The 72,089-nt window shown below is 36.3% G+C and overlaps 4 protein-coding genes across 7 annotated transcripts; 1 reads left to right on the forward strand and 3 right to left on the reverse strand.

Annotated features, from left to right (window-relative positions):
• Positions 1-14,830: 14,830 nt before the first annotated feature.
• LOC147511332 (uncharacterized) lies at positions 14,831-15,604 on the reverse strand. The gene has a single exon (XM_086598434.1). The coding sequence runs from the start codon at positions 15,602-15,604 to the stop codon at positions 14,831-14,833; it is 774 nt and encodes a 257-aa protein (XP_086454560.1).
• Positions 15,605-21,677: 6,073 nt separating this feature from the next.
• Positions 21,678-24,868, reverse strand: LOC147511333 (uncharacterized). The gene is made up of 7 exons (XM_086598435.1): positions 24,082-24,868; positions 23,522-23,823; positions 23,059-23,341; positions 22,861-22,986; positions 22,544-22,695; positions 21,966-22,295; positions 21,678-21,806 (listed from the first exon to the last, which is right to left on the reverse strand). The coding sequence occupies exons 1-7, from the start codon at positions 24,866-24,868 to the stop codon at positions 21,678-21,680; spliced, it is 2,109 nt and encodes a 702-aa protein (XP_086454561.1).
• A 9,190-nt stretch (positions 24,869-34,058) lies between these two features.
• Positions 34,059-43,144, forward strand: AIM1 (Enoyl-CoA hydratase/isomerase family). 2 transcript variants are annotated; one of them, XM_086603047.1, is made up of 18 exons: positions 34,059-34,266; positions 34,347-34,418; positions 34,610-34,672; positions 34,749-34,805; positions 34,889-34,956; positions 35,049-35,130; positions 35,246-35,301; positions 35,908-36,210; positions 36,646-36,732; positions 36,896-37,070; positions 37,470-37,591; positions 38,001-38,164; positions 39,380-39,634; positions 40,737-40,858; positions 40,989-41,110; positions 41,974-42,122; positions 42,662-42,800; positions 42,942-43,144. In XM_086603047.1, exons 1-18 carry the CDS (start codon positions 34,173-34,175, stop codon positions 42,984-42,986), a joined length of 2,175 nt encoding a protein of 724 aa, XP_086459173.1. In that variant the 5' UTR covers positions 34,059-34,172; the 3' UTR covers positions 42,987-43,144. The 2 variants fall into 2 exon arrangements, with proteins under 2 accessions (XP_086459173.1, XP_086459172.1); XM_086603046.1 differs by having other exon boundaries at positions 34,107-34,266; positions 38,001-38,167.
• A 1,575-nt stretch (positions 43,145-44,719) lies between these two features.
• LOC147511335 (alpha/beta-Hydrolases superfamily protein) lies at positions 44,720-49,190 on the reverse strand. 3 transcript variants are annotated; one of them, XM_086603048.1, is made up of 13 exons: positions 48,936-49,190; positions 48,747-48,823; positions 48,560-48,640; positions 47,909-48,037; positions 47,733-47,819; positions 47,406-47,459; positions 47,160-47,250; positions 46,999-47,069; positions 46,826-46,895; positions 46,297-46,349; positions 45,938-46,031; positions 45,606-45,703; positions 44,720-45,049 (listed from the first exon to the last, which is right to left on the reverse strand). In XM_086603048.1, the coding sequence occupies exons 1-13, from the start codon at positions 49,024-49,026 to the stop codon at positions 44,963-44,965; spliced, it is 1,083 nt and encodes a 360-aa protein (XP_086459174.1). In that variant the 5' UTR covers positions 49,027-49,190; the 3' UTR covers positions 44,720-44,962. The 3 variants fall into 3 exon arrangements, with proteins under 3 accessions (XP_086459174.1, XP_086459176.1, XP_086459175.1); XM_086603050.1 differs by having other exon boundaries at positions 48,747-48,864; positions 48,936-49,054; XM_086603049.1 differs by lacking the exon at positions 47,406-47,459 and having other exon boundaries at positions 48,936-49,130.
• Between the last annotated feature and the right edge of the window lie 22,899 nt (positions 49,191-72,089).

The raw sequence follows: 72,089 nt of genomic DNA on the forward strand, positions 1-72,089 counted from the left end.
AGTAATCAAAAAATGTCTACCGCAGCATTAGGGCTCATCTTTGCTAATAACATGTGGCAGAGACAATTTTGCTTTAGTTCTGCATAATTATGTGGTGAATATCTTTGATCTCCCCTTTCAACATGATCGTTGGTTAAATAGCCATTCCTGCTCTTTGTACTCCATCTAGATTGCCCAAAATCCATTTCCACAACCTTCACATTGTCTTCAATTAAAAAAATAATCTTCTACTTACTACAATGTGAACATAACATTTTTTTCTTGGCTATCTTATACAAAAACACATAAAAGGATCACTATGGAGATGAGAACAGAGCAATATTTAGGAGGGATTGAAGTGTCATTCAAACCTATGCTGGAATAAATAATTAAAAAGCTAAATTTGGATCAACCTGTTTACGAAAGTTCAATATATAACAGAATGTACAATGCAAGCGTCAGGGTGAGAAATGATGTAGTTGGTGTAGAAGGTGCGTCTGAAATCATAAGTTTTAAAGGATGACCATCAAAATTCATTGAAAAGACTGGAATATCAAACAACAAACAAAGTCAAGTTTTTTTATTTAATATGATTTTTATATGTTATATATCACTAACTTTTTAAAGTTTAGGTTAGAAGAATTGAAACACGTCGAGGAATATCTAGTACAGACTCTAAAAAATATATTGATTATCTAACGCCAATTATAAATAGGGAATGGTAGAGTTATGATTCTCTCTACGTAATTATCTGTTCAATCTTGGAGATGAGACGACTTATCAGACATTTTTACATATATAGAATCATATTTTTAGTAATAAATGTAATCATTTAGTAATAAATTGCTCTAATAAGATATATTACAAAAATAAAATTAGAGATTAACTAATGGGTTTTATCAATGTCTGCTGCTTCCATATTAAAAAAAAATATATCTCATAGTTATGCATAGTTGCTAATATTTTTTTAAATAATTTAATATAACGGCAACCGTTCGTAGGACGGGTTCGAAAACTAGTATATATATTATAGCTCTACCCTCTTCAATTGAGGAAGCGTTTCTAGTATGTCCACGTGTCATGGCTAATTAAGAAAAAGTAGGAGATAAAATAGGAAACAAATATTTATTTTTATCTTTAGATATATATTATAGTTCTACCCTCTTCAATTGAAAGCGTTTCTAGGGTGTCCATGTGTCATGGCTAATTAAGAAAAAGTAGAAGATAAAATAGGAAACAAATATTTATCTTTATCCTTATATATATATTATAGTTAAAGAAACAAGGGTCTTTTGCATTTTGGTCCTACTATTAATAGCGAATTTAGGGTTTGGTCCACAATTAATCGTTTATTGCAGTTTGGTCCCAAATTGACATAGGTCCGTCTATACTTTCTTAATACCCAAATTAACCTAACACGTGTACTGCACGTGAAACTAATCAACAGTCATCACTTAACTGGTATTTTGCAGTTTGGTCCTAGTGATAATAGTGATATTAGGGTTTGGTCCTAGTGATAATAGTGATATTAGATTTGGTCCACAATTAATCGCTTATTATATTTTGGTCTCATAATCCATCTAAAATTTTATAATACCATATTTACCTTTAAAATAATTAGTCATCATTTAATCATTTGATTTTAATCAACTACTTGCCTTACACCATGTGTATCTCAACTAACCGAGTCCCAAACTTACATTTTATATTCTTCATATCTTACCACCATAACCACTACCACCTTTTTCCACTAAAATTATCACCTCATTCATAAAGATTCAATCACCGCCATCTAGCTTTCTCAACTTTATACAAAGATAAAAATCATTTGTCCCCAAGAGTGTAGTCAAGGCATCTAAGCAGGAGAGAGGCATTTTTGTGCCCTCAACTCAAAAAACATACTAACATGAAAATACGCTTTGTGTGCTTTTAATTGAGGCACAAGGCCAAACTAAATTACAATTTTTGCTATTTGTGACACATTTACACTCAATCCAATTGTTGTATGGTTCAAGAAATTTTACAAATTTAGTAAGTTTTATTCGAGTACACTAAACTTAATTTTGACTAGTTTTGTTAAGTTGTATGGATTGAAAAAAACACAAAGATGAATTAAATGAAGTTTTACGGGATTCTAAAATTTGAATCACGGTTCTATTTCATAAAGAACTCATTTGGCTTAATTGATTGGTTCATTATTTTAGTTTATTGAAGTTGAGCTAGATTGTTTTGAGAGATAAGATTTTACTTTTTACTTATTGCTTAAGATTTTTCTTTTAAATGACTACAATGGTTTCATGTTTACAATCACATAAAATTAATTTTAAAGTTTGGCTAAGTAATTTAGTGATAATTTATGTCATATTTTATTTTTTTTTTATTTTTATTTGATTTATCTATTTTTTATTACTACTTCCTCACTCTTCAATTGCTTTTAAGGCACACAAGAGAGTATTGCCTTTAGGTGTTTTAACTTATAAACTATAAATTGATTTGTCCTATTGAACTTAAAATACTATAAGACTACAAAAATTAATTTTGAATTAAAAAAAAAAATAAAAAAAAAAATAAAAAAAGATTGGGTATTTGAAATTTCAACTTAAACTCCTTAATAAACGAGACAAAATTTTTAACAACTCTTATCTTAACTTGAAATAAATAAACAAATAAATAAATAAATAAAAAAAAAGAGTAGTTGATTGTGTTAATGACTTTACATTGTTGTTAGATAGTGGTGGTGGTGGCTTATCTGATTGTTATGGAGGGTGGAGGTGGTGGTGGAGTGGTATTCAAGAAAAAAAAAATGTTAATTGTCTAAAACCGTTGGATTGAATGAATGAGATGATGTCATGTGTAAACTTTTAATAAGCAATATTTGCAATTTGGTCCCACTTTTAATAACAATATTTGCGGTTTGGTCCTCAAAAAGTCAATGGTACGACATATATGCAGGGGTATTATAGGTATTTTAGAAAATATATTGATGGAATAGACGTGAACCGCTCGTCAACTCAAAACAAAAAATAATTTGGGACCAAACTGCAATAAAAATTAATTGTGGACCAAATCCTAAATTCGCTATTAATAGTAGGACCAAAATGCAAAAGACCCAAGAAACAATCCCATATAGAGTTTCACAGAATCTCTAACTTTTCCTAAACACTATAACTAATTACGAAAACCCCCCCCCCCCCATCTAGAGTTTCACAGAGTCTCCAACTTTTCCTAAACAATTACGGAAAAAAATAAAAGACAAAAAACTAAATTACTAAAAACAATAGTTTCAACCAATTTGATCGCCCATCCACTAGGATTTAGACATTTATTCATAGTTAAGGATTCCAAATATCACAATTCCGACCACAATAATTACGTCATATTCTAATACCTTAAATATATATTATAGCTATACCCTCACCAATCTATTTTTTGGAGCACTTGGAGAGACTCTAGTTTTTTCTAAACTCTATTACTAATTATAAAAAAAATATATATAAATAAATAAGGAAACAATCTCATTTAGAGTTTCACAGAGTCTCTAACTTTTCCTAAACACTATATATATATATATTATAGAAACAATCCCATATAGAGTTTCACAGAATCTCTAACTTTTCCTAAACACTATAACTAATTACAAAAAAAAAAAAAAAAAAAAAAAAAAAAAAATCTAGAGTTTCACAGAGTCTCCAACTTTTCCTAAACAATATAGCTAATTACGGAAAAAAAAAAAAAGACAAAAAACTAAATTACTAAAAACAATAGTTTCCACCAAATACAATTTTCCTAAAACCCTTTCGATTTGATGCACCATCCACTATAGAATTTAGACATTTATGGATTCCAAAAATCACAATTTCGACCACAATAATTACAATATATTCCAATACCTTAAATATATATTATAGTTATACCCTCACCAATCTATTTTTTGAAGCACTCGGAGAGACTCCAGTTTTTTCTAAACTCTATTACTAATTATATAAAAAATATATATATAAGGAAACAATCTCATTTAGAGTTTCACAGAGTCTCTAACTTTTTCTAAACACTATAGCTAAATACGAAAAAAAACAATCTTATCTAGAGTTTCACAGAGTCTCCAACTTTTTCTAAATAATATAGCTAATTACAAAAAAAAAAATGTGAGAAAAAAAACTAAATTGCTAAAAACAATAGTTTCTACCGAAAACGATTTTTTTAAAACCCTTTCGATTTGATGCGCCATCTACTGTGGAATTTAGAAATTTATTCATAGTTAAGGATTCCAAAAATCACAATTCTGACCATAATAATTATGACATATTCCAATTAAATTTATGAATTTATAATTTTTCAACACTATAATATAATTTTTCAACTCTATAATGTTATATATTCGGCGAAATAACAAGATTCAGTTAAAGTGGACATTGGACTTAAATAAATTATATACCAAACCAAAACAAATTACATATGGAAAATTAAATTATACAAAAAATAACATCACAAAATATATATAAAAGAAACTAAAAAAAAATAACGGCAAAACAATAATGACAAATATTTTAAAATATATATAATACTGAATGAAACTAACGTCAAAGAACAATTAATGGGGAACCAAAAACTGGATGCAAATGCATCGAACTAACCTCAAATAATATTTAACGGAAAATCGAAAACTGGATGCAAATGCAAGTATTAAACTAATCTTAAAAAATAATTAATAGAAAATCGGAATATGGATACAACTGTATTAAACTAACCTCAAAGAATAATTAACGGAAAATCAAAACTTGGATGCAAATACATCAAACTAACATAAAAATAATAATTGTCGGGAAATCGAAAATTGGATGCAACTCCATTGAACCAACCTCAAAGAAAAATGAATTGTAAATTGGAAACATGATGCAAAAGCGTAGAACTAATCTTAAAGAATAATTAATGGGAAATCGGAAACCGGATGCAACTGCACTGAACTAATCTTAAAAAATAAATTGGATGCAAATACATTGAACTATTCTCAAGAAATAATTAATGGAAAATCGAAAACTTGATGCAAATTCATTGAACTAACCTCAAACAATAGTTAATAGGAAATCGGAAACTAGATGCAAATGCAACCTTATCAAATAATTAACGAGAAATCGAAAATCAAAAATCGGAAACTGGATGCAAATGTATTAAACTAATCTCACATAATAATTAATGGAAAATCAGAAACTGGATGCAAATGCATTGAACTGACCTCAAAGAAATAATTAACAGAAAATTGGAAATTGGATGCAAATGTATTGAACTAACCGCAAAGAATAATTAATAAAAAATCAGAAACTGGATGTAACTACATTGAACTAACCTCAAAAAATAAATAACGGGAATAAAAATCGGATGCAACTGCACTGAACTAACCTCAAAATATAAATAATGGAAAATCGGAAACTGGATTCAAATACATTGAACTAATCTCAAAATATATTTGGGTTATATGTTGTGAGAATGTCTCGATAAGTACAGTTTTGCATTTCAAATAGTGTTTATCTTATCTCTTTTCGTATGATTGAGAACTCTTTACTATTCAAGTAGCTTCAATATATATGAACTTCGCCTTATTAGGCAATCTCACAAAACTTCAATCAAATTTCTATTATTAAACAACAAAATGAAGTTGAATTGAAGGGTTTCATCAAATGTGAGTTTTTTTTAATAGAGAGTGAGGTTTCCACATTATAAAAAATTTGGATGAGCGATCAATATAATATTTATATATAATAGTTTTGTATATTTGCAAATATTTTTCAGAATAATTAATATAACAACACCCATTCATAGATAATTTTTGAAGACTTCACATACTGAGTAATGCATATAATTTAAAGAATAATTGACGGGAAATCAGAAACTGGATAATCTTCGATGATTCTACATAGTAAATCAAGCATAATTTATTTTTTATGTCATGTTTGCAATGACACTACAGATGGATCAGTAGAAGTTGGTATTACACACCACATTAAATAATTAAAATAAAATCGAAAACTGGATTCAAATACATAACCGAGCTCAAATAGTAATTAACAGGAAATTGGAAACTTTATGCAAATGCAATAAACTAAACTCAAAAAGTAAATAACTAGAAATCGGAAACTGGATGCAATTGCATTAAACTAACGTCAGAGAATAACTAACGGGAAATTAGAAATTGGATGGAAATCCTTGAAAAATATTTAACAGGGAATTGGAAATAGTATGCAAATACATCAAACACATCTTAAATAATAGCTAATGGGAAACTAGAAACTGGATGCAAATGCATTGAACTAAACTCAAAAAATAATTAACAAATAATCAAAAACCGAATGTAACTGCATTGAACTAACCTCATATAATAATTGGTGGGAAATCAAAAACTAAATGCAAATGCGTTGAAATAACCTCAAAGAATAGTTAACAAGAAATCAGAAACTGGATGTAATTGCAGCGAACTAACCTCAAAACATAAATAATCAGAAACTAGATGCAGATGTATTAAACTAACCTTAAAGAGTTGTTAATAGAAAATCGGAAACTGGATGCAAATACAATGAACTAATCTCAAAGACTAACTAACGAAATATTGAAAAATGGATGAAACTGCACTAAACTAACCTAAATGAATAATTAATGGGAAATTATAAATTTTATGTAACTATATTGAACTAACCTCAAAAAATAATAAACGAAAAATCGAAAACTTGATGGAAAAACATTGAACTAACCTCAAAGAACAATTAACATAAAAATGAAAATTGGATACAACTGCATTGAACTAACCTCAAAGAATAATTAACTGAAAATCATAAACTGGATGCAACTGCATTAAACTAAAATTAGATATTAACTAACGGAAAATCAGAAATTGGATGCAAATGCATTGAAATAACCTCAAAGAACAATTAACATAAAAACGAAATTGGATGCAACTGCATTGAACTAACCTCAAAGAATAATTAACTGAAAATCAGAAACTAGATGCATCTACATTAAACTAAAATAAGAGATTAACTAATGGGAAATCAAAAATTGGATGCAAATGCATTAAAATAACCTCAAAGAATAGTTAACTGGAAATCGGAAGCCGGATGTAACTGTATCACATTGACCTCAAAGTATAAATAACTAGAAATTGTAAACTATCGAACTAACCTAAAAAAATAATTAACGGGAAATCAGAAACTGGATGCAGATGTATTGAACTAACCTCAAAGAGTAATTAACAGGAGATTGGAACCTGGATGTAAATGCAATGAACAAATCTCAAAGACTAATTAATGAAACATCGAAAACTAGATGCAACTATATTGAATTAACCTTAATGAATAACAAATGGAAAATCATAAGTTGGATGCAATTGCACTGAACTAATCTCAAATAATAATTAACAAGAAATCGAAAACTTGATGCAATTATTGCATTGAACTAACCTCAAAGAATAATTAATGAGAAATTGAAAACTGGATAGAACGTACTACATTTAACTAACCTTAAAAAATAATTAATAGAAAATCATAAACTTGATGAAAATGCATTGAACTAATAACCCTAAAACATGTTTGTATTATATGTAGGGGGAATAAATGTCTCGACAAATATAGTTTTGTATTTTAAGTAGTGTTTATCATAATTCTTTTATTATGATTGAGAATGTCTTGCTATTCCAGTAGCTTCAATATTATTTTCGCCACATTTGACATTCTCATAAAACTTCAATCAAACTTCTATTATTAAACCTAACAACAAAAAGAAGTCGATGGGTTTTATCAAAGTTTGGTGCTTCCTTTTTATAGAGAGTGGTGCAAGAAATTTGAATGAGTGATTAATATAATTTTCATATCTCATACCTATGCATATATGCATAATTGCCAATATTTGTTTAGAATAATTTAATATAAAGGCACCCGTTCGTAGGACGGGTTCATATATGTGTGATGATTTTTCCTAATCAAGAAACACAAATATTTTGTTGATGATCAAAGAACAACTTGAAGTATTGAATCAATAAGAAGAAGAGATTTAGAAGATGATGAGTTGAACCACGTTCTTTAATGGCTGCCTACGTATCCTGTGTATAGGAATCAAACTCAAAGCGTAGTTCAACTATTCTATTTATAAGAATAGATGAGGTTTCCCAATTAGTGTTTAACTAGGAGACCGTCTCTTGTTAAGTATCATCTTGATGAATAGATGAGGTTTCCCAATTAGTGTTTAACTAGGAGACCGTCTCTTGTTAAGTCTCATCTTGACTCTTCTAGAAGCCCCATGTTTCCCAAGTCAAATAGGTCTCCTTTATTGACTTAAACAACAGAAAAACATGTTTTAGGTTCGGATTGGGAGTTGGAGTTTCAAACTTAGTAGTTCCGGATTTGGTGTTCCTAGTCGAGTTGGTTCTCCGAGCCTACAACTCGAACTAGATCCAAACCTCCAGCCCGAGCCTACTACTCCAACCGGTTCAACCTCTAGTTCTCCGAGCCTATTCCAACCAATTCCAAACCTTCTCTTCTTATTTCACTTCCGAACCTAGGAAGTAAGAGGATTTGGACTTGAAGTGTGTTCGGTACTTTCTACCCACACCAAGACCATATCCGAGCCTTACGAAGATGCTACCACGCTACATATCTATTTGCTAAAATATGCACACACAGATGCCCCCTTTTTTTTCATGGGTTGTGAATCAAACCCTTAAGGAAAAAGGCGGGTAAAATGTATCGCAAAATTTCTCGTGATTACTTTAGTGCAAGGAACTCAGAATTCGGACTGCCATGACCATGCCCCCTAACCTTGTATATTAGGCCAACTCGGTGAAAACCGGTCCTACCATGCCTTGTGATGATCCGGATTTGAACATTAGGAACTTGGTGAAATCTAGACATACAATGCCTTGTGATGACCGACTTGAACTCCTGCAAGTGCAACCTCGAACCGAGCCTTGAAACTTGAATTGTTGAACATGAAACTCTTTTAGGTTCGCACGCTCATATTATATAACCCGTAAGTGTAACTCTTTTTAGGTCCGCACATGTGACCCGAGTAACCTTTTTTTTTTTTTTTTTTTTTTAGGTCCGACATGGACCCTCAACTTGGGCTCACATCCCATAAGCCCATAACCGAATCAGAACTTTGTCAACCCGAACCGAAGTGAAACCCTAAACTGCCCTTGCGAAATTGAAATTTAACAAATATAACAAAAGGATACCCTTCGTTAACTTCTTCCTTCATCCTTTAAGTTTTGCCCAACGCCAATTCTCGCCAATTTTCTTTGCCGCAGTACAATTTTCGCCGAGTCGTCACCGGTCTATGCTTAAAGGGGGCCTTACGGTTGATTCCTCAGTCCTCAATGAACTTTACTTTGAGAGCAACAACACTCGTGTGGAGATATGGGCATATAATGTCTCTCTACAGCCGCTCACCAAGGAGCAATGGAGATCACACCAAGATCAAAGTATCGAGAAGGCCAGAAGGGAAAGGTTAAAATCCAAGTTGTCGACTCTCAAGGTAAAATTTTGCCGGAGCAAAGGTCTCAATCGAGACAAAACTCAGCAAGTTTCCCTTTGATCAGCCATAACTAAGGATATCTTGACCAACCAAGCATATCGAACCGGTTTACCTCCGCATTCACCGCGACCGCCTTTTGAAAATGAGATGAAATGGTACAAGATCAAAATACCCGTGGCAAGGATGACTATTCTGTTTCGATGCAATGGTTAAGTTTGCCCAACAACATGACATTGCCGCTCGAGGCCATAACATCTTCTCGGGTGATGAACGGTATCAGCCCCGTGGGTCAAATCTCTTACAACATATCAACTTAGACAAGCAGTGAAGAATTGCGCTTAAAGCGAGAGTTGGGTCTCATCGCGACTTCAAGCGTCTCATCAGCGACGACTTGCAATAACTCATAACCACACTCATTCATCCGAGTTGGGAATACTTGAGCAGGAGATGTGAAGCCCACCAATCATCCGAAGTCATCCCAAGAGAGAATAAAGGAGAATCTTTATACTTGTGGAAGGAGTCGCTTCCTTGTCGAACTTCTTTTCTCTTTCAACTAGAATTCGCTTCCTCACGAACTCCTTTTCTCTTTCTATTTGTATAGCTCTTTTATAGTTCAACATTATATAAACCTCCTGTGAGCCTCCATTACCACCTCAAATTTATAGTTAAACTTTTCTGTGATAATTTCTCCATTAGCGATACGCCGCATTACACAAGGTGTTGAACCTGTACTTTCTTTGATTGATTGAGAGATTGAGTCCAAAGTGTGCTAAGGTTTGTGTAGAAGAACTTGAAGTTTTGGGTGCCAACAGCCACGTTTTTCTGTCTAAAGTTTTACTTTCAATGTCTCACCCATCGCCTTTGGGTCCTTTAAATAGCAAGGCGCTTTGATTCAAGATCGGGCAATGCCGCTTCAGTGTTCAATTGCTATAGCAGCCTGTGTTATAAAGCAATTACCACTGTTTTCTTCGACCACGCCCAAAAACTAAAATCCCCACTTTTGATTGGAATATTATCCCATTCGGTGATATTTCGATTTGGAAAAGATCCGTAACACATTTGCAATTCCAAAAGAAATCAACATTGAATATCCATGGATCACCAACCTTGGAACCGATGAAAATCCCTTTGATATTCCTTGATGGCTGAAAGCCGGACTCGACTCCCCTTTTGCCTTCGCTTATGGCGATGCCCTTGAGTACTTCCAACTCTCGATCAACATAGTAATGCCTTGGTTTGTTCGCAATGTCACATACATGCACATATTGGGACGAAAGCACAATATATTGGGTGACTTGCATGGAGTGATATCATACTTCTATAAACCGATGATCCTAAATAATGGAGATCGCATTCTTTTCGCTAAACCAGAGTTGAACGCGTCATATTATAATGAAGGTAAAACAACGATGACTACCGGGCGTAAATATGCTATCCGTAACCGGTGGTGAATGGGGTGATGTCACCTTTGATAATAATCGAAAGAGGATCCGGGTCCGCTTTTCTTTGTCAAAGGAGAGAGTGGACGGGGACCCCTCTAACTACCGTGGAACGAGATGCCGTGATAGCCCTTATTGCACTCCCAAACTCCGAAAAACGCCCCGCGTCCATAGTTCCGCACCCATTATTAATCTCGTAGTATCCGACTATGTCACCAATGGAGTTGCAAGCTTTAGAGCCCGGAGTTGGGTATATGGGTGGGAACCCAAAACCGCTACAACTTCATTACCCAAGGAGGCCTTTATGGCAAAGAAGGTCCTTGGTCTTATTTCCAAGTCAAATTCTATCATAAAAAGGGAGCTCCGAAAGCAAATCAAATAAACCTCCTCCCCCGAGGTTGTCGCTTTATGGCGAAGGTGAAGAGTGCCGGCGGTGAGTAAGGCTATAAAAAAAACATACCGAACGAGGAATTGGGCAAGGTTCCAACGCTATCATTCTCGATGAAGATGAAAATCCCATTAGAACTGAAAAGTCTAGAGTCTTTGCCAATCCTCGAATCAAGAGTACAAAGGGAAACACCGAACCTTCAACTTTCGTTTATGATACAAATAAGTCAAATGTTGAAGTGGGTGGTGACACTATGGGGTAGATAGTAATGTCGAAGTTCCCTTTGACCGATATTGAAAATGTGGACTTCATGCAATCCGATCCGAATTGATAATGAACCTTGAAAATGTGGAACAAACCTACTCTACCAAGATTGTATCCGACAATAACCGTGTTCCATCCATTGAGTCGAATAAAAGGAAATCTCCTTCTCCAATTTCCCAAGATGAGGACATTCGCTTAAGGAAAAAGACTAAATCGACATCTTTGAACTCTAAACTTACTCCAAACCCATTTGTTCCAGTTCGAGTGCTTGCTTGATTACCGTGAGAATCCCTTGATTACCGACCAAGATACGCTTTTAAGGACCCCCGGAGTTGCTTTGGGATTGGTTGAATTTATGAGGCTTCCCAAAGAGAAAGCAAAACATAAAATAGTACTTCAAGAACGGCAGGCCGAACGAATGTGTCGACATATGTTGAAGGTAACCATTTTGTACTTCAATTCCTTACATCGCTTTTCGGTTGTCTTTTGTTTATATACACTAGCTCCTGATACATAAATTGTAATTCTTCCGCACTCAAGCAGGCTAGCATGGATACGCCCACAACTTATGCTCATTGCGTAAGAATCGATGCAAAGGGATAAATTCACAAGAGAGAAAAAGTGACTTGACGAAGCAACTCCTCATATCCAACCAAAAGATTAAAAGATTAGAAGGTGATTATGATATAAGCAAGAGGAAGAATGAAAGACTAGCCGATGAGATTGAGCAGTGTCGAGCCGCTCGTGAGAGATCTTAGAAAGACCGCAGAGAAGAACAAGAATCTTGAAAGAGACCTTGAATTCACCAAACTTGAGCATCAAGAAGTTCTTAAAGTAAAAACAACTTAGCCGAACGAAGCTTCCCACTTTGACGGCCGTCCATGAGGCATGGCAAGCTGATCGAAACCGCTTTGAATGGCGAAGTTTGCAACGCTGAAGAATCGAAGATGTATTATGAGGATAAAGCCACGGCTTTACAAAAAGAACTGATCCTTTAAAAAATCCAAGCTAACCGGTTAACAAAAGTGCCGCGTGATGTAACCAGAGTTGATAGGCTCTCGGTTGATAAATGGGGAGTTGGGAGAATCACTAAGCAAAGCTAACGCAGAGCTTGAGCTACTTGAGAGATCAACTTGCATCTCCTTCCAATTCCTTGCTTGCCCCAGCCCGATTCTCGGTTCATGAAAGGAGCTGCGAAAAGAGGTGAACGAATTCTACACCGAAGCTAGTTGATGTGGTCGGGCTCAAGCATACAAGAATGGTATCTCCACCGCTTGTCGCGTGCTTGACATTCTTGAACCGTAGTACGACAAAGCGATATGGTGAGAAACTCGATCAAGCTTGGGCATCCGAACCCTCCCTCATGATGATGACGCCCCCAGTATCCCGATCTTGAGATTGATGTTGACAAACTTCAAGAGAAGTTAGAGGATGATTTGGCCTCACAAAAGTATCAACAAGGTTCCGGGGGGAAGGTTTGGAAGTAGGTTCTCAAGAAGACCATGATGCAGATGTGCATGAGGCGAGGAATTGATCGATAACTCACCAGAGTTCTCCGAAGAAACCTCGATTACGTCCCCGATAAGTAAATCCTTAAAATGCTATTAAGTTGCAATTTACTTATCTATTAGCAATTGACTCAAATGCTTATCTATACTTGAGTATTTATTTTGATTGAAACTTTGCTAAATTTGATTCAAAATAATCAAGTATGCGTGCAATCAAACGCGGGAGTTCCCCGACTAGCTAGGAAATGAAATTCAACTTGGACAAGTTCCGAACGTGGAGTTCCAGACTAGTTAGGAAGTAGAGTTTCGAACGTGGAGTTCCTGACTAGTTAGGAAGTGGAGTTTGGAACTTGGACAAGTTCCAAACGTGAAGTTCCAGGCTAGCTAGGAAGTGGTGTTCTTTTCTCCTTATTTGCATAAATATGTATACGTAATTATATTTTATACAAATTCATATTCGAATCTTAGAAAAACAAGGTTTTGTAGGAAAATAGGGTTTGTCCCTCGTCAATTCCCCTCGTAAAACCTTTAGTTTTGTTAAGAAATAAGACTTTGTAGGAACGTAGGGTGTGCCCCTCAGATTTTCCCTGTAGAGTCCTTAAATGATCCGATATCTAATGCATAAAATGACACTTATAAGCATAAGGCATTAGAATTGGCGCTTTAGCTAGATAAAATCCAAGCTAAGTGTAAACTTTCTTAAGCACACACATGGAACAACATATGAGATCTTTCACTCATTATCCAAAGAAAGCTTTCTTAAGGTTCTGATACAAGTGTGGCCAACATATGGGATCTCGCACCCAACATCCAAAAAGTATCCCAACATAAAAATAATAAATTAAAAGAAACAACACTCTGAAAAGAGAAAGATAACTTTTATTAAAAATACTTGGAAATTCGCGCAGTTGTTCCATGGGTAACACTCTAACAAAGAGAAAGATAACTACTATTGAAAATACTTGGCGCAAGTTTGCGATTCCAAGGTTTAACAAAAACTTCACCATCCATGGATTTAAGATAGTAACTACCATTGCCAACTATCCTATCAACGACATACGGACCTTCCCAATTAGCTCCTAACTTCTTAGGCGCGGGGTCCATACGGAGGACCAAATCCCCTTCCTTGAAAGATCGAGGTCGCACTCTTTTAAAAGACCTTTTCAATTTGGTCGATAAGATGCCGCCGTAAAGGTCAGCAGATTCTCTTTTTCATCCAACAAGTCCAATTCCCCGACAAAAGAATTTCCTCATTGTCGAGGGTGAGTACTAAATCTGACTTCGGGTAGTGACCCTCATCTCAAAGAGGGAAGGACAGCCTTCGGTACCATAAGTGAGAGTGAAAGGTGATTCTCCAAATAACGCCGAGGAGTTGTTCGGTAGGCCCAAAGTACTTTAGGCAACTCCTTAACCCACAATCCGCTTCTCCCACGAAGTTTCGCTTTTAAATTATCCAAAATAACGCTGTTAGAGGCTTCCGCTTGACCGCTTACCTTTGAGGATATCCAGAGAAGAGAAAAGTTGCACAATGCCCCAATCTCGCAAAAGCGCAGTTTTGGTGCCCCAAATTGTGTCCCATTATCGAAAAGAATGACTTTAGGTAATCCAACCTCGCAAATGATATTGTTCCGGATGAACTTCGACATCAACCTCCCCGATATTCGCTAAAGGAACCGCCTCTATCCACTTAGTAAAATAATCTGCTGCAACTAAAAGGAACTTCATGTTACCGTGAGCTATAGGTAGAGGATCAACAATGTCCATTCCCCATTGAGTGAATGGCCACGGAGATGCCAGAGGATGGAGTTCTTCGGCCGAACATGGATGTAGTTAGCATGTCTTTGGCAAGCATCACACTTCCGACATAAGCGTCCGTGATCTTTAAGCATATAAGGCCAAAAGTACCCCCCGCCGGAGTATCTTGAGTACCAAAGATCTGCCTCAAAGATGATTTCCACATTCGCCCGAAAGTGTATCTCTTCAAGTAAAGTATGAGCCTCGCCATGAGTAACACATCGCAGGTGAGGTCCTAAGTAAGACTTCTTATACAAGTTCTCACCAACAAGTAAATAACGTCCCACTTTGGCTAACAACTTCGTGGCTTCGCTTCTTCTCTCGGGAAGAGTGCCATCTAAAAGATAAGAACGATACGGATCCATCCAGGTCCCCACTAGAGCTCGCAAAATTGGAGCCACAAGACAAACTAATTCTTTTTCAATACTAGGCACTGACTGATATTCGACGGGAATGGAACGAGCTTCAATATCCCCAAGCAAAGAAGCTAAGTAGGCAAGTGAATCGGCATGCCTGTTGTCTAGTCTAGGCAAATTAATGAAATTTAGATCTTCAAAATGAGAAGTAAGAGATCTAACCAACTCCAAGTATTGAGCCATACGAGGGTCTCGAGCTTCGTAACCACCCTCAATCTGTTGCACAACTAATTGAGAATCGCTGAATACTGTGAGATGTCGTACTCCTAAGTTTAATGTCATAGACAAGCCCGCTAGCATAGCTTCGTACTCAGTTTCGTTGTTAGATGCCTTGAACCCCAAATGCACTGATTTTTCTAACTTAATGTTATCTGGAGTCAAGAGTACCGCACCAATACCGCTCCTTGGTCATTGGAAGATCCATCTACTAACAACTTCCAACCTCGATATGACTCCAAGGTCGAACCGACTATGAGGAAGTGAGTTAGGTTCGGCCTAACTCCATAAAAGCAAGAGGTGACTTTTCCGAATCTGCTACCGCTGCCGGGGCCGAGGTATCTAGAGGAAAATCGATCAAGAACTCAGCAAAGCTTGCCCCTTCTCGAAATTCTCAAGACATAAATAATGTCAAATTCCCCTAATTGAATGGACCATTTCAAGAGATGTCCGCCCTATCCGGTCTTGCCAAGACCGACTTCAAAGGATACTCGGTGATGACTCGATGGTGTGTGCTTGAAGTATGGTCGTAGCTTCAACAAAGAAAGATTAGAGCTAGAGCTATTCTCTCAATCTTCGGATATCGTGTTTCGCATCCGTGAGGGCTCTACTAACAAAGTAGACAGGCTTTTCGATATTCCTCTCATCAATTCATACTAATACAAATACTGATGCCATGCTCGGAAGAGGCTAAGTATAACCCTAAAACGCCTCCTTGCTTCGGGTAGTGAGCACGGAGGGGAGGACAAATAATTTTTAAGTCCTTAAAAGCCATCTCACATTCGCCGGTCCAATCAAAGCGTATATTCTTCCTTAGTAACTTGTACGTAACCCCGACACTTATCCCAACTTCTACTAATGAACTCAGTTGCGGTAAGACGCGGCAAGGCAACCAACATTTGTACCTCTTTCGAGACCTTGGAGAAGGCATATCAAGAATAGCTTTGATCCGGTCCGTTAGCTTCAATTCCACGCTTAGTAAACCGGATGTCCTAAGAATTTCCCTGAGGTAACACCGGGCGTACATTTAGTGGGTTAAGTTTCATCCGATACTTCCTCGATCCGGAAAGACGCATCGAAGGTGTACAAGATGATCGACTTCGCTTTTACTTTTGATCGAGGTTCGCCAACATAGACTTCGACAAAATCACCGATATGATCTTTGAACATCGTTGTGACCAAGCGTTGGTATGCGTTGCCCCCCATTTTTTAAACCAAAAGGCATAACCCGATAACAATATGTTCCCTCGCGCCGTGATGAAAGTAGTATGCTCTTGATCGAGGGTACATGAGTATCCGGTTGTAACCTCAAAAGCCGCCACGTAAAGAGAAGATCTCATGTCCCGCAGCTGGCATCGACAATGTGTTAATATGAGGAAGAGGAAAACAATCCTTCTTACGTTAACTTGTTCACATCCGTATAATCGACACACGCGCCAGCTTCCCATTCTTTTTCTTAACAAATACAACGTTAGAGATCCAAGTAGGGTATGTGATCTTTCAGATGTACTTAGCCTTAAAGCAATTTATCCACCTCTTTGTCGATAGCCTCGAGACGCTCGGGACCATCTTTTCTGAAGTTTCGCTTAACCGCACGACGCTCGATCCAAATTGAGCTTATGGCAGCGACGGAGGGATCAATTCCGTGCATATCCTCATAACTCCAAGCAAATACATCTCGAATTCTTGTAAGAAATTTATCAACTCTTCTCTAGTCTTCGGTCCAACATGGTGCCAATTGAGACTTCGTCGAGGTTCGAACCATCTCCTATGTCGACTTCGTCAACCGGTTCTAATGTTGGGGAGTCCTCCTCTCATCCGCCCTATATAATCTAATGGAATTATATCCAAAGGTGCCAACACTATGTCTTGAGAGGGAGACTCGCTCAGAATTGCTATTTGGCGGTGCAACCTAACCCCGCCTCCTAGTGTTATTGGAGCGGTTCTCGAACCATTTTTAGAAGAGCTGCATAGCATCGCTTGGAAGCTTGTTGATCTCCTTTGATCACCACGATATTGCCTTGGTGAGGGAACTTCAAGGTTTGGTGGTAAGTACTTGGAACCGCTTTCGCCGATGAAGCCAACTCCTACCAAGAATAGCATTATATTGCATAACTCCCCGACAATCGTGAAGTTGACATTTAGAGCGACGCCGGCAGCTTTGATTGTCAATTCAATCTCTCCTATCAGATCGGCCATGTCACCATTAAATCCATACAAAGAAGATTTCACGGGATGAAGTTCCGTTTCTAGAATCGGCATTTGTTTGAAAGCATGATAGTAAAGTATATCTGCGCAGAACTCCTGTGGTCGATTAGGATCCTATGCATATCACACCCAAAGAACTTCTAAGGACGTAACCAACGATCCGAAAGTGTGGAAAGAAAACCCCTTTTAAGCGTCGTCATCGCTGAAAACAACCGCGAGTTAGATTCCTTGGTCGGTTTGAAGTGACATTGTTAATGCTTCACTGCCTTTCCCCGGTACCTTTGCCTCTACTCAACTCTTCAAATGGGCGCTTTAGAATTGCCCCCCCAGCCGATCGTGTGAATCACTACCTTATCCGCTCTGTCTCTGCATTGTGTACATTGGAGTCGAATTGCGGTAGTATTCTCTGAATCGAGTACCCTTATATTCATCTAGTAACCCTCGGTCTACTTAGATCCTGAATTCCATGTTTAAGAGACCTACAATTCTTAGTTCCATGACCGGACTGTTTATGGAACTTACAGTATACGTTTGTATTCCTAGCTCCAATAGCACCGGGTTTCATCTTTGGAGGGTTCTTTAACATGTTCTTGTTCTTGATGGCATCGAAGATGTCCTCGTAAGGATGAGTTAAAGTGGTAAAGTCCCTATCCAAATGGGGTAGTTGCTCACTTCCCCGACGTGTCACTAACCTTTTGCCTCTTGGACTTATCCGATAGGAATTCTGTCGACGACCGACTTGTGGTCCGACCGTGGTTCCTCGGACTTCCTATCATCATAATGACTATCGGAACTCCTACCAACAGAGCGGAGGTGACACCGGTTATCACTCTTTTATGAAGAGTCCCCGTCCAATAGGTCTTCTTCCAGCCCGATACTTATCAATCCGAGCCCGTAACTCTGTCATGTTTGTAGGCTTTTTTTCTTCAAAGACGTATATAGACCGTGTCGGGATCTAATCCTTTTCTAAAGGCCACAATGGCGAGGGTCTCATCAACGTTGTCAACATGCAATTGAACCTCGTTAAATCTTTTGGTGAAATCCCCCGATCACGCCGTCCTTTTCGGATTTTCATATCAAACGCTGCATTAGCGGTTTTAATGTAGGGTCGGTTGCAACTAAATTTCGCAAATGAAATTGATGGATAGCACTTTAAACTCGTGAATGCTGCCCCGGGTAGCTTCGTGTACCGCATGAGTGCCGAAGTCCGGTCAAACTTGAAGCAAAATACCGGCACAAATAATGATCTTTTCGTGAGAAAGACCCACCATTGCTTGACGATAACCGAGCACATGAGAGACCGGATCTCCTTTGCCATTAAATTTAGAGAACTTCGGTGGTTTATAATCATGGGGATGTATCCACTCATAACATGTCGTGAAAAAGGGTTCCAATGTCACCCTCGATTGCTGACCGAACAACTGACTCATCCATCTTGGTTGGTTTTGAACCTCGTAGTTCCTCTAGTATTTGCGCCTTGAGTTGTGCAAGAGTAGTCGGTTCATGAATTTGAGTTCTCTCGTTGTTGTACCTCAAACCTAGACTCTCATAGTTCTCATCTTGATGATAACGTGGTTCCGGTTCTCGAGATCGAGTGGAGGAGTTTGCAAAACTGGATCGGGGAACTGAGGGATTCCGAGGCAATGAAAGTTCCCTTGAAACTGAAAGTCTTCTTCGTGCCGAGGTTGACCTTAATAGTTGTGGATTCCGGGCAAACACATTCGGACATCCATCCCTCGTACCTTGAGAACTTGAATACCAAGAGAAGTCGGCCCGCGTGAGCTCGAGTGTTGGGTGGGATCCACTCGATTATAATCCGACCGGTTGGTCGCTATGATACCCAAATAAGTAAGGTATATAAGGTGTAGGGACGTAACCCTCACCAGGTCGAGACTTCGTGGACGGAACTGCCCCTCGCATTTCCATTAGTAGGGCAACACTCTTGAAGTGAACAACCCTCCCGCGTCGCGGTAGTAGTCTTGGTAAGAACACAAACGAGCCTCCCCGTCGACCAATCGCTCGCCATCCAAAGCAAAGATCCATGATGGCTTGGTTGGTTATGGCAGATTGGGGAGTATCGTTGTTAGGCTCATTTTCTTCACGACCACGTCCAAAAACGACGATCTCCTCTACGCTCGGATTGTCTTTGAGAAGTAACATGTGGGTTATTGATCTCGTTATTCCCTCGTTACTTTGATTCGCATTGGCTCTTGTAGTAACCATGATTTTGAATCAAAGTGAAGAAAATATATATATATTTTTTAAAACAACAACCCAAAAAAAAAAAAAAAATCGTGGGTAGGAGAACCTAGAACTGAAAAAATTTCACCAAGAAATCAAATCAATTCTCAGATAGTTTCCCACATGACATTTCAATTGTGTGATGATTTTTTCCTAATCAAGAAACACAAATATTTTGTTGATGATCAAAGAACAACTTGAAGTATTGAATCAATAAGAAGAAGAGATTTAGAAGATGATGAGTTGAACCACGCTCTTTAATGGTCACCTTCACGATATCCGTGTATAGGAATCAAACTCAAAGTGTAGTTCAACTATTCTATTTATAAGAATAGATGAGGTTTCCCAATTAGTGTTTAACTAGGAGACCGCCTCTTGTTAAGTATCATCTTGATGAATAGATGAGGTTTCCCAATTAGTGTTTAACTAGGAGACCGCCTCTTGTTAAGTCTCATCTTGACTCTTCTAGAAGCCCCATGTTTCCCAAGTCAAATAGGTCTCCTTTATTGACTTAAACAACAGAAAAACATGTTTTAGGTTCGGATTGGGAGTTGGAGTTTCAAACTTAGTAGTTCCGGATTTGGTGTTCCTAGTCAGGAGTTGGTTCTCCGAGCCTACAACTCGAACTAGATCCTAACCTCCAGCCTCGAGCCTACTACTCCAACCGGTTCCGAACCTCTAGTTCTCCGAGCCTATTCCAACCAATTCCGAACCTCCTCTTCTTATTTCACTTCCGAACCTAGGAAGTAAGAGGATTTGGACTTGAAGTGTGTTCTGGTACTTTCTACCCACACCAAGACCATATCCGAGCCTTACGAAGATGCTACCACGTGCTACATATCTATTTGCTAAAATATGCACACACAATATATATATATATATATAGTAGGTGTTCCTAGTCAGGAGTTGGTTCTCCGAGCCTACAACTCGAACTAGATCCGAACCTCCATTTCGAGCCTAAAATTCCGATCTAGTTCTCCCGATAATTCGATCCTCTTCTTATTTCATATATATATATATATATATATATATATATCTATTTGCTAAAATATGCACACACAATATATACATATATATATATATATATGAGGATTAATATCAAGTTGGACTCTTTAGTTGTAATTGGAATCAACTTAGATAAGATTTATATAGCTCTTAAAAGAAATTGATTTATCACCATAGGATCGTCCCAAAACTATTTTCACCCCAACCGCTCGATATAACAGCATAAAAAACCAAGCTGCTTTATTATATACACTAGAAATTAACTCGTGGCTACGCCACTCGAGTCATAACGTTATTCATTTTTTCATTAATTAAATTAAAAACTGCAAAAGAAACACAAAAATCTAATAACTATTATTTACAAAATTAATATTGAGTGCTTATAGAGGGTGTATGCTACTTAGATTGTTTTGGATTAAGATGACCTTTGTTATATAAACATATGCATCAAATTCATTCATTTATCAGAAAATTTAAGAAGTCATTATCCTATCAAATATTGTATTTTTTTTATCTAAAAATATCCAAAAAGCAAATTCCTCTATCTAGCAAACCAGTCAATATTTCACACTCGTTGTTAGCTGATCTAGATTTAAATCTTCACATACAATGAAGGTTTCCTTATTTCCTAACCATATGTATAAAAAGAAATTGAGAAATAAACATCAAAGCTCAAAAGTTACGAAATACACCTTCTCTCAAACTAAAGCAGGACTTCAGGATACACGATGTTACTTGTGTGGTTTGAAGAATCAGAAGGGAGGATGACACTGATTCGTTTTGAAGAAGTGCATCCTGATAACACCACATATAATTGACCATGGCTAAACACCTGGTTTCACAAATCAATACCAACGTACTTAACAGATTGCCCTTGTGATTTGTTTATCGTCATTGCAAACGACAATCGAATTGGAAACTGTCGTTTGGTCATTTGAAATAGTATTTCATTGGTCGAAGGCATTAATGATATTCTCGGGATAAAGCGTACATTCCCTGCTTTTTCTCCAATTAAGATTTGAACTTGCACCACGTGTGGCTTTGTGCACACAATCATCAGGCGCGTGCCGTTACAAAGTTCATTTGTTGGTGCTATATTTCTCAGCAACATTACTGGGTATCCCTTCTTGAGAGTAAACTTGAATGGAGGCAACCCAGAAGGATCGAGTGAGTTCAAGTACTTTGTCGGATAGCTATTTGCGTTACCACTATCAACAACACTGGCAGCGCCTAACTTGTCAGCACCTAAGCAAACAATTTCTTCCCCAGGAAACATATCTAGTGCAGTATCATTTATAGTGGTTAGCATCATCGTTGCGTGCTGAAAGGATAGTCCGCTCGGTCAAATAATTTGGGTCAGCTTCATACTGCTCACTTAGATCGGGATATACATTATTTAGCAAGTCATGAAGATTGCTACAATTTTGAATCTCTGGCGGCAATTGAACACTTTCTTCTGGTTTCATTCCAACATGAAAATTTCAAATGAGAGCATATGAGATGAGTGATTGTGTATAATTTAAAATGGTCATCAAAAAGCATTATTTTTTTCAAGAAATTAAGTAATACCTCTATCAAGAAATTGGAGAACAACACGTTCTCTGGCAAGTCACTATCTAATCTCATATTTTGCACCAAAGATAAAACATTAACGTATTTCCAGAGCAAATACCTTCTCAGTGATGCACCTACAATATCCTCACGTTCATCTTGTGGTACAACTGGTAGAATTTGTCAAAAGTCACCACCTAGAACAACAGTGATTCCACCAAATGGTCTTTCATTATTACAAAAATCCCGGAGTGAACGGTCACCTACTTCAATACAAAACCTATGCTGCATCGAGACTTCATTCCAAATTATCAGTTTTGTTTCTTTAAACATACCTGCTTGGAGCCAATCCTTTTTGAAGCCGCACATAGAGTTCTCCAACACATCAAAAGGAATAGAAAAAGTTGAATGAGTTGTTCTACCACCATCTAATAAAAGCGACGCAATACCAGATGAGGCAACTGCAATCACAATATGTCTTAGATGACGACATTTAGCTGCAATCGTATTATACACAAATGTCTTTCATGTACCTACAACTTCATTTAAGAAGAAAATTCCCCCTGCATTTTGCATGACTGAATCAATCACGGTATCAAACGCATGGCGTTGCTCATTGTTAAGACGATCAATGTTACGGTTAATTTGTTTATCTTGTAAATCAAACTGGAGTTGGCGTTGCTCCCAAATTAGTCTATTTCCAATCCCTTTGTTCCATTTTTTGAGTGGTCGGGGCATTGGGGGAAAGTCTTCTAGAATTCTGTTTTTAGATTCCATGAAGAACTGCTCTAATAGATGCAACCCGTAATATGTCACCTGCAGGAAAATTGTGTATTAATAATATAATATAGGCTACATGAAGGAGGCATTAATATAATATCTGTTACCTGCTCTTTTGATGGATTAGGAATGTTGAAGATATATAGTTCGTAATTTATGCGCTAGGTCGTCGCATATACTTGTTGAGAATCTATCCCACAACAGATGTGGTTGCACTGGATTGCATTCCAACAGAATAATGCCAAACAATCTCCTTAGCTGATATCCAATATTCATTATCGCCGATTCTTTCAAACAATGTATCCACTCTCCATCATCTTCAAGAAGTCCACGTGCAACACACGCAACCTTGAATGTTGGATGAGGAATGCCTTCAAATTTGCGAAGATCCTCAAATGATGTTGGGCCCTTTACGATGGTCAATAGTAGACGTAAGTAAAACCTCTCTCCCTTGGTGGGCTTGGCAAAATACATCCTGCCAATAGCATAACCATTGCTTCTTTTAGTCCATACCTTTTCTGTTTTGTGCCAAACAAAGTGGTCGGAAATTCTTGGTAAGTATAGGCCCGAGCATCTGGATTTGAAGCACAACAGTCGAAGAATGAAGTGAGACTCGACTTTTGTCATTTCGCCCTCTCAAGAATATTCTCCATCGGTTCCTTAGGGTTGAACACAATATGATGCATACCTAGCAACAAATCATAACTTAACAGTATGGCATTCCAGTATAACTTAATAGTATATTGATGAAATTTGTTTAATCAAGTGTTAAATACCTGGCAAGTGAAGAGATAACCTTACAACAGTTGGAAACTCTTCATATAAGGAAAACCCAAATAGCCGCCAAGCTGCTTCTGGTGGTCCAATATATATGGCATCAATGTACTGTTTAATCTCATTTTCGCGGTCCAACACTATTGTTGTTCTGTCATTGCCTTTGTAGATGTATTTGTGGATGTACTTAACACATTGCAATCCCGCACACACTTCAATATTAATGTGACAATTAAACATCCTCACCGACTGTGGATTATATGGGATAATGTTCCTATTGTCAACCTCTTTGTCTTTCACCATATAGACACGTCCCGTGTTGCGACGCATATAAAGTGGATAACCGTCTTTTTGTATGGTTGTCGCATCTGTAAACTCATGTGGAAAATACTTTGTGCACTTGCCATTTTCCATAGATGGTGAGTTTATATTTTTAACACCACACGGTCCATGGATTATACAACTCTTTATTGTATCAAAGAGCAAGGGATCCTTATCTGGGTCGGGAAATTCTGCGGATATAATTTGATCAATTTGGGCTGCGGTATGGATTTTATATTCATGCTTGAGGAAAAAGAGTGCATGCGTGTGTGGGAGGCCACGCTTCTGAAATTTAATGGTGTACACATGAGCTACTTCACGGCCAAACACATTTTTCTTCTTAATAAATTTCATTAAAGCTCTTCTCTTCAGTTCGAAAATACGGGCAAGAACATCAGGTCGATCAAACGCATTTTGGTTCTCCAAAATGGCTTCTTGCACTTCTGGCCAGTGAGGATTAGCCGTCATCGTAAGGAATATATCTGGATGCTTATTGTAACGTGTTATAGCCATCGAGTCTTGAAAGATCTCATACATGTACCTTGGACTTCCAACGATGATGCCAAAATAAACCGCTGACCAACATGATCAGGATCCGTACCCTCAACTAAATCTGTCAAACTTATGTACAATTCAACACAAAGATCCTTTTGGTGGGTATAATGATAGTATAGCCGATTTTGCTCAGTAGAAGCCCAAGCATCACACAAAAACTCCTAAAATAATTTTCCACCACGGAGTATTGTTGAATATTCAGTATGACGTTCAAACAAACGATATGCATAGAACACCATCTGAGTCAATCGCCTCGAATCATCGTCATTGACATCATAAAATTTCATTTCGGTTGACCATCCAAGCTCACCCCGAGGGAAAAACAAAGGATAATGCAAGGGTAGATAAGCGGGATTACATTCATCAATCCGCTTCAGTGCATTGCCTGATCTATAATGAAGAATGATATCTCTTGTGCTTCTGATTTCAGTTCCATCCCTAGGTATAACAACTGCAATTTCATTTGTTGAAGGAAGATTGTATCGCCGTCGGTCAGTAGATGTATTATAATGGAGATAAGCTGCACATCATTTTCCTCAGCTGCGTGAGCACTCAATATATCATATGCTTGAAGGAATTTTTCAGCAAATCTATTACAATCTGACAGTGTACTCTGAATGACATCTAAAACATCACGTCTTAATTCTGGATTTTGGCGATGACGCACATCAAGGGCACTGGCTGGGTCATAAACATAGAGATGAGCATAAGTCGGATCTTTCTCAGGTTCTGGTAGTAACGATCCAATTTGATGGCGTAATTCACCATGAACGGTGAATGGAATAGGACCGCTACCGCTGAATATTCGGTCATCGGGTTGACAACAGAGACTGATAAATGCATTAGCCAAGTTATACTGACGAAGATGTTGTCTAAATGACCTGGCTTTGGCGTCACTATCATCATATATATCTTGAATTGCATGAGGCAATGGACTAAGTAGAGGAAGACTGACTTTTCCTTGTTTGCAACACATCCCGAAAAAGTGACTAATGTATTTGCCAACCTTTCATCTTTCCAGTGCATAACTTTACAAAAAGAGCATTCCACATCCATCTTTCCAAGATAATGGCGGACATTGTTGTGCATATTAGCAGGTTCTACCATATTGACACCAGTTGTAAGAGGCTGAAAATAATCATCTACACCATTTTGCTTTGGGTGTCACTAGCATGTAGGAAAAAAAATCCTAATGAGTTAGGAATGAAATTTTTTTTTACTGAAAATAATGCTATATAAAACATAACAAAATTCAACTTACATATATAAAGACATTGATAATTTGATACTGGAATATTATGAAGGTCTGCTTCTAAGTTCCTTCTAGTTCGCTTGTTCATTCTATCACTTATGCGCTCTTTTTCTCTTCTATTGCGTTGGGACAACTTGCGTCGAGAAGTCTAAGAAGGTGTATAAGCATTGGTCGGACTAACACTAAGATCATCCACTTCTATTTCGTTTTGGGTGTCACTAACATGTAGAAAAAAAAATCATAATGAGCTAGGAATGGAAATATTTTTGACTGAAAACAATGCTATAGAAAACACACAAAGAAATGAAACTTACATATGGGAAGACATGGACATAGGTATAAATTTTGAAGGCCTGCTCCTAATTTCCTTCTTGTTCACTTGCTGCTTCTACCACTTATGAGCTCTCTTTCTCTTCTATTGTGTTGGGCCAACTTGCACCGAGAAGGCTAAGAGAGTGTAAAAGCATTGGTCGGACTAACATTAAGAGTGGATTGTGGAGAAGTAACTACAACCTCATTTTATCACAGGAGGTGATTGGACTTGATGGCCTTCATTTCCTTGTTTTTCCAAAACCTGCATTTTATATTTGATAAAACATAATCATCAGAAGGCAGTAAACAACAACCGCATATAATGAACGTATATATGTTACATACCTTAGCAAGGGTAGCAAGCACATGGTTAATGATCCGTTGTTTATGCTCACGTACTCAATTTATATAATAAAATTCTCTTTGCTGTATGATGCAAGTACATGAAAAGCCGCATAAAAAATTAAATGAGAACGTTGTCAAATTAACAAAAGAGTTTCTCTTTGTTACAAAATTTAAAAGTTTGAAATCATGTAAGAATCAAACATAACCAAACTGTGAAAAAGGAACTTCAAATACCTGAATAGATGTAGTAGGTTCATTGGTAGATTTAGGTGGTGCGCCGACAACAGAAACATCAAATGCACTTGCAGGTAGTGCCTTATCCATGGCTAATAATCAAACATTGATAAGGAAATTGCAACAAATAAATGAAAGTGGTATACAACTATGATCAGGAACAACTATTAAAGGAGGTTCGAAGTCGTGCAAAATGCAACCATGTCACCAGTACCTTCAATTAGAGTTATCGACTTTTGTATAATTAAAATATAAAGAGTTCTGACCCACTGAAACTTCTACCAAAGTTACACGCATGTACTATACTTTAGTGTGCATAGCAAAAGGGTCTAAAAGCATAAAAGAGGCAAAGAAAGAAAGTGCAAGAATTGAATAATGGCAATGTTCGTCTCGCAAAAGAAAATTAAAACAAAGATATATATAGTCTAAAAAGATTGCTTCCCTTTTGCCCAACTACTGACCTAGCATTTTTTCAACACGGATCGCAAGAGATACACAATGGAACACTTCAACATTGCAATCCAAATGATAAATTATAGAAAAGTTAGCCTCAAGAAAAGAAACAAAACAACAAATCTAAAAACATTGCTTCCTTTCTTCGCGGGAATTTGAGTTTTCTAGTATTAGATCGGTACAATTATCTCCAACATTGGCTTTCTAATCTGACGGGTCATAACTTTTTGGTTCATGCAGTTATTATTATGCTGGGACAACAGAGTATGATAAAATGTACAATGCATTATGAACTAAATTTGTCCCTGACTAATAAGACACCCATCAGCCTTTAGGCACACAAATTAAGATTTTATGCTATGACAAATGAACCTCCTCAGCTGACGTTCAAAGTTTATTACAGTATGAGCGATTCGATAAGTTAATACTACTTGCAGCTTATAGGTGTGAGAATGGATAGTGTATACAGAGCATGTCAAAATTTTAAGCTAGAGAGAGAGGACATACATCTATAATGAAAAAGTCAGGTATGTTTCTTTTCCAGTTCATAAACTCAAGGATACACCAGCTTTCAAATGATGTGGTCCTCAGCCTAAATTACAGGAATATCTGGTTGAATAATTCATACGTTAAAAATTATGGCTTACTTGCTTGGAGACAAAAATTACATGTTGTTGAAAAAGTACCTGTTATGGGGTTTCAATCTTGTCCCTTCCACTACAGATCATATCAAATCTACCCTGTCATAAAACACAAATTAAAATATGCATATGCTGATATGCTAGTACAAAGTTGAATGGTTGAATAGGTAGCTGCTAATTTACAAACTCTACCACATGTACTACCATTCCGTGTTGCAATACCCAGAGACACATACTACCATTCCGTATTCCAATAGTCAGTGAGTCTGGATTAAATTTATATAGCGTTGGATCAATCAGTATCTTTGAGTAGTAATTTCCTAATTGGAATTAATTTAGATTAGATTTATATAGATATCAGATATAATCCTTAGATATATATTATAGCTATACCCTCTTGGCTCTATTTTTCAAGGCTTCACAGAGTCTCAAACTTTTTCTAAACTCTAATACTAATTACGAAAAAAAAAAATTCCAAATCCTTAGATATATATTATAGTTATACCCTCACTAATCTATTTTTTGGAGCACTCGACTCCAGTTTTTTCTAAACTTTATTACTAATTATGAAAAAGTAGGATATAAATAAATAAACAATTTCATCTAGAGTTTCACAGAGTGTCCAACTTTTCCTAAACAATATAGCTAATTACGGGGGGGAAAAACTAAATTGCAAAAACAATATTTTCAACCAAAAATGATTTTCCTAAAACCCTTACGCCACAAAGAATAGTTTCCACACTAATCTCAGGCGAAGTTTAACATAACAAAGTTTCTTTCTAGAAAATGATAATGAAACTATAAAAGAACAAAGGAAAAAATGAATTGAATTGCTTGAACATTTACTTTATGCATTTGTTAACCACACATGTGACTGGGAAAAAGGGAGAAAAATAAACTAATCATAAAATAAGTAATAGTGTACACCAAAAACAAATAAAATTGTATTGTATGCACTATATATATGGGCATAACAAATAAAGTTGAATCAATTTGAAGTGTAAAATTTAGTCATAGTTAAGGATTTCAAAAACCACAAGCCATAATAATTAATTACGACATATTCTAATTAAATTTATGAATTTTATAATTTCCAATTTTAGTAGAATAACGAGATTCAGTTAAAACGGATGTTGACTTAAATAAATTATATAACTATTGATTTAGTTAAAGTAGATGTTGGGATTAAATAAATTATATACCAAACCAAACCAAAACAAATTACATGTGAAAAATTAAATTATATAAAAACTAACATCACAAAATATATAATACCAACCGAACACTTCCAATAATAACAAATATTTTTAAATATATATAATACTGCATGAAACTAACATCAAAGAACAATTAACGAGAAACAGAAAACTAGATGCAATTGCATCGAACTAACCTCAAATAATATTTAACGGGAAATCGGAAGTTGGATGCACATGCAAGCATTAAACTAATCTTAAAAATTAATTAATGGACAATCATAATATTGATACAACTGCATTAAACTAACCTCAAAGAATAATTAACGGAAATCAAAACTTGAATGCAAATATATCAAACTAACACCAGCAAATAATTGTCGAGAAATCAGAAACTGGATGCAAATGCATTGAACTAACCCTCAGAGATTAAATTATCGGGAAATCATAAATTGGATGTAACTGTATTGAACTAACCTAAAAAAATAACTATAAATTGGAAACATGATGCAAATGCGTGAAACTAATATTTACAAATAATTAACGGAAAATCGGAAACCGGATGCAACTACACTAAACTAATTTCAAAAAATAAATTTAATGCAAATGCATTGAACTAACCTCAATAAATAATTAATGGAAAATCAAAAATTGGATGCAAATTCATTTAACTAACCTCAAACAATAATTAACGTGAAATCAGAAACTAGATGCAAATACAACCTCATCGAATAATAAACGAAATTGAAAACGGCGGATGCAAATGTATTAAACTAATCTCAAAAAATGATTAATGGAAAATCGAAACCCGGATGCAAATGCATTGGTGAGCTCGAATAATAATTAGCAGAAATTGGATGCAAATGCATTAAACTACAAAGAAAAAATAATTAACAAGAAATCGAAACCTGGATGCAAATGCATTGAACTAACCTCAAAATATAAATAACGAAAAATCGAAACTGGATGCAAATGCATTGAACTAACCTCAAAATATAGTTGTATTATATGTTGTGGGAATATCTCAATAAGTATAGTTTTGCATTTAAAATGGTGTTTATCTTATCTTTTTTCGTATAATTGGGAACACCTTGCTATTCAAGTAGCTTCAATATGAACTTCATCTTATTAGACAATTTCACAAAACTTCAATCAAACTTCTATTATTAAACAACAAATGAAGTTAAAAGGTTTTATCAATGGTGAGTTATTTTTTTTTATCATTTTTCATGTTATAAGAAATTTGGATGAGTGAACATCCAATAATTTATGCATATATAGTTGCATATATTTTTTCAACATAAAATATGACAGGACCCGTTAAGTAAATAATTTTTGAAGATCCCATATAGTGAGTCTATATAATTTAAAAATAATTAATGGGAAATTGGGAACTGATAATTTTTGATAAAACCTAATTTATTTTTATTATAGATAAGTATTTATTACACCACATTGGATAATTAAAAGGAAATAAAAAACTGGATTCAAATACATTGAAGTGAGCTCAAAGAGTAATTAACGGGAAATCGAAAACTTTATACAAATGCAATAAACTAAACTCAAAAAGTAATTAACTATAAATCGAAAACTGGATGCAACTGTATTAAACTAACGTCAGAGAATAACTAATGGGAAATTAGAAATTGGATGCAAATCTTTGAAAAATATTTAACGGTAAATCGGACACGGTATGCAAAAATGCATCAAACAAACCTCAAATAATAATTAACGATGAATCAAAAACTGAATGCAAATACATTGAACTAACCTCAAAATATAATTAACAGGAAATCAAAAACCAAATGCAACTGCATTGAACTAACCTCATAGAATAATTGACGGAAAATCAGAAACTACATGCAAATACATTAAAATAACCTCAAAGAATAGTTAACGGAAAATCAGAAATCGGATGAAATTGCATCAAACTAATTAAAACCTCAAAGCATAAATAATCATAAATCATAAACTAGATGCAGATGTATTGAACTAACCTCAAAGAGTTATTAATGAAAAATCGAAAACTGAATGCAAATATAATGAACTAATCTAAAAACTAATTAACAAATATAGAAACATCAAAAATGGATACAAATGCATTTTTGACTAACCTCAATGAATAATTAACGGAAAAAATTTGATACAACCGCATTGAACAAACCTCAAAAATAATTAACGGAAATCGAAAACTTGCTGCAAAATGCATTAAACTAACCTCAAAAACAATTAATGGAAAATCGAATTGGATGCAAATCGCATTGAACTAACATCAAAGAATAATTAACGGAAAATCAAAAACTGGATATAACTGCATTAAACTAAAATCATATATTAACTAACAGGCCGGAAAATCAGAAATTGGATACAATATCTTTGATGAATATTTAATGAAAAATCAGAAACTGGATGCAAATGTATTTAAATAACCTTAAAGAATAGTTAACTAGAAATATGAAACCGGATGTAACTACATTGAACTATCCTCAAAGCATAAATAACCGGAAATTGATTGGAAGCTAGATGCGAACTAACTTCGAAAAATAATTAACGTGAAATCAGAAACTGGATGTAGATATATTAAACTAACCTCAAATAGTAATTAATGGAAAATTGGAACCTTGATGCAAATGCAATTAACTAATCTCAAAGAGTAATTAACGAAACATTGAAAACTAGATAGAACTGCACTGAATTAATTTTAATGAATAACTAACGGGAAATCGTAAACTTGATGCAACTGCACTGAACTAACCTCAAATAATAATTAACGGGAAATCGAAACTTGATACAACTACATTGAATTAACCTAAAAGAATAATTAATGGAAAATCAGAAACTAGATCCAATTGCATACATTAAACTAGCCTCAATTAATGTAAAATTGGAAACTTGATGCAAATGCATTAAACTAACCTCGAAACATAGTTGTATTATATATAAGGAGAATATAATATCTCGACAAGTATAGTTTTGCATTTTAAGTAGTGTTTATTATAATTATTTTATTATGATTGGGAATGCCTCTACTTTAAAGTAGTTTTCAATATCATCTTCCACATTGAAAGCATTCTCACAAAATTTCAATCAAACTTCTATTATTAAACATAACAACAAAAATAAATCGATGGGTTTTACTAAGATTTGGTGCTTTCTTTTGATAGAGAGTGGTGTAAGAAATTTAAACAAGTGATTAATATAATTTTCATATCTCATAAGTATGAATAGTTGCTAATATTTTTTAGAATAATTTAATATAACGACACCCGTTTAGTACGGGTTCGAAAGCTAGTTTAATATATATATATCTATGAGGAATAATATTAATGGAATCAAAATATACTAAAAAAATAAAAGATAAAATTATTTTTATCCTTTATAATAGCTTATTTCTCTTTAGTTTAGTTTAGAGTAACCCAACCGCTCGATATAACATAAAAATCTGTTTTATTAGACAGATGATATCTCATCTTTTTAGGGAAATTGTCTTTGCGCCCCAGATTAATTGTTTTGGGCCAATGTCATTTTGAGCATTGGCCTAAAATCAGGTAGCCTTAATTTTATCTGTGTAATATACTTAGTATATCACACCACCAAATGTTTTCTTGATTGTCAGTGATTTGCTGCAAGTTATATCTTATCTCCTTGAAGTGTGGAATGTGAATGTCGAGGAGCAATTATCCTCTCAGACTCGTTATTGGCATTTATAGCTGATATATATGGGACCACATTTATGAACTTTTTATCACTTCCTTCGACAGACTGCAATCACAAGTCTTTGTCAACCCGGTTTGTGTGTAAGTTGAAGTACAGAAGAGGACGGGCAATCGACATATAGGCATATTATAGCTACTAATTAGTGACCAAACTTTCTGTTTGTTCCTGTATAATCATAGTTCGGGATTTTAGAATTTTTGGAATTCCGACAAATTTAAAAATTGAAATTTATTAAATTTTAACTCTATCATATTTGGAATTTTGGATGATTTTGACTATATATTTGGAATTTCGGTTTTTTGAAAAACCGAAATATTAGACAGAATTTCAAAATTTAGTTTGGAATCACGAACACTGTATATAATACACTTTCTTATAACAAGTTCAATAGGAGGCTATATGGGCTACTAAAGGTAAATATAACACCCCAACTATAAAAATGTCATTCTAATGGAACTGTTAAAAGGGTTTTAAATTTGGAAGGAGTAAAAAATCCAGCCAAAATTAAGACCTTCGCTAGCAACTGCTATAATAAGTTTGGGAGACGAACGATATAGTTTCTGCCGTCCGTGTGTTAAATTTCGACATACGGCAGAAATTATGCCGTCCGTATCATTTAGCACTTCAAAACAAAAAACACAATTGGTTTGGTTTTTTTATTTTGGAGTGTCAAATTTAGCTGGGCAAACCAAAAGACCTATGTAACAGTTTTTAGGAGCTCTCCATTAGACTTGTTCTTAGTGACGATGTAGAGTAAATCCAAAAACCGAAATCCAATAAATTTCGACCCTATAGAATTCGGAATTTCAAACCCTTTCAGAATTTCAATTATTTCGACACTATATTTAAATTTTCGATTTTTTGAAAAACCGAAATTCCGAACAGAATTCCGGAATTTCGTTCGGAATCACGAACTATGATTATAATAAGGATTTATTCTACTGAGTTTGACTAAACTAAGATTCCCGAATGTATATCTAAACAATATTAAAGGTAAACACGTGGCACAGGAGATCCATTTATAAAAGTCCAACTCTATCGTTTCGAATCAAAGAAAAAAACAAAGAATGGGGAAAGTTGGTGTAACGATGGAAGTTGGAAGTGATGGAGTAGCAGTAATGAAGATCTCTAATCCACCTGTTAACGCCTTAGCTCCTATTAGTATATAACTTTATCTTTTTTTCTTTTATTACTGGAGTTTTGTTTTTGGTTGTTTGGAATTTAATGTTTGTATTGGGCAGTCATTCGTGGATTGAAGGACAAGTATTTGGAGGCTATGAAAAGAAGTGATGTTAAAGCAATAGTTTTGACTGGTCAGCTTCTTCTTCATATTTTTATTTTCAGATTAATCAAGAATACAATTGTTTAAGAAATTAGCATATTGGATTTGGACTCTAGTTCCTGCCTCTTTTAATCTTGAGCAGTATTCACATATTTTGTCCTTTCTGCAGTAATATTTGCATCCTGGTTTCTGATTGTGTCTCTTCTGTTTGTTGCATCAAAGGTGAGGGCGGGGCTTTTTCTGGTGGTTTTGACATCAACGTGTTTAGGACTGTTCACAAGACTGGTACTTCTTTAAACATCTTACTCTGCGCTTGAAAGTAATGGTGCTTTTGGTGAGATTTTTTTGTTTGGACTGGCAGGGGATCTTTCAGCTCTTCCTGATGTATCTGTCGAGCTTTTGGTTAACATAGTTGAAGGTTATTCTCTTTTATGTCTTCTTTGTTTTTTCTTGTTTCTTTGCACCACAAGTATATAACGATTTAATTTTGCTGTTCAACAGATGGCAAAAAACCTTCTGTTGCTGCTATTCAAGGTCTTGCACTTGGAGGTGGCTTAGAATTGACTATGGTTTGTGATTATTTACTGCGTCTATATAGTTTTATTATGAATCTAAGTTTCAGAATCATCACTAATTGCATCTTTAAATCAATCTCATGAAGGGATGCCATGCTCGCATTGCCATACCAAGAGTTCAACTAGGTTTGCCAGAGCTGACGCTCGGGGTTATTCCTGGATTTGGAGGTACATCTCCTTTCTCTATTCCCTGGTTATTTGCCAATGTCATCAATTGTTATGAAACCATTATTTCTTGTAAACGTATACGCATACTCCGCTAAACATTTCCTTACTTTTTAAGGCACTCAACGACTTCCAAGGCTCATAGGGTTGTCAAAAGCTGTTGAAATGATGTTGGTAAGCCTGCTCCCCATTCTAGTCCAACTCTAAATATGGAAGTCTTTAACTTATGCTGCTCTTTGAAAAAGAATTTGCTCACTCTATTTATCCAATTATCCAAAAATTATGATTTTATTCACTATTAGGGTCATCATTGTCATTTTCTCCTATTCATTGTTGTCAATTGAGAACATAACTATTTGTTATCCCAATCGTTTCACCTGGAATAAGATTCTGAATGCAAAACACTCCACACTTGAAATATTCAACATATCTGCCATATTTTCTGGTCGCTATAAGTTGCTGTTGTTGTAACTGTGCATATTGAGTATCTTTCATCTCTTTGTAATGACTAGTGCATATTGAACTTTTCGCTATTCTGTTTATCTTTGTAAATATGTTTGTCAGTTCTTGACCTTTCCAGTAAAATCACATTTTGTATGGAGTTTTATGTTGATAATTTTTCTCACTTTTTAAGCTGCAGCAATAATCATACTTTCTTTAAAATGCCTTATATGTACATCTAACACAAAATGTGTCCTTTATTTCACTTATTACTTGCGTACCCATACAATAGCAATCACATCTGTTTCCATGACTGAATGGTATTGTACTCTTTCTTAGATGTCAAAGTCGATTATGTCCGAAGAAGGGAAGAAGCTAGGTCTTATCGATGCTGTTGTATCTTCTGAAGAATTATTGAAAGTTGCACGCCAGTGGGCTTTAGACATTGTTGAGAGGCGTAAACCTTGGATAAGTTCTCTTCAAAGAACAGATAGACTTGGTTCATTATCTGAAGCACGTGAAATAATAAAAGTTGCTAGACAACAAGCAAAAATAACTGCTCCAAATATGCCTCAGCACCATGCATGTCTTGACGTAATTGAGGAGGGCATCGTCTTTGGAGGTTATGCTGGTGTTTTGAAGGTACCCGCACTTTTCTTTGCTTTATTGTGGTTTTCTTTTTCCCTCCCTCTCTTCTTTGTGTGTGTATGTGCGCACGGATAAGGAAAGAACAAATATTTTTTTCCTTATTGATCCTCGTTGACAAGGAAAGAGTCGTATTATTGATACATTGTTTACTGTAGTCCCGGTGCTTCCAAGTTTCAGTCCTCAAAATATTATTGAGTATAACACCGACGTTCAAAATTAGTTCCTGATATTTATTTCAATAATTTCTTTTTTGAGATTACGTATATACAATTCATTTTTAATTTAATGTAGTTTTAAAATAATATTATCTTACTATGAGGCTATAATTTCTTTTTTGAGATTACGTATATACAATTCATTTTTAATTTAATGTAGTTTTTAAATAATATTATCTTACTATGAGGTTATACTGAGATACACCAATTGCAGGAAGCAAAAGTGTCTGATGAACTGGTCCTCTCAAGCACTGCAAAAGGTCTTGTTCACGCCTTCTTTGCACAGCGTTTGACATCTAAGGTAATTAGTTGGTTCAGTGTCATTTATTGCATTGGTTCAGTCTCTTTTCTCTTTCGTTCTCTAATACATACTTCATTTTATTTTCTGTGTTGGAATGTAGTATGGATTGAATTATTCTTTTCAATTTTTATTCATCTAATTATCTAATGTTTGTTTTGTACAGGTTCCTGGTGTTACTGATGTTGGACTCAAACCAAGGCAGATAAAGAAAGTTGCTGTGATTGGTGGAGGCCTAATGGGTTCTGGAATTGCTACAGCTCTTGTCCTGAGCAACATATCAGTTGTTCTTAAGGAAATCAATCCTGATTATCTGCAGAAAGGGATGAAAACAATACAAGGTTCTTATCTCAGACTTCAGTAAACAGGCTTCCCTTTTTAGGACTGAGATATTACATAGAGTACGGGAGAAAAAATTTGCATAATGAGGAAAATGATACTCATTACTGCTATTAACATTATCTGAATTTTGGGTTTCTCATGGTTTCCAACCTGGTTAGTCCTCAAACTTCTGCAGGACTTTTTACCAGGATACGAGAGATTTTTTGTAGGATTCTATCAAAATTAGTTTAAATTTGGAACTTATCACATTAGCAAGTTGAAAAGCACTTTTCGTAAATTTAGTTGGGTGAGTAGATTCAAATTAGAAATTTAGCAATATTAATTTAGTTGGGTGAGTAGATTCACTTGTGTGCTTCTGTTACTCTTGGAAAACTCACTGATGATATCAATTGTGCCAGCTAATCTTCGAAGCTTGGTAACAAGAGGTAAAATGACAGAAGATAATGCAAAGAAAGCATTTTCAAGTGTTAAAGGTGTGCTGGATTACTCAGAGTTCAAGTACGTGGATATGGTCATAGAGGCAGGCTTTCTATTCTCTTTCTGTTTTCCCCTTTTTCCCTGTTAAATTGATCAATCATTCTATCAGAGTGATTTAGTTGAAGGACTTTGTAATTATATTTTGTGCTTATGGGATCAGAGATCTGACTACATATTCTTTACAAACTTCTGATGAAATTGTTAATGACATGACTCTTTAGTATACTCCATTTGTATTTTATTTCATCAAGCTTCCCATCGTTAAAGTTTTGTACTGAACAGTGAAAAGCAAATAAATCTAGTAACTTGAGTAAACTTGAGCTCTTATTATTTTTGGTGCTTTCTTATGCTCTTGATAGCTCATGTTACTTTCACGTCTTTAAAAATTTCTATATAGTTCGTTTAATATGCACAAAGATTGGCAGAAATCTGACAGAGCTGTCTTTCTGCAGGCAGTTATTGAGAACGTTTCATTGAAGCAATCTATATTTAGTGAGCTGGAGAAGGTCTGCCCCCCTCACTGCATTTTGGCAACAAACACCTCTACTATAGATCTCAACCTAGTTGGAGAGAAAACTACTTCTCAAGATCGCATTTTAGGGGCACATTTTTTCAGGTTGTTCTATTTTATTCTTTACCGTGATTTTATATTGGGCATATGAAGATGTGCAAACGTAAGTGACGCATCTGTGTATTGTTATCCGATGTCAAAGCATCAAAACATGAGATATATCACTTTCATTTTGTCCATGTCTTATCCGATACGGATACATGGATACGTATCTGACGCGATTTTTATTCTAAAAGATGAAGTGTCGATGTTATATAGGTACAAACCTGTTTAGAGGAACACATAATGAGCTGACAATTTTTTTTATTAGGATTCTGTCTCTTCCATGGATAAGAGTTGGAGGTTGATTTGTATTTCCAGTCCCCCCATATTCCCTGCCACCTGACATAGTCAAATTTTGAATTGTGTGAACATCCAATACCATATTACCATTTACTCATAAATTACTGCTTTCCAAGTATTACGAGTCTTTTGTTGAAGGGAACAATGTTCGCTTTGAGAAGTAAGGAAGTCGAAGAGAAACTGCGTAATTTCATTAAGTTGTAGGCAGGGAGTACTTCAATCTTATCCTTGAGTCTTCACACCAAGTTTCTCCTTCGATGGAGGAGTAATTCCTCCTTTTCATCTTTTATGCCATAAATTGAAAAAGTTTCCATCAAATTCCAATCCCAGTATTGTGCTATTGTTCATATCTTCTACTTGAAATTGCTAATCTTTTATTAGATGTTACCATAGAAAAATGTTTCCGATTTTGGCGTAACTGCAGTGTCTTGCAAATCCAGAATTTTTCGATTGACAACACTACCAACTACTAAAAACTGGGGTCATGTTCTGGTGCTTGGGATATCACGGAAATATCGTGCCAGTGGGCTCCGAAGCTGATACATTTCCTGATTTACATGCAATATCAAGACATCTTTTACTATGCTTGTTACCTATTTCTAAAAGATTTGGTGAACTTTTTATGTTAATATTGAACTGATGACATTTGGTAGCTTTCTTTCCAAGAGATGTCTAACTGCCCCAGTCTGTTAATTATGTATTCCAAAACTATTAGATACAAAATAATGATCTGATTTCAACTTTTCAAGTTACATGACATTTCCTTTCTATTGTTCAGTTGTCTGTGTGAAATAGTATAACACTAAACCAGCACAGAGTATCTGCCTAAGTATCCTGAGCTATAATAGCATAGATTCCTCAGTTATAAGTCTTGGTTTATCCATATGACTTAGTTATGTAATGCTTTTTGATGAACAGTCCTGCTCATGTGATGCCACTCCTAGAGATTGTTCGAACACAGAAGACGTCTCCACAAGTAATTCTTGATCTCATGACCGTTGGGAAGGTAATAAAGAAGGTTCCAGTTGTTGTTGGAAATTGCACAGGATTTGCGGTAAATCGCACATTCTTCCCATATACACAAGGAGCACATATCCTGGCACATCTCGGTGTGGACGTGTTCAGAATAGACAGAGTAATCAGCAACTTTGGCATGCCAATGGGACCTTTTCAGTAATATTCTAGATCTATTATTGTTATTCTTTACTTTTCAATGGAGATATCCACTCTTTGTGAACATGAAGTAATGTGTAGGATGGGTTCTGAAAAAATGAAACTTAGGAAGTGTCACATTTTAAAGACACTGCCAACAAAGATAAACTATTCTAGTGACCTGTATCTGCTTGTTGAGTCATTGTATTACCGTCAGTGGATGTCGTTACTTTTAAGCAACAGATAAAACATTGTCATGTACTTTAAATAGGTGTTTCTTATTTTAAAAGAGTGACTTCTACCAATATATAATAGGATAGGAGGAAATATTAATTTATATTGTGCTAAACCATTGAATATAAATAGTTGGATATCAAGGAGACCCACCTCCGAGGTGAATACATAGAGAAACAAAGCATAACATTGCTAGACTCTACTGTCTAAACAAAAGATACCCTATAACCTTGTACATATTGTAGTAACTTAGTCCACAGATCGATTTAACGTCTACCATGACATTCTGAAAGCACCTCTCAATTGCATGCATGTTTTTGGCTCGTACACCCGGTAGCTGTGAGGAAGACCATTTTTTGCTGTATTGGACCCAGGCAAGGACCATTCTGAGAGTGTATGAATTACTATACCTGAATGACTAGATATAGGCTCTCCAAACAGTTCTTACACTGATGTCAGGTTGTGCAGGCAGTGGCTAGCTTCGTTGGTAAAGTTTGTGGTAGTTGTTACCAGAAACCTGTAGTCCTGGATTCAAAACCTATCAGAATTATCATAAATGTTGCTTACTGAAAACACACAGACAAATACAAACACATGTAGTGTAATTCACCCTGCAGTCCGGTGCTTTCAGAGTTTGCATCTTAGTTTATCATGAGTGTTATGTAGATCTACCCATACTTTATCTGCACATACACCTATGCAGTCTGCACACTATTATGTTTATTCTTTAGCTGTATGCATGTATGATCAATATGCCTGGTTTAGGAGTTTGTTGGACATTGATATGAATACAAATGGATAGATGGCTACGTTCTGGATACAGATAGATGTGCTTGTATTTCTGAGCTATGTTCTGGATAGATGACTAAGTAGTGGACTTGTTTCACAGGCTTCAGGACTTGGCGGGATATGGAGTAGCCTTGGCAGTCGGAAAAGAGTTTGTCTCTGCCTTTGGTGACCGTACATTCCGAAGTCCATTAGTAGAACTCTTGGTGAAAAGTGGGAGAAACGGTATGAGATCAAATTTCTACCATTTAAATTATCAGGAATCATGAAGATCTTGATTAACTGTTTTTGTTCGATATGCCTCCTCATCTCTGTTGTCTGTAATAGATATTGACAGAATGTGTTTGATTTTCAGGAAAAAACAATGGGAAAGGATACTATATCTACGATAAAGGAAGCAAACCAAAACCTGATCCCTCTGTTCTACCAATTATTCACGAGTCTATAAGGCTAACCAACATAATGCCTGGTGGAAAGGTTTTCTTTACTTCTCTCTCCACGTTAACAGACATGCATCTGCATCTAAATGATGTTGTAAACAAATCGGTCAATGACTATGGTTCAGATGTCATCGTGTTAACATATTAGCTATGAAGCACGGACTCTGACATGTGACATGAATACAACCCGACACAAACATGCGGATACGGATACGTTAAGGGCACGGCTAAAAAAGATTGTAAAAATAATTATATAATTAAAAATTAACATTTCAGAAATTAGGGATGAGATCGAAGTTCAGGAAAATGAGAGTAATGAGAGTGAAAGGAGATAGATTGAAGACTTACCAAGTTGAGAGATGGAGATGTGCTGCTGGTGTTTGGTGATGGAGGTCAGGAATCAAGAGATGAAGGATTGGAAGAGAGTGGAGACGAACAGGAGAGCTGCTTCGTATTATAAAACACTTTGTTTTCACGAGTGAATAAAACCCATATGGTCCTGTTTTGTTTTAATCTTTTAATGCATAAAAATAATATGTATATAATAAAGAAATAAAACATGCCCATGTCACAGGAGTATCCCGAACGTGTCCCCAGCATGTCCGAAATTATGGAATGTATTAAATAAATGTGTGTCCAAGGCGTATCGGATAATCGATACGGATTCTTTGCCTCTGCTGAAATATCCGTGCTTCATAGCATATTAGCACAGAGAATTTAATGGGTTAGCCCAAGGTCTTGGATTCGATTCCCACCTTCATCGGGGAAAAGTGAATTTAACGGATTAGGGAATAATGTATTGACTATCAAAAAAAAAAAAAAACATTTAGCACACTGAAATTGATATTTGCTTGCCTGTACGTGCGATAGACTTACTGGAAATTTTTGGTGCTTTCACAGCCTATATCTGTAACTGACCAAGAAATTTTGGAGATGGTACTCTTTCCTGTGGTAAATGAAGCATGTCGCGTCATTGATGAAGGAGTTGTTGTTCGAGCGTCGGACCTAGACATTGCATCTATCCTTGGAATGAGTTTCCCTAAATACCGGTAAGTACTATTAAGATATTATTTACGCTACTTTAGGGCCGATTTTTCAAGTAGCTCTTGTTTGTATTTTCATCCTTTATTTCCCGAAACGTGTTTATCTCTGCTAAGAATGTAGAATCTGTTTGGTGCAGCTAACAATGGCTTGGTTCATTTCATTTTGTATTACCTCCTCATTCATGCATCCAATGTTACCATTTCCTCTGCAGATTCAGCGTGCTTCTTCTTTTTAGTAGTTGGGCCTGATCATGCCTGCAATGGAATACACATGCGCTTAAAATGTGTAGTTATATGAAGTCATTTTTGGTTACCTTAATACCATAGTGAAACCATCATCATCTACATGACACTCTTTCTTGATTTTCCCTTGTCCTTTTTCATCTTGTTTTTAAATAATATATCATATTCTCATGCATGCATAATTATAATTGTGCTGGGGTTTTTGAGATTACAATACCTCTAGGACTCTAGGAGCCGTTCATCAGTTTCAAACTTGAGGCTGGTTAAAGTCCTTTGATTTTATTTTTCTACCTTCACTGCAGTGGTGGTATTATCTTCTGGGGTGATTTAGTTGGATCTAGCCACATATATACAAGTCTGAAGAAGTGGTCGGAAGCATATGGTAGCTTCTTCAAACCTTCAAGGTTTCTGGAAGAAAGAGCAACAAAAGGAATGCTTTTGGTAAGAAATTGTGCCCAAAATGCATCTGTTAATTAATGTTGTAAATTTCAACTCCATTTGGTACTTGTGCGGATGAACTAAAAATCAGCAGTAAGTGTTTATCCTTAAATGCATGCTCACGTTTCCCTTTTTCTCGTACAGAGTGAACCTGCTTCAACGTCTCAACCTTCCAGGTCTCGCCTGTAAATAACACCCGTTCATGTAATCTTTTGAAGAAGCTAGATGCTAGCAGCTCTAGAAAATACAGAAAGAATAAAGTTTGTTCACTCATTTTCTGTTGGAAAACAATGGGAATAAATCGGTTGGAACTTCTACGCATTGTGTATATATACATCCTTAACTTCTTTTTGGTGAGAAGGATTTGTTTTGCGTAGACACCTCCCAGAAGGAGGATGTGTTAAATTGAAAGTACAAGTAATTGGGCTGAGAGCCCAATTTTCAAAAAAAAAATCAGCGTAAGTCCGAAAAAACCCAGGCCGATTGCCTGAAGGCCTGACATCAATGTAAATTTAAATTTACATATGTAAAATACTAAGTAAATTTTTATTTTCATATAAAAATTTAAATTTACATATGTAAATTTACAGGTAAAAAAATCTGTGTAAATTTAAGTTTTCAAATTTTACATATGATGAGCTCAGTTTGTCCTTGAGCCGAATTATTAATGAAAATGTGTTATTGAGCCGAAATTATAAGTAAAAATGACGACGGCCAGGTTTTGGACTTGTAGCAAAATTAAAATTGAAGTGGGGTTATGGCAAAATTATTATTGGGCGGTAATCACTAAGTATAAGTACAAGTAATCATACTAGTTTGAAAAAATAACAGTTATAATTGATTTTTCGAAATTAGTTATAATTGATTCTAATTGCTGGTAAGAGCCAGGAGTAAGTCAATTAAACTACTTATCTAACTAGGCAGTTCACCAGAGTCTAGAAACTTGATAGTGTGAAATTTCTCATTAAAAATATCGAGTAGAAGAATTGGGTTCAAACATGAACGTCCTTCTCTATCAGCTGCCAATGGAATTCAAGAACACGACCTTTTTTCATATAATTTAGCTATTTTGTGTGGGAAATCTACTTTTATTTTTATTTTATCTATTTACAATTTAAAGCAGACTCTAGCTAAAATCCCAACTTCCGAAAGAGTATAGGCCATTAGAGGGAGGTTCGACATAACACAAGTTTTAATTAGGCTTCATTAACAATAGAAGTACCTCACTTCCACCTACTTTTCTGTCGAGAATTGTTTCACTAATATTGGGCTATCTTTTGAAATCAGCATTTCGACGGTACCACAATGGATGCAACTATGCAAGCAAATGGCAATCCTGCTCATCCATCCCAAAGCTGTTTAATCCCGCTTACTTTTTCTAGCCAAAGAATAAACTTTCTTCATCATGGCTAGAGTGGAACACATTGCTCATCGTGGACTCAGAGACTTTGTATTTTTTTGGTGACTGAATCAAAGCCAAAACCAATACCACCTACTGGATTTAAAAAGTTCTGAGGTCCGACGATCCAAGCAATCTAATGTAAGTCTGTAACCGGTTGGTATATAATAGTCTTGACATGTCCATCTACCGGTGGCAATATTGATAAAAAACAATTTATGTTCAGATTGGAGGATTATAAGGGGTGCTGGAGCTGGACGTAGCGCTTTACTAGTGTGCAAATCAATGAAGTCAGGATCCTTCTTTAGTTCTATCAAGCTCTTACAGACAGTCCAACATCCAACCTCGTCCTCTATAGAATTCTAGACATTATATCATAGAAGATTTACGCCGGAGATCAGCCATCCACTTATCAATAATCCGTGCCAACCAAAACCAGTTCTAGAAACTTTAGGTCCCATCTCTTATATTATAATCGTTGCTGTGGAGGGACGCTCTTATTGGGACATAAGGCATCACTGAGTGCTTCAAAATTCAAATTAAATTAAAATACTTTCTTTAGGTAATTCTCACCTTAGAGTGGAATGCTAACGGGATAGAAATCATTTGTATTCGCGTGGCAGAGGATCCACTGAAATTTACATAAGAGCTACATTCCATGGTAAAGAGAATTATAGCAACGCAATACATAAATTATGAACAGTTTATGACTCAGAAGTCTGGAAGCTGAAATCATGTTAACCAATGAATGTAATCATCGGCACTTTTACTTGAGAAACCTATCAAACCATTGGCTTGCTTCTTTTACCATTAACGGTGTCATTTGATGTCCAATTCCAGGCTGGGCTATCAACTGGCAACAAAAGAAAATGCGCATTTGTCAGCTGAAGGACGGAGATCATGTACAATCAAAAGAAACGATGATGTACCAATTAGTGCATGTAACTAAACCTTATAAATACTCTAAAAAAACAAATGTAGACAAAAAAATATATATAGATTGATGACAAAATATAATTCATGAGAAAATAAAATTACTCAACTTGAACAAATAATTTTGCAAGGATATATACTCCGTTACTGTATCAAAGCAATATTAATTGTGTACTATGACCAGCAAGCAACATGTCAAGGTGGCTTTCTAGTGTTGATTGATGCATTTAAAACAAATGCCTAGTGCAGGGAAAATGGGAAATACAAAAGAAACAGGATTTCGCAGTACAGAAAAAGGACCAAGACATTCTAAGTATACTTCAATTTTGCAGTGAATGTTGGGACATTTAGTTCACATGCAGACATAGCCTCAATTTTTACAGATAAAGCAGGGGGTGCTACGGCCATAGAAGGAGCATGGACTTGGACACTAGGTTCTACTCGGAAAACCTTTCAAAAGATAATACAAGGCAAACCTCAAACTTTTCTGAACAATTAACTGCTTTGTAAGCCTCCTGAGCTTTTGAAATGGGTGTATTCAGACCTTCAAGAGGACAACGAGGATCTTCTGCACCTGTGCATTTCAAAAATATATATATAATAATAAGAATACAGGTTCTGATGTTGCAGCTACAATCCATTGGGGCTAAAGTTCCCATGGTTATCAACCATCCGAAATTTGATATGAGAGCAGAATCGTGTTTTTATGGTTAAAATTTGATATGAGGACAGATTAATTATATAGCTAAATGTATGTTGATGACTGGAGCTTGATACAAAAAGAAAAACAAACAAGAGAAAGTCATACCATTCAAAATTAGAAGAGGGCGTGGTGCAATGGCTGGGATTGTGTCAGGTGAATCGAACTTGGATGCTAGACCAGGAGCTATCCTATCCCAAACCTGCTCAAAAGTAGAGCACGTCATTTTCATGACAGTTACATGGTGAAAAATGACAAAGCTGGAAAATTTTTGAGATAGGTTGCACAAGGTACAAAATATAACTGTCCTTCAAGCCAGGAAGCATATACCGCATCATAAACGAAATGCCCATCTCCAAAGAGAAATAAGAACTTCTAATGGATAAGAAGACCTCAAATGAAGGAGGATGGAATAAAGAGAGGAATGTAGTTCTAGATAGCAAATACAGATTTTTAATGCTACTAACCTTTTCCACCACTTCTTTATCCAGGTTGTTCTTCCCAATCTCGACCGCAGCTTCTGCAACCAGCGCGTTAAGTTTAGAAATTTTGTGCTAAGAAATTTCATAACAAGAATATTGGATATTCTAGTAAAAAGAAGAATTGGGAAAAGTGAGCTGCGTATTTTTTACCTACATCAACTCAAAAGTGGATGACATGCAGTGTCCTCAGAATATTTTTTTAATATTCATTCGCAAGATAATATCACAAGTACTTCTGATATATGTCTTTAAAAAAAATGTAGATAGAGATAAAATTTTGGAAAACAGCCTTAGTTATCATTCGACATTTTTCAATCTTGCAATTAGCCAGAGAATCAAGTATTATGCAATTTTCATGGCATCAAATAACAGAACATCATAGAGAGAAAAAAAAAAGGTATGCTGAAGTACATGAAAAAGAACATGAAAACTTGGTCATGCCAAATCGACAAGCCAGGTAAACATGTATTTGTTAATATTTTTCTTTCTCTGCTTGTGATACTGGTGAGCTCACCTGTAAAGACAGGCTTTATACTGTCCACTCGAGCGTGCCATTTGTCATTATCTATGGCCCATCTAAATCCCTACAATCATTTGACATATCCGTTAGCTTCTTCTGATACATAGTACGATTTTTAGCAATCATTTCCTATTCACATGAGACGTCAAAACTATCGCTTGTGGCACCTGAACACCAATTATTGGGACAACCACTGCATACCGAGTATCCACAAAAGCAGCAAACCATGCATGCATTCCTGCGGCAAAAGAATTATCATATGACTTGGTGCAAATTACTGAAACATTGCAAGTTCAATTTCCATTAGTACAAGTCTTATTTAACTGACCTCCAAGGGATTCACCAGTAATCCCGATCTTAGAATGGTCTATATCCTCTCTTTCTGTAAGGTAATCAGTCAGTTTTATCAGATCCCATACCTGCCACAATTATTTCTTTAATAGAGAGCTCTTCATAAACCACAATAGCAGGACACTGGCCAATATGATCTGACAGTAATTTGCACCTCCAAAAATGATATAACTACAACAAGTACAGGTAAGGCATCACAAATTTAAACAGGAATGCATATTACCGTATCAAAAATGAAAGGCATTGTATCACCAATTTTCCAGGATTGTATAAGCGACTGCACTTGAATTAAAAACAAATATGTATATCCAAAAAAAGGAAGAGGAATTAGACTTGATCAAGTATGAAGTTAACAAAATGCAAAGTGGCCATTTCCATCTCAGTAATGGACATCAAATTAAGCAGACACTCCATTACTCCGTTGGAAAATGCCATTGTACAGAAACATCAATAGAAAACATATAATCAGATACATCAGGAAAACATCCAGTACATATTATGCATATAAACAGTTTTTTGTCAAAACAGGAAAATGAAAGGATATACGTACATCTCGGTATGTGGTTATATGTGCAGCTCGTTCACCATGATAGCGAGAATCAATTGCAATAGCAATATATCCCCGAGAAGCATATGCCTTGAAACAATGAGAAAATATCACGATGTTGCACATATGTAGAACGTAAGTGACTAGAAGATTTCTAAGGACAAATACAGTGTTACTACCTCGAGCAATGGCCGCAGCCATTCCTTGCATTTGTGTGTGCTATGCAAAAAAACTATAGCTGGCCTCTTTTGTTGCTTGCTTTCTTTCATGCTCAGAATTAAGACTGGGAGGCGTCCTTGCTCATTGGCCTATTTAAGAAAACGGACAATAAATGTTATGACACAGTCCAGAGAATTTGTGACTTGCATAGTTTTAAAAACAGAACGAGAAACACTGTTGCATATTGAATATGGGCATCCAACTTAAAACCAATTGGTGATAAGTGGAGGGCCCCCAAGATTTCTATATTTGATTGTGAGGCTTGAAAGACCCAATATGGGATTATAATCTCAACACAGGATAGCTTACCCTGTTAGTCCCATTATGTAGAATTATAGATGTAAACCTAAAAAAGTATGGCAATCCGTGATCCATCTAACAGGAAAAGCTGTTCCTAGTCCGAATATATCATGTACTCAGAGTGTGGGATACTCGACACTACCTGATACCCAAATAATTATTTCCAAACATCCCGCAACAAACAGAATGTGAAAGCATTAGTACCAAACTCAATACACTGTCTTTCTGCACTAACAACATTCTTTGCCACAAAAATCATTTTCTTTCTATCATTCCTACCCAAAATTCCTTGAGGGAGAGTTTGGAATTACCTCAGTCGTGATATAAAGGTTCTCCTCCTTCAACTGATCCTTCAAATTTTCAATATTCTCCCTTGGGCAAGATTCCATTGCCTGGTAATATCCATTACGTGCATATGAAAACATAACCCCATAAGGCCATAAACAACATTAACACGACACACGAAATAACTCCAAAATTAAAATAAAACGGTCTAACCTCACTAAAGAGTGGACGAGGAGATTCCTGGAACATTGGGTCAGTCACAGGTTTTCCATACTCCACAGACAAAGGAACTAGTGAAAATGTGAGACAATGTTCAACAACCTTAAACAAACTACATTTCAAGGATGTATCAAGATTTTAAAGTGCAAGAAACGAAAACATATATTAAATGAATGTGTCTACCTTGATCAGAACGTCTACTACGAAGAGCATGAAGAAAATCCGACCGAAGCTTTTCAGCTGCTGCTTCATTTCTACTTGTTTGACTCTCCATGTTAACACGTACTCGTCTCTCTCTCTGCTTATTCTTCACAACTCATATTTATAACACGTGGCTCATGGGTAGCGTATTTAGTTTTTATCTCAATATTCACTATTCATGCTCTACATTTTAATTGCATATATGCTTGCATTGACAATTAAAAACGTGTTGCCCACACCTTAAGGAGTAGAAAATTGGCGTTTATAAACTTGGTTGTTTGGCATTTCAAAATCAATTGCATATTTTGTGTACATTTATTGCAAACCGATAAGCCCATGAATAGATAATCCTTCAAGTAGTTGAGCAGTCATTACAATCTACTAGCAAAAATCATATCTTATAATATATACAAGTTCTTGTTGTCAATTGTGGATGTTGATTGTTGTTGCACATCAACAAGTTATCCTAAGTTCCCAACTTAGAAGGTGAATCTGCATACCCATGTGGGATATCCATCAATTAGATCTAGATTTTAGATTGTGCGCTTGTCCTGATTTAAAAAAACCTGTTACGTTTAGATCACGAATGGATTTCGACATTGGCATTTTGTATCATAGATTCATAGGTGCAATTGTGCAAGTTCTCAAAGGGCCTGTTTGTCAGCACAAATGGGCCAACCTTTATATGGGTTAGGGTGTACCATCCGGATTTTTCTGTTTGGTTATATACTGTGGATCTTACGCTACTAGTTGGTTGGCCCAACCCCAAAAGTCTGTATATTTAAATTAGTAGTAAAACTAAATAAAAACCATCTATTAAAACCCAAAAAAGAAGGAATAAGAAAACAAAAAATACGGTAGCTTCTTCTTCAGTTTTTCTTCTTCTTCTCCACCATTAAGCTCTCAATCCCACCGGAAATTTAAACAGTCACAATCTCTCTAAACCCATCTCTCTCTATCCATCGCCTCTCTCTTTTCTCGCAATATCTTTTGGTCAAGAACTCTTGAGGATGAGCTATGTAGAAATCGGGGTTTCTTAAACCCATGTTATATCTTAATTTGCTTAGCTGATTTGGATGAATTGGAGGGTGGGTATTCATATAGAAACTCTCACTTGTATAAACATACTCTTTTGAGTAGTAAAAGTTGGTTGGTTGGTTTTTTTTTTTTTTGGAATTTTAGTTAGGGTTCTACAATGTAAAATTACCAATGTGATGGATAGAATGCTTTGGTATGCAATTTCAAATGGTGAATTTTCTGATAAATTTATATTATTTATTGATCCTACACCCCTACAGTGATTCAATTTCAATGATTTTATTTTTAGTGGATTGCCAAGAGACTACAACAAAAATGATACCAAACACCTTCCACATTGGTTTTGAGTTGTTCATACATCTACAGACTTGTTTATACATCTATTGTATATGAACAATCTAATGCAGGGTAAACAGCTTCTGCCAAACAAAGGCTAAGTAACAATGAGGATAGCATTTGCTATTGAGATTGTTATTGAGTTGTGAGCTTCGACGGAACCTTTTATTCTGTCTCGTGTTTTGTTTTTGAAATTTTTCGTATTTTTTTTTTTTTTGAATGTCCTACATGTTTTTTCGACTTTTTTTTTTCATTCCATCCACCCATTTTTTCGATATTTTTTCGTTTTTTACATTTAGACCGAATGAAACATTTCGTCCGAAGTTTAAAGTCACCTCTACATTGAGCAACTCTTATAGCTTTTCACTATCAAGGTAGCTATGAGAGGAAATAGTCATATGGACGTCTATGTGGAAGTAACAAGTTGTTGATCAAAGTTGCTTGCATTGGGAATTTTCTCCTTGAATTAGAGCACAACTTGTGACAACCGTTAAAATAGATATGTGGATTCTCAAAATTCCCATTGGCTTATAAAAGTAAAAGAGTCTGACGAGGCATGACATCTACAGTAAATAAAAGAAAAAAATAAAACACAAAATCTCCTATCTTCTCTCTCCTTTATTTTCCCCCATTATGGAACTCCTACAGTCATGCACTCATGCATAACTCCATCTCTTCTCCTCTGCTTCAACAACTCCTATCTCAATATTGCTCCCCTATTCTTCGTCTTTTGTCATGGCCAATGTAAATCGTTTTCGTTAGTCGCAAAATCTCATTTCCGGTTTGCAAATAACGAAGAAGACAAAGTCGATTAAGTCTAACTGCAACACCATCTATATTCTATACGACTATTACTTCCATCACACAAAAATGATTACTCTAAAAAAAATTGATATTGATCAAGGTTCAAAATTTGAAGACCATCGTCCCCATAAAACGACTTTAATATCGTTCTTCATAAAGTCAAAAGAATTGGATCTAAATCATTTGTTTAGCATGTAAGTATACTATATAAACAAAAATTAATAATTTCGGATTGTTGATAAAATATCAATTACCAAAGATGTGAAAGATGAAACTAAAAGAGATAACTTGTGGGGAGAACATAAGTTTTTTAGTTTTTCCCATTGTTTTTTAGTGTTGGCCCACTTTATTATTTGGGTTTGCCTCGTCAGATTTTCTTTTAATCTAAATCCATGTGCTGTCCGTTTGAACGGTTATAAAGTAAGATGCGCTCTAATTCAAGGAGAGAATAATCTCTTCTTATTAGTTGCCTTTTAGCATATACAAAACGAACAATGCAACTAACTGATAGACTTGGGTAGTAAAAAACTTGTTAGATAATGATGACCGGGGAGAGAGGTTGAGGTTAATTGTCAAATATAAAACTCACTATCACTGTATCACACCACATTTGTTACGAAAAAAGCAAATTTATTTTCCATCATGAACTATAAATGTTGGTTATTTTGGGACTACGACCTGATGATTTGTTGGATAGGGAATGGCTGCACTCTTCTCTAGATAAGAGTTGCCTACGTATCAAGTTTCTCGGGGTAAACTTGAATCAAGCCTTATGTAGTTCATCTATCTCTATTTATAGATATGTGCTTAAACCGTTATGGATTGCAGATCCACCTTGTGTGCTATCTTGGTGATTCGCCATTAATGTGTTGTTACAAAGTTAATGTGGCGTTGATTGAGCTCCAAGATTGTGCTAGTTGATATATTTCCATGAATGGTTGTAACTGCTGCTAGTGACGACCTGGGTGATGGGTCATTGGTACGATCTGATGTTGTGGAACGAACTGAAGTAAGACGTCCTGCCATGTGGACACATGCTATGTAGTGTAGAACGGAAGGTACTTACACAGCCCCTTTATTTTTATTCGTTCATTGGACAGCTTGTTCCGTGGAAGGAGAATGGTTAAAAAGTAAAGTTTGAAAGCACGTGTTTGACAGTTGTTTTGTTTTGAATTTAGGTTTTGGGGAATGTGCGGGAACTGTTGGGCTAGATTCGTGGGCCTGGAGTTAAGGCAATTTGTGGGCGAGTAATGATTTAGGTTTTGGGAACACAAAACGTTTTGATTGTCTCGAGGTGTCTGGGCAGTTGAGGGGTTTTTTTGACTTGTAAAAGCTTTTTGTTTGTTCACTTTTCAACCAAAGGAAAAAAAGGGAAAAATCCAAAGCAAAAGAAAAGCAAAGAAAAAAAAACTTCTCATCCCTTGCCATCAGGTTCGTGTTTTCAACTTTAGAAATTTGAGCTTTCCTTCTTTCTTTGATTGTGCAATGTCTATGACTAGTGATAGTTTTAGTGGTGAGATTGAAGTTGGTAAATATAGAGAGAAAATGGTAAGTGATGAAGAAGTTGAGGAGAGGGTTCGTAGTGGTGATGAGGCTTCGTCGTCTTCCTCGTTTGAGCGGTGGATGAAAGGAAGTCTAAGTCGGTGGATTGTTATGCCGCTTTGAGGAAGGAGTTTGGTTGGGTAAAATCTGATCTGTCTGTGTACGATCTGGCTAGGGAGAAAAATTTGTATACTAACGACTACGTTCCTTGGGGTGAAAGAGTAGTTGTTTGTTATGGGCAGTTGAAGGTTGGGATGAGGCTGCCCTTTTCCCGTCTTACTATGGAGGTTTTGAACTTTTTGGGGAAAGCCCCTTGTCAACTTGTGGGGAACAGTTGGAGGATTCTCCATGTGTTGGATTTGTTGAATGACAGGGGCTATAACATCTGTTTAAACGATGTGACAAAGCACTTTGTTGTGAGGAGGTCGGGTGCTATGAACTTTAGTTTTCACGTTTATAAGGGGAAGTCTCCTGCTATTGTCGGGGTGAATAAGGAGGAATGGGGGCGTAAGCAGTTGTTGGTTGTAAGTAGATATTGCCCGCCTGGTTTGGAGATTGATAAACGTGTTGTACAATTTTCTAGTAGGTCGTTGGTTGTAGGTCGTAATGTGTATGGTAAATTATAATTTGGACGTTCTGATTTATTTAGTTTGTTTTTGCAGAGATTACAATCCGTTTTTGTACGAAGAACAGTGTTATTGAAAGGTTTGCTTGTTTGAGTGTGGAGGATAAGCAGGCTTTGTTGGGGGAAGTTGCACATTACTTTAAGAGGCGCGGAGGAGAGAAGATCAACCGTAAGAGGCTGGAGCAAAAGGCTAGGACTCGCCAAGCTGCGGTTGTTATCTCTGATTCTAACTCGGAATCTACCATGGAGAGGGAGAGTCAAAAGAAAGCATCTATTTCTGGAATGAAAAGGAGTGGAGGTGTTGGTGACAGCTGTTCTGGTGGAGCTAGGACGTCTGGTGGGGTCGCTGAACACCATTTTGGTGCGGTGAGGATGGTTGGAGGGGTGACGCCTTCCAGACGTCCTGAGTTGGGTGACGCAAATCATTTGTTATCCCAACGTTCTGAGTTGGGTGATGCAAATCGTTTGGCACCCCAATGTTTCGAGTTAGGGGATGGAGGGCGCTCTGCGTCCAACCGCTTTTCCTCTGGTGATGCAGATCGTTCTGCATCCAACTACTTCTCCTCTCCGAGATCACGGGTCTTTGGAAGTCTTTGTGGTGGTGCTGCAGGTGGCGATCTTTGGTGGGGAGGGTGATGTTCCCACTTCGTTCCGGAAGCCTAATTTGAAAAGGTGTTCCGAAGTGGTTGAGTTGGAGGGGGCTAAGAAGGGCCCGAACTGAGTCTGAAGACCGACCTGATTCTGTTGAAGGTCGTTTGTCTTCAGGTCGGGTTCATCTGAAGATGATGAACCTGATTGATTTGGTTGATGATGTTGGGGTGGCTGAGGCCCGTGGAAAGAAGAAAGTTGGTGAGGCTGAACCTGTTGCTGAGCAGGGCAAGTGGTCAGAAAGTATGGACCCAAGTAAGAAGAGTGACCGTGCTGTGCTTGATAGGATAGTTATGTATGAGGACCCCTATAGTGGGTTGAATAAGTTTGTTAAGAATGGTGATTGTAGCTTCAAGTCTAAGTTGGTTGGTGGGGCATTGTTTGAGAGTATTTTGCTTGACGGGGATAGGCGCAAGCTGGATAATAAGAGTCTGGAAATGAATTTGGTGGAGATGGAACGGTCGTTATGCTATGTGAGTATTCTTCCGTTTTGAGCTTGCTTCTTTTGGGCCTTGTTGATTTTGATCCACTCTAATATCTATATTTGTTGTCTTGTTTGTTAGGTTATGGTAATATATAGGAAGTTAAAGGACATGGCATCTATCTCCGATCATTACAAAAAGGAGCTGGATGTCAGCAAGCAAACTTGTAGCAGACTAGTGGCTAAACAACAATTGAAAAGAACTGAGGTTGCAGGGCTGAGGGATCAAGTGCAACAGTTGGGTGATAAAGTGGTTCTGTTGCAACCCGCTCTGAATTCTGCAAAGCTGGAGGTTCAACAATGGGTCGCTGAGTGCAAGAGGCTGCGTTCTGTTGTTGAACGAGCTGAGACTGCATATAACGACTTGGTGGACACGGTGGAGAGTGACAACGTTTACGTGCTTATGGATGATTATATTGAGGTATTAGATAAGTATGATCACCTTAAGATGTTTGTTGAAAGTGGAGGCTGCACCAGTGTCTCTTGCAGATGCTGCTGTAGATGTTAGTAGACCATTTGATCTGCCATCTGACCAAGTCGTTGTGGTTGCTCCAGCTGTTCCTTCTATTCCTCTTGTTGTTTCTGGTTCGGATGTTTCTGAAGTTGTTGTTGATCAAGCTACTGGTTCTGGTATTATAGAGGGTGGTGATCTGGACCCTTTGAATGTGGAGGATCATCTTTGTGTGAATTGACTTTGGACATCTTGTGTTTGCTCTTGGTTTGGGAGGTCATTGAACAATATTTAAACAGCTCTTTGTTCTTGATACTGATACAATATTATTTTTGATGGGGATACTAGGTCGTTTTCCCAGGATAACCTGGGGGCCTCGGTATCTAACTAATTTTGTATTGAAGTTGAAATACTTAAATTACTTACTTGTTGAAGTTGGCTTGGAGTATGTATGTGATTACTTTTGTTGCTACTAATATGTTGTTTGACGACCTATACTGCATAGTACTAGTCCTGATGAACTATTTGACTTTGCTAGGTTGTCTTTTTTTGTAACAGGTCGTAGAGCGTTTGAGTATAACCTGATGTATTTGCGTAGTTGGCACCTAGGCTACGTCTTGTCCCCAGTTGTATGTCCTGATTCGTTCCCTTTGGGGGAACTTTTGATTGATATAATTAGCCTTTGAGTGGCCATTATATTTGAGTCTGTCTTAAACCCTTTGTGAGGTTGTAAGTTGACTTGGGGTCCTTTTGGGGGTCCCCTAGATTGAATTTTATCTGATAATTGGCCTTTGAGTGGCAATTACAGTTGAACCATACTTAACCCTGGCGTTGGTGTTAAGTTGGTTTAGGGTCCTTTTGGGGGACCTTGGTTTGAATTGATTGAAAATTAACCGCTACGTGGGTCAAGCATTCTTGTTGTTGAGTCGATTCGGACTCGTCTTTGATATCCGACCTGACATTGTGATGTCTTAGGTTGGGCTGCGTAGTGTGAAATACAAGGTGCTCATGTAATGCAAAAATGATAGTTGCACTCAAAGTGTTAATGAAATTTCATTCATATTGATTTATGTACTTGGAGAAAAACTTATTGATAGAAGCACTTGAGGAGAGTTGTATTCCAAGGTCGGGGAAGCCTATCACCGAGATGGGTTTTGATCCAATATGCGCCATTTCCAACGACTTTGTTAATAATGTAGGGGCCTTCCCATCTTGGGTCGAGCTAGGCTAGTGTTAAAGTCTTTTTGAAGGACTAGGTCGCCAGCTTGGAAAGATCTTAAGACGACCCTCTTGTTGTAGGAATGTTGGATTGTTTGGTGGTATCGAGCTAAGGATATTACGGCAGTTTCTCTACGTTCTTCTAGTAGATCAACTTCTTTTGCCAAGACGTTGTTACTGACTCCTGATTCAACAATGTCAGAACATGTAGTTGTGATTGTGAGCTCTGATGGTATCACTACTTCCGTTTCGAAGCAAAGTGTGAAAGGAGACTCATTTGTACTAGATCTAGCTGTTGTTATATATGCCCATAGAATATTTTCGAGTTGCTCTGCCCATTGGTTTTTCTTGCTCTCCAGCTTCTTTTGGAGGTTTTCTTTGATGGCCTTGTTGGTGGCCTCTGCTTGGCCATTGCTTTGTGCATATATAGGTGTAAAAAACGCTTGAGTGATGCGCCATTTTTGTAGAAAATCCTTGACTTGTGTGCCAACAAATTGGGCTCCATTGTTCATGACTAGGGTGTGGGGTAGACCAAATCTAGTGATGATATTGGTCCAGATGAAATTGATTACGTTGACTTCCTTGACTTGGACTAGTGGGATTGCTTCAAACCACTTGGTGAAGTAATTTGTGGCTGCTAGGACGTATTTGAGCCCTGATTTCTTTTGTGGGATGAACGGTCCCATAATGTCTAGCCCCCACATGTGGAATGGCCATGGGCTGGCTATGTTGATCAATTCCCTTACTGGACTTAGGTGATTGTGGCCAAAAGTTTGACATTTGAGGCATTTAAGAACGTACCTTTTTGCTTCAGTATGCATGCCTGGCCAATAATACCCTTGGGCTATTGTTTTGTGTGCCAGTGATCTTGCTCCTGCGTGGTTGCCACATTCACCTTTGTGGATTTCGTCGAAAATGAGTTGTCCCTCCCTTGGGTTATGCACCTTAGGAGGGTCCTCCTGCTGATTTGTGAAACAGTCTTCCGTTGATCACTGTGTATCTTGGGGTTCGAAATTGTATGGCACAAGCATTCTTTGTTTCTAATGGGATCTTACCATGTAAGATGAAATTGAGGAATGGGCCCATCAAAGATTGATTGATCACTTCTTCGGATGAGGGCTGGAAATTTGTGAGGCTGTTGATACCTTCTTTCTGGTAAGCAGGCCATTCCAGAATGTCAATGTAGACTATGGTCGGACATGCCTTTTGTGTTTTGGAGGCTAGGAAAGCCAAGTTGTCTGCATGTATGTTGTCCTCTCGAGGGATATTGATAAGAGCCCAAAACTATAGTAACAATATTGCTGTTAGACTAATTATGTGATTAATAATATAGGTTTATCACTAATTACGTGCTTTTGAGTATTTCAGGCTTTTGAGTTGAATAAATGTAAATTCGTTATTAATTAGGCGCTAAAAGGAGCTAAAGGGATTTCTATGAAAGTTCTATGAAGAAAGCCCAAGTTTCATGGAGAAAAAGCCCTTAAAAAGCCCAAGTCAAAGTTGTTAAGTGAAAGTCAAACCGGATTAGAAAGCTGAAGAAAAGTCAACAGAACTTCAGAAGGTCATATCTTTGGACTCAGACCTTGGATTTGGGCCCATTTTATATCAAAATGACCGGCTCAGAAAGCTCTTTCTAATGGTCTAGAACTTGTCTCAATCAGAGTAGTATAAGTTAGTGAAAACTTTAGCTACAGTAACACTACCAGAATGGAAAGTCTTGGATTCAACAAATTGGGTTTTGAGCTCAATTTTTCAGCCCAAAACATGAATCCTCAGCCCATGCATGAATTTGGGGATCTAACTCTTCTATATCAAGAGACAAAAGCTTAGCTCTTAAGCTATCTAGAAAAAAAACCTAGTTCTAGTTCATAAAATTTAGTTTTGATAATATAGAATTAGTTTTAATTCATTAAATTAGTTTATATAGATTAATCTAGTTAGTTGTCAATTTTATTAGTTGTTAGAACAAGTTTTGAGTTTTAGAATAAAATACTTAATTATATTTCAATATTTAATTTCGAATTCAATATTACATTCATAGATTTAATTGTTTTAATTTGATAATTAGTATTCATAATCTTAGTTCTAAATTAGTGTTAATTTCAGTTGTAATCCATTTTGAATCTTATACTATTGTTAAATTAGATTAATAAAAGTCAAGTTATTGTTCTTCATTATGTTTTCTTATTATTCATATATTAATGATAGTCTAATGAATTTTAGCTAAACCTCCATTAGAGGGGTTTGATGAAGCTTGGATGAAGACTTGATGTGTTAGTTAGAATTATTGCATTTAAAAGTTCACTCTAGTAGGTTAGTTGATTCGCCATGAGAATGGGTTGAACTTCCTCACATGCTAATTATTAGTTGGCAGAGATTGCCATGAATAATTAGGGATCACAATTAATTTTAATTGGTTATGATTGCAATAATCTACACTAGCATATTAGGAATTTATTTAAGTGAAATCAAATCCCCCTAATCTCTTATCCATATTCTTCTATATATTTTATTCAATTCATATTCAATTGTTTAGTTAAATTAGTATAAGTTAAATTCATATATTTAGTTTCATAGTATAAATTCACCTCTATAAATATTACTCTCACCATTGTTCCTTGTGTTGATTAACCGATTTCTTTATGTCTTGGTAGTTTAGGAGTGGAACGATTCCGTACTCTATATATTGCATAAATCTATATGTGAGAGTAGAAAATAAATAATTGATACCGTAAGAATAAGGTTAGAGTAATCTAGTTGAGTTTTTACGGGTTATCAGATATGTTCTAAGGAGAAGGTTTTGAACGAGCTGATTATGTCATAGACGACTTGAGCATACTTTGCTAAGTTTGCTCCGTTCGTAACATATTCTTTAGTGATCTGCTTGACGATTAGCTGGGAGTCGCTGTAAGCTTTAAGCTCTGAGACTTATAGTTGTTGTGACATGAGGAGGCCTGTGATCAATGCTTCGTATTCTGCTTCGTTGTTGGACGTTGCGAAATCGATTTTGATTGACTTCTGTAGCTAGGCTCCCTCTGGTGAAGTTAATACAGCCCCCAATCCATTACTACTGTTGTTGCATACGCCATCTACATAGAGGTGCCATGTGTCTGGGGTGGCTTGTTGATGTAGTGAAGTGATTGGCTCAGGTTCTCAGTTGATGTCTTCTTCGACTGCTAAGAAATCGGAAATGACCGCCTTTGTGAGGCGAAAACGAACTTCGATGTGATGTTATCCGACTTCAACCCGCAAGCTATTTTGTTGTTAGAACGTCAATAACCGGATTGGTACATCGGTGATAACTCGATGTGATGTTATCCGGTCCATTTTTTCAATACAAAACCGGATCGGATCCATTCCATGCCATATCCGTTTCGGATCCATGCAAGCTATTTTTTGTTGTTAGAACTCAATAACTGCCCAAATTGATTGGTTCTCATCACCCGATGACCTTATTATTATTTGGAAGATATATTGACAAAATTTTATATTTTGGATTCGGATCTAGGAGGATCCAGAACCGTTTAAATAAAACATTATTTTTCCATATCCGAATTTTCTTATTAGTACTTTATTAAGGTCCAAACCCCAAATGGGTTTGGATGAAGTCCAGGTCTTTTCCACTCCATTATGCCTTGATCTTTATGAAGAGAGTGAAGGTGAACTTCGGTAGTTGAGTAAATAAAACATTATTTTTTTTATTAGTACTTTTCTTCGGTTTGGCAACGCCTTCGGAAGAGTTGACAAATAAGCGACTCCATTATGCTCGGTGAAGAGAACTTTATGGCACTCATCCGTTGCAAGTGAACGCGAACGTTTTTCCTTTTTGAGTATTTGCGGAATGATCTGACAAATTTTTCAGTCGGTGAAGATTTATGACACTTGAGATGAACGTTGCTCCCTTTTGACTATTTGCGGAATAATCCGCGATTTGTGGATTTGTTGAACTTTGTATGCGTGGATTTGTTGCTTTGTCGTTAGTTCTGGCATTTCAAGTAAAGCTTGTATATGTTCTGGGTTTGCTTCAATGCGTCTTTGTGAGACGAGGTAACCTAAGAATTTCCCTTAGGCTACTCCAAATATGCATTTGGCTGGGTTAAGCTTCATCTTGTTTTGGCGAAGTCGTTCAAAGGCTTTTTTTAGGTGGGAGATGTGATCACCTGCCTTTTCACTTTTGACCACCATGTCGTCTATGTAGACCTTCATAGTTTCTCCTAGCAAGTCTTTGAACATTTTGGTAACCAGTCTTTGGTAGGTCGCTCCTGCGTACTTCAAGCCGAAAGGTAGGACGTTGTAGCAGAATGTACCTTGCTCGGTTATGAAGGACGTCTTTTCCTAGTCTTCTTCTGCAAGTGGTATTTGGTTGTATCCACTGTATGCGTCCATAAACGATAAGAGCTCATGGCCGCATGTTTGATCTACCAGTATGTCGATTCTTGGTAGGGGGAAGCTGTCTTTTGGGCAGTGTTTGTTGACGTTGGTGAAATCTATGCAGAGTCGTACCTGACCATTCTTCTTTGGAACGGCTACAATGTTGGCAAGCCAGGTTGGGTACTCGACTTCTCTGATGAATCAAACATTTTTGAGCTTTTCTATCTCTTCGTTGATGGCTTTTTGAAACTTGAGTGCTAGTTTTCTAGGTCGTTGTTTGATAGGCTTGATGGTTGGATCAACATTTAACTTGTGGCAAGCGACCTGAGGGTCGATTCCTGGCATATCGATATACGACCAAGCAAAAACATCTTTATTGAGAGATAGAAATTTGACTAGCTGCTCCTTGAGATTGGGGTCTAAGTCAACCCCTACATAAACAAATTTTGGGTCACCAGTTGTGCCCAAATTGATTTTTTCTCCTGGTTTTATTTGAGCTTGTTTTCCTTTGAGCTTTTCTGATGTCGTTGCTGTAGGGCTGGCTGTTTGAGGATCTTGCCTTTTTGGGACGTCCTTGGCTTCGACGACCTGAGGCTTGGGTGAGGTCGTAGTGCTGACCTGATTGCATCGGTGAGCTTCTAGTTGGTTGCTTCTGAGCTCCATGATGCCTCTAGGACCGGAATATCGTAGGACCTGGTGTAGGGTTGATGGAATTGCTTGGATTTTGTGAATCCAACGCCGTCCTAGAATGGCAGTGTAGGACGACCTTACATCGATCACACTGAAGCATGTTGAAGTTTTGACCATGTCCTCTTTTTTGCCAATAGAGACTGGTAGGATTATGTCTCCGATGGCATCTGTACGATATCCATTTAACCCATACAGCGGTGCATTGGACTCTATCATCACCGAGTTCGGCAGGTGCATGTCCTTGTATGTTTGATAGAAAAGTATGTCGCATGAGCTCCCTGGATCGATGATGACTCTTTTGACTGTCCAACCGTTGATTTTGACATGCACTACTAGGGCATCATTGTGAGGTAGGCACACCTTGTCTAGATCCTCTTCTGTGAATGAAATTGTTGTTGTCTTCTTAGGGTTGGTGGGGTTGATCATCTCGGCTTTGTGTGAGAGGTGGTAGATTTCTTGGATTGCTCCCATTCTTATGTGCTTCTCCCAACCTGAGGTTTCGTCGTTTGAGGTGTCTGTAATTATGTTGATTACTTTGTCCTCATCTTGGTCGGAGGAGTGTTGCCTCTTGTTGTGCCTTGATTGACCTGAAGATTTAGATCGTCGGGTTGATCTACTCCTTCTTCTGTTTCTGTTGTTGGCAGGTCTTTCATTGCTGCGGCTCTTGCTTCTGTGGTGTTTGGTATCCAATTTGTGCCTCAGGTCGCTTTTCGGCAGGAACTCTTTTAATTTGCCTTCCTCTACTAGGTCTTGGAGGTAGTGCTTGAGGCTCCAGCAATCATTGGTGTCGTGGTGGTAGAGTTTGTTGAAATGGCAGTATGGGCGTTCTGGTATGGCTATCACCTTGTTGATGTTTGGTTTGAAGTATGGTGTTGTATATATTTTCTTCAGGATTTGACTTAGCGTCTTGGAGAAGTTGGAGAATTCTCTCTTCGTGTATGAGGGTTTGCTGGAGCTAGATCTTTTGCTGCTGTTGTTGGTTAAATATTGCTTGTTTTCCTTGGGGTCTGGCTCGTTGCTAACTGCGAGGACCTCTTTGCCTTTGCGCTTGGCCATCCACTCTTCGTACTTGATGTACTTGTCGACTCTGTGATACAGGTCGGCTGAGGTGTCTGGCTTGTTGCGCATGAGGAACCCTGCTAGGTCGGAGTCGTCCAAGAGAGCGTTTGTGAACGCAGAAATTGCAAAACCGTCACTGAGTCCTGATAGTGAGAGGAGGTCCTTCTTAAAACGTCCTAGGAAGGCTCGGATCATTCCGCCATGAGCTTGTTTGAGCTGAAACAAGGAGTCCAGGTCGGCGCGCTTCTTCCTGTTATGGATGAACTCTGCAACGAACGTCTCAGCAAGGCTGTCAAAGTTGTTGATCGAATTGAGAGGGAGTGTGTAAAACCGATCTATTGCTCCGTCCTTTAAACTGGGTGGAAAAAGTTTGCACTTCAGGTAGTCGTAGTCAGGATGGTTGTAGAGTGCTAGGATTTGGCGGAAGTGAGCTACGTGCTCGCCTGGGCAAGAGATACCGTCGTACAATGGAAACTTTGGTTGGATGAACTCTGAAAGAGGTTGTTTGTCTCTGATATCTTGGATGAATGGTGATGCTTTGTACGTTTCTAGCATCTTCTGAGCGATCTGGATCGCGCTGGCTCTTTCGTTTGACTTCTCTAATTTTTGCACGAAGTCTTCTAAACGCTGATTGGTGGTGTTGGTTAGGGCTGCAACAGTGTTGTGCTCCCCGGCTTCTATGGTGCCATTGTTGGCGTTGGAGTTGGCCTGCTCTCGCATTGTCTGGTTTTCTTATTGCAAAGTGATGAAGGCTTCTTAGAGTGTCTTCATCTGGTCTGCCAATGCTTGTAGGTTGGGATCCATTGTGATTTTTCTGACCAGCTTCGTGGGCTTGAGGAAAGAGTGGTTGTTCTTTTCTTAAGGAAACCAACCGGCAGACGGCGCCAATGTAGATGTTGGTTATTTTGGGACTACGACCTGATGATTTGTTGGATAGGGAATGACTGCACTCTTCTTGGGATAAGAGTTGCCTACGTATCAAGTTTCTCGGGGTAAACTTGAATCAAGTCTTACGTAGTTCATCTATCTTTATTTGTAGATATGTGCTTGAACCGTTATGGATTGCAGATCCACCTTGTGTGCTATCTTGGTGATTCGCCATTAATATGTTGTTACAAAGTTAATGTGGCGTTGATTGAGCTCCAAGATTGTGCTAGTTGATATCTTTCCATAAATGGCTGTAACTGCTACTAGTGACGACCTGGGTGCTTTGGGTCGTTGGTACGATCTGATGTTGTGGGACGAGCTGAAGTAAGACGTCCTGCCATGTGGACACGTGCTCTGTAGTGTAGAACGGAGGGTACTTACATGAACAAGTCGATTTTTTGGTGAATCATATGATATATTTGATTTAAATATATTTGATATTTGATTTAAATAAACATATGATATATTTGATATTTGATTTAACTAACATATGATATATTTGATTTAAATAAAAGTGTAGGCAAATCTTATAAACTATATATCACTTTTATTTAATTTGGTTGAACGTTAGTTTTTATGTGGTGGCCTTGAATAAACATATATGTTGTATCAGGAATCATAATCATCATGGATGGAGCTAAAAAGCTCATAAATATATGGGTTTACAAAATGTTGTTTTAATTTGGAGTCTTGCGAAGAAGCATTTAATTTACAATACGGAAGCATTAAAACCATTGTTAGAAATTATGAAATTGCATTTCCAACCGTTATAGTTATATTGATGATAAGACGCAAACGACGTTGAAGAATGTAAATGACAACATTCAAAAAAAAAATATGAAAATATAATTATCCATAGTTTCTATAATTCTATCAGATACCCACAAAGCAGTCTAAACCAAATAACAAAATATCGTGCCGATCAAAATTTATGAAAATCATATATACTGGTCCGGCAAAGTGAGTTGTGGGAAATGTATATTGGTTTGGCAAAGTGAGTTGTGGCAAGTGTGATTTTCTGGTAAATACTAAAAATTCATAATATATCGACAAGTTTCACTAGTAAGGTGAGTTTTGATGTGTTATTGGCTTATTTATGATGGGACAACATATATTTGACCAAAACCTCATTATTGTTGGGCTAAATATGTACTAATCCTAACAAAGTCTCATTTAATTTCTATTTTCTATATGTCCTAATTTTATATATCCAAAACCACAGGTGCCAAATGGAGACTACGCATACTAAAATTTTGTTGTATGTTCAACATAACTAAATAACTTTTCATTATAAACTAACTTAACAAGCATACTCTTGCAGAGTAAACCCTAGCCGTCTCTTTTCAACACTTTATTTTCACCAAATTTATCTTTAAAAAAAATAATTAAAAAAAAATTACCACAATTTTTCTTTGTCTAAAATGCTACAAACGTCTTCGTATAATTTTTCTCTCTCCAACTATTTGTTTCTCTTTTGCCTTTTCATTGTTGTAATTTTTATAAGATATTTGCAATAATCTCAAATCTTTTGGGGAAGAAATTCAATAAAAGTTTGTTATTCTTCTCGTGGTGATAGTTTGCCATAAATTTCACAATAAAATCCGAATAAATCATTAAATATCGGGATATATTATTGGTAGGATGAGTTTTTTTGCCACGACATTATTCGTGGAATATTGATGTCGGGTGGTAAAAAAAAACATAAATTGTGACATTTCACGATATTTCGTAATATGGTATGTCCATTTATTCATGTTTAGCAACTTTACCAAATCTTTTTCAGTACAAAGGGCCACCTCTTTAAATTTTCTAGGTGTGATCAGCCCGCATACATCATATTTGCAAACTTTGATCGTGATCCCTTGATCAACAATCAGGATATGGGTTCCCAAAAGTCATATCCATGTTTAAGCTACGGACAATACCATCATTATGTTATAACCATAACGGTATACCTTTATCTACTTTGAAAGTATACTCGATAGCTTTGTCTGTGCAACATGTATTGTTCCATCGGTGCCAGTGGCGGAGACGGGAATCACCGACACATGGGGCACTTGGATACCTTACCGAGAAAAAAAACGCCTTGATATATTAGCAATAAAAGCTTATTATTAAGCTACTAAACAGCTAAGGATTTTTTTTTAATGGCCTAATCATAAAATATTACATTTTCATTGAAAAATATGATAAAATTAGATTGGGAATAATATATATCAAGAATCTTTGAGTCTGTACACATGTTTCACTTGAAATCCTAGCTTGTGAATCGACCAGTAGTGCAAAGTTGCTTAATTATGTATAACAACATGGTTAAAAATGCGTTTCGGATAATTTTTTTTTTTTTTTTTTTGGTGCAAATCATACTCTTATATATATATGCCATCAAACGACTAAAGGTACACAGTTTGACTTAATCATACAATTTGGGACTTCCCCGAAATGGGTGGTAAGCCCAAGCTGCCAGAGAATCTGTATCCCCGTTCAAAAGCCTACTAATCCATCTAAAAATAGAAGAGTTAAAACTAGATAACAAGGAGGTAATATTAGCTATTAAAGTTGTCCATCCCCATCGGTATGAGTTGCCTTGTAAGGCTTGGATCACTTTAGCATTGTCTCCTTCAAAAACAAAATGTTTTACTCTAAGATGTTGTGCCAGCAAAACCGCAACTTCAGCTGCTTCAAGCTCAGCTTTTGCTACATCCAAGGCCCTGAACCTTCTGACAGCTGCTCCCACTATACTTCCCTCACTATCTCTATAGCTATAGCTCCGGCTCCGGCCCACCACGTGCACTTTGATATGACACATCAAATCTAATGATTATACTCTCATTTGGTATATTTGGAAAAACTTTCTCAAAACATTTGTCTACAAAACTTAAAGATGGGTTAGAATTGAGATGTTCTTCTCTGTGCGCCTGAAGGCAATTGTCCGCCAGTTTTCTGCTGTCTCTTGAGCATCCTTTCTCTGTTAGGCTTCCTATTCTCAAACTTGCATTCATTCCTAGCCTTCCAGATCTGATTTAGCAGGAATGCAGAGTGTATGCCTACCATACTCTGGTCTATGTTGGAGCTACAACTCCAGGCTACAAAGGTATCCACTCTTTCTCTCAGAGTTTGGTCTGGTAGCTTCTGCATCCTTATTCCTATATGTGAGCTGAACCACATAATTCTAATCCAATCACAACTGAAAAACAGGTGTTCTGCAGACTCAATTTCCTTGTAGCAAAAAGGGCAGGAGAACTCTCCCTGCAACTTCCTCTCTGCCAGCACATCCCCCATTGGCAGCATCTACATATACATCTTCCAGAGAAACATTTGGATGTATGCAGGAATGAGAGTCTTCCAAATGTGCTTCAGGGTGAGGGGGTTGCAGCTTGAGCTTTGTCCCAGCTCCTCATCAGACTTAAGAAAACTATAGGTAGATTTGACAGTGAGGACTCCATGTTTGTCCTTATTCCATCTCATCTTATCAACTGGAGCATTCTCAGGTCTCACCTTGATCTCTAAGATGGACTTACATATGAGAGGGTTAAATAAGGCTTTGATCTTAGCCTCATCCCACCCACTCTTATCTGGCAAGAACAGATCTGACACCATCAGGTTCTGTAGGAGTGGATCAATCACCCCCAGCTCTGTCAAGGTCATTGGTTGCTCATTGCATTTGATCCAAGGATCTTGAAGAACAGAGGTAGTATCCCCAGTCCCAATGCCCCAAATCAGGCCCTTACTAATGGCATTAAAGGTTTTATGAATACCTTTCCAGAAGAAAGAGGCCTTATCTGGTGGTTTCTTCACATCACCAATCCAGTGTTTCCCATATATGCTGTAAAGAGTTCTAGTCCAAAGTGACTGGACATCAGTTGCAGCTTTCCATGGTAGCTTAGCTAACATGGCCAAATTCATATCTCTAGTCTTTCTCAACCCCAGCCCTCCAACTTGTTTGGGTTGACAGATGTGATCCCACCCTTTGGTATGGATCCCTTTCTTTTTTTCTGATCCAGACCACCAGAAATCTCTACAGGCCATGTCAATCTTATTGCATGTAGAGGCAGGAAGCAAATAGGTTGACATAGCATATAGAGGGCTGGCCTGGATCACAGCTTGGATCATAGTGGTTCTCCCAGCCTGGGATAGCACCTTAGCTTTCCAGCCCTTAATCTTTTGATGTATCTTATCCACTAAGTAGTCAAAGTCCTCAGACTTCTTCCTAGATAGCATGATAAGGACACCAAGATACTTTTCCTTAGGAGCAAAGTTCCTAATCCTCCAGAACCTTTTTAGCTTAAGCTTTTGTCTATAATTGACATTCCTACTGAAGAAGATGCTGGATTTTTCATAATTGATCTTTTGACCAGAGGCCTCACAGTAATCATCCAGTATCTTTTTCATAATTGTACTAGATAATTCACCTGAAGTCATTTAGTAATTGACTAATTGTGCTTTGACTTAAAGGGTGGAAGATTGGAAGTAGTCCATGGCATCACTAACACACATTGCCAGTAACTACAAACTGATTTCTGCCCTCAAGTTCACTTTGGGCACGTGCCCCATGTAACCACCATGTGGCTCCGCCACTGATTGGTGCCAAATTTTTAGAATTGTCCAATACAGATACAGTGCTATACTTTTAGGAGTAATATAATATATATATACCCCATATTTCAATACTATACTTTTAGGAGTAATATAATATATATACCCCCATATTTCAATATTTCTTTTGAAATGATATAGTTATTTGCAAGGGTAAATTGGAAGTGAAAAAGCTGTAACAAAAATTAGGTTGCTTGGCGTTTATATAAGAACTGTAGCAGAGATATAAGGGCATCTCCAATGGAGGACGTAAACCGTATAGAGTATAAAGTTTACACGTACTCCAAATATCAAAAAACTTTTCTAATGAGGGTGGTATACCGTAGATAATAGAGTTCCCCATCTCACACTATCAGTTGATAAATAGCTCAGGCGACACTTTAACCAATGTCCGAAAAATTTCGGACGTCACTTTAAATAACGTCCATTTCTAATTCTAAAGTAATTTTTTAACTCGGATATCATTTGACATCCCAATTTAAATTAAAGAGGGATGTCCGAGTTTAAACTCCAATTTTTTTTACACTTCTCCGTTGGGGAATATAGAGTATGGATATTTATAGGCTATACAATAGTATAAAATTAGAGATGTAAAATCCTAATGGCACCTACGTGGAGCCTAGGTGGAGGCGTAATTTTACACCTTCCATTGGAGATGCTCTAAAGACGTGTTCACTAAACATAAGACATTACACTGGTTTTCAACCCCGACCTACGAACGGATGTCGTTATATTAAATTATTCTAAAAAATATTAGCAACTATGCATAGCTATGAGATATGAAAATTATATTAATCACTCATTCAAATTTCTTGCACCACTCTCTATAAAAAAGAAGTACCAAACTTTGATAAAACTCATCGATTTCTTTTTGTTGTTAGGTTTAATAATAGAAGTTTGATTGAAAGTTTTGTGAAAATGCTCAATATCGTGAAGATAATATTGAAGATACTTGAATAGCAAGACATTTCCAATCATAATAAAGAATTATGATAAACACTACTAAAAATGCAAAACTATATTTGTTGAAATATTTATTCCCCCTACATATAATGCAAACATGTTTTAGGGTTATTAGTTAAATACATTTGCATCAAGTTTATGGTTTTCTATTAATTATTCGTTGAGGTTAGTTCAGTGTAGTACGTTGCATCCAATTTCCAATTTCTCGTTAATTATTCTTTGAGGTTAGTTCAATGCAGTTGCATCAAGTTTTCGATTTCCCGTTAATTATTATTTGAGGTTAGTTTAGTGCAATTGCATCCACTATATGATTTTTCATTAGTTATTCATTAAGGTTAATTCAGTATTGTTGCATTCAGTTTTCGTTGTTTCGTTAATTAGTCTTTGAGATTAGTTCATTGCATTTGCATCCAATTCCAATCTACTGTTAATTACTCTTTGAGGTTAGTTCAATACATCTGCATCCAATTTCTGATTTCCAGTTAATTATTTTTCTAGGTTAATTCAATAGTTTACAATTTCTAGTTATTTATGTTTTGAGGTCAGTGCGATGCAGTTACATCCGGCTTTCGATTTCTAGTTAACTATTCTTTGAGGTTATTTTCAATACATTTGCATCCAATTTCCCCGTTAGTTAATATCTGATTTTAGTTTAATGCGGTTGCATCAAGTTTCTGATTTTTCGTTAATTATTATTTGAGGTTAGTTCAATGCAGTTGCATCCAATTTCCGATTTTATGTTAATTGTTCTTTAGAGATTAGTTCAATATATTTGTATCAAGTTTCCGATTTTTCGTTAATTATTTTTTGAGGTTAGTTCAACACAGTTACGTACATCAAATTTATAATTTTCCGTTAATTATTCATTTAGGTTAGTTTAGTACAGTTTCATCAAATTTTCAATGTTTCGTTAATTAGTCTTTGAGATTAGTTCATTGCATTTGCATCTAGTTTCCGATTTCTCGTTAATAACTCTTTAAGGTTAGTTCAATATATCTGTATCTAGTTTCTGATTATTTATGCTTTGAGGTAAATTTGATGCAATTACATCCAGTTTTTTATTTCCCGTTAACTATTCTTTGAGGTTATTTCAATGCATTTGCATTTAGTTTATGATTTTCCACCAATTATTCTATGAGGTTAGTTCAATGCAGTTGCATTCGGTTTTTGATTTTTTGTTAATTATTTTTTGAGTTTAGTTCAATGCATTTGCATCCAATTTCTGGTTTCCCATTAATTATTATTTGAGATTTGTTTGATGTATTTGCATACCGTTTCCAATTTTCCGTTAAATATTTTTCAAGGATTTGCATGCAATTTCTAATTTCCCATTAGTTATTCTATTACATTAGTTTAATGCAATTGCTTCCAGTTTCTGATTTCTAGTTAATTACTTTTTGAGTTTAGTTTATTGTATTTGTATAAAGTTTCCAATTTCCCATTAATTACTCTTTGAGCTCAGTTATGTATTTGAATCCAATTTATGATTTAATTTTAATTATCCAATGTGGTGATGTGTAATATCAACTTCTACTGATCCACTGTAGTGTCCTTGCAAATATGACATAAAAAATAAATTATGCTTGATTTACTATGTATGGGATCATTGGAGATTATCCAGTTCCCGATTTCAAATTAATTATTTTTTAAATTATGCATAACTCACTATGTGAATCTTCAAAGATTATCTACAAACGGGTGTTGTTATATTAATTATTCTAACAAATATTTACAAATATGCATAACTATTATATATTAATATTATATTGACCACTCATCCAAATTTCTTATAATATAAAAACCTCACTCTCCATTAAAAAAAAATCACATTTGATAAAACTCGTCGACTTCATTTTATTATTTAATAATAGAAGTTTGATTGAAGTTTTATGAGATTGCCTATAAGGCGAAGTTCATATATATTGAAGCTACTTGAATAGCAAGGAGTTCCCAATCATATGGAAAGATTAACTATATTTATCGAGACATTCCCACAATATATAACCCAACTATGTTTTAAGGTTAGTTCAATACATTTGCATCCAGTTTCTGATTTTCCATTATTTATATTTTGAGGTTAGTTCAATGCAGTTGCATCCAATTTTCGATTTCCATTATTTATTTTATGAGGTTAGTTCAATTTAGTTGCATCTAGTTTCCAATTTCTCGTTAATTATTATTTGTCGTTAGTTCAATACATTTGCATCCAATTTCCTATTAATTGTTCTTTGAGGTCAGTTAAATGCATTTGCATCTAGTTTTTATTTTCCGTTAATTATTCTATGAGATTAGTTTAATGCATTTGTATCATGTTTCTGATTTCTCGTTAATATTTGATAAGGTTGCATTTGCATCTAGTTTCTAATTTCCCATTAATTATTGTTTGAGGTTAGTTCAATATATTTGCATCCAGTTTCCGATTTCTCATTAATTATTTCTTGAGGTTAGTTCAATGCATTTGCATCCAGTTTATTTTTTGAGATTAGTTCAGTGAAATTGCATCCGGTTTTCGATTTCCCGTTAATTATTCTTTAAGATTAGTTTCATGCATTTGCATCATATTTCCAATTTATAATTAATTTTTCTTTGAGATTAGTTCAATGCAGTTGCATCCAATTTATGATTTTCCATTAATTTAATCTTTGAGGGTTAGTTCAATGCATTTGCATCATGTTTCTGATTTCTCGACAATTATTGTTTGATGTTAGTTTAATATATTTGCATCCAAATTTTGATTTCCCGTTAATTATTATTTGATGTTAGTTTAATGCAGTTGTATCCATATTCTGATTTTATATTAATTAATTATTTGTTAAGATTAGTTTAATGCTTGCATTTGTATCCAATTTCTGATTCCCCATTAATTGTTTTTGACGTTAGTTTCATTCAGTATTATATATTTTTTAAAATAGTTATTATTATTGCTTTGCAGTTATTATTTTTTTCATTTGCTATTATATATTAGGGTTATTTAGCTTTTGGCCCCACTTTATATATGGATATTAGTGTTTGGCTCTCCTAAGTTGGTTTATTCGTTTTTGCTCCAGTTTTGTTAGTGGACTCGGTCAATTTTGTGCTGGCTGTGAAATGAACTTCTCATATTTTTGTAATGGCTCAAATACCCCTTAACAATATTTACCAATATGCCATTAAGAAAGTGGTCCACTAACTTAAGTGTAATAGACACATGTTTTTATCAAAACAGTCCAGATCTCAACAATCGAATGAACATAATTTAATCTAAGGAACTATATTTGATCTTATTAGGACCGTCCTTGTAACCAAATCTAACCACTCCTGCTCTCTTAAATGAGCACTGTTCACTTTCTTCCATGATGCAAAACTAAATCCATATAAATTTTAACAATAACTTAAAATTCAATTACT

The sequence above is a fragment of the Coptis chinensis genome, chromosome 3 (genome assembly GCF_015680905.1).
Source record: "Coptis chinensis isolate HL-2020 chromosome 3, ASM1568090v1, whole genome shotgun sequence".
Taxonomy (NCBI): domain Eukaryota; kingdom Viridiplantae; phylum Streptophyta; class Magnoliopsida; order Ranunculales; family Ranunculaceae; genus Coptis; species Coptis chinensis.

Excerpts from the sequence above, each read along its gene's own strand:
- LOC147511335 (XM_086603048.1), bottom strand. The coding sequence starts at position 49,026 with ATGGAGAGTCAAACAAGTAGAAATGAAGCAGCAGCTGAAAAGCTTCGG. Across the intron at positions 47,460-47,732 it reads ATATAACCACATACCGAGAT|TCGCTTATACAATCCTGGAA; the intron begins GTACGTATATCC and ends ATTCAAGTGCAG. Across the intron at positions 46,032-46,296 it reads ATAAAGAAGTGGTGGAAAAG|GTTTGGGATAGGATAGCTCC; the intron begins GTTAGTAGCATT and ends ACTTTTGAGCAG.
- LOC147511333 (XM_086598435.1), bottom strand. The coding sequence starts at position 24,868 with ATGACGGCTAATCCTCACTGGCCAGAAGTGCAAGAAGCCATTTTGGAG. Across the intron at positions 23,824-24,081 it reads GTTATCTCTTCACTTGCCAG|AAAAGGTATGGACTAAAAGA; the intron begins GTATTTAACACT and ends GGCACAAAACAG. Across the intron at positions 22,987-23,058 it reads CTTCTTAAATGAAGTTGTAG|TTGCCTCATCTGGTATTGCG; the intron begins GTACATGAAAGA and ends TTGTGATTGCAG.
- LOC147511332 (XM_086598434.1), bottom strand. The coding sequence starts at position 15,604 with ATGCTAGCGGGCTTGTCTATGACATTAAACTTAGGAGTACGACATCTC.
- AIM1 (XM_086603046.1), top strand. The coding sequence starts at position 34,173 with ATGGGGAAAGTTGGTGTAACGATGGAAGTTGGAAGTGATGGAGTAGCA. Across the intron at positions 34,673-34,748 it reads TAGGACTGTTCACAAGACTG|GGGATCTTTCAGCTCTTCCT; the intron begins GTACTTCTTTAA and ends TTGGACTGGCAG. Across the intron at positions 42,801-42,941 it reads CAACAAAAGGAATGCTTTTG|AGTGAACCTGCTTCAACGTC; the intron begins GTAAGAAATTGT and ends TTTCTCGTACAG.